Source organism: Triticum aestivum, chromosome 4B, assembly GCF_018294505.1.
Source record: "Triticum aestivum cultivar Chinese Spring chromosome 4B, IWGSC CS RefSeq v2.1, whole genome shotgun sequence".
NCBI classification, from domain to species: domain Eukaryota; kingdom Viridiplantae; phylum Streptophyta; class Magnoliopsida; order Poales; family Poaceae; genus Triticum; species Triticum aestivum.
This window is the reverse complement of record NC_057804.1, coordinates 31,457,366-31,527,427: the sequence shown is the minus strand read 5'-3', so window position 1 is coordinate 31,527,427 and position 70,062 is coordinate 31,457,366. Positions and strand designations below refer to the sequence as shown.

Here is a 70,062-nt window from a genome sequence, read left to right as displayed (position 1 = left end):
CTCTCTGATCTCGTGGTAGATCAACTCTTGTACTACCCATATCATCAATATCAATCAAGCAGGAGTAGGGTTTTACCTCCATCGAGAGGGACCGAACCTGGGTAAAAACATCGTGTCCCTTGTCTCCTGTTACCATCCGCCTAGACGCACAGTTCGGGACCCCCTACCCGAGATCCGCCGGTTTTGACACCGACATTGGTGCTTTCATTGAGAGTTCCTTGTGTCGTCACCGTCAGGAAGGATGCCGCACCCCGTCTTTAAAGACGGCGTTGTTGCTAAAGGAGCTTTCGCTGTCGGCCAAACTCTCCGACTAGGCAGTTTTTTGATGACCGCCTATTCGGCCGCTGCGCCGATGATGACCTCTCGGGCCATCGAAAGTAATATCCACATCAGCTCGGAACTTGCCGAGCAGTTAGATCCGATGGAGCTCTCTCCCCTAAACGAGCTCTTGGATCGCATTGCCGCCTTGGGAGTCGCTACAGATTACAGCCAGGTTGGGCTTAAACCCGATCAGAGAGAGATTGACTCTCCCCAGGTCACCCACCACGTTGAAGTGGTGGAAGAACAATGCGGCAAATCTTTGCCCATCCTAAGGACCAGATGTGTCCGGATTCCTGATCCCTCCGAGCCAGACATCTGCGGAGGGGAGGACGTCGCCCAAGCCCTGAACCTAAAGTCAGGCAGCAGGCTTGATTCATTGAATAACGTCCAAGAGAACAAGATTCCGAATTCGGAAATTTCTTGGCCCCTGAGTCTTAGATCGGGCGAGGTTCCAGATTTAAATCCACCCGCCCACCCAAATACAAGGGATGTATCCCAAATTTGGCAAGAGCCCGGGGAAACAGTACACCATTACTGGGCCAGATTCCTCCTGGTTAAAAACAGGATAAAGGACTGCCGCGAGAGGGATGCAATTTCATTCTTCTGTAACAACTGCACGGACATCGGAATCCTCAACGCTATAAGTCACCGCGATATTACACACTTCGCCGACTTGACATCCATAGTATGAAAGCATTGTGCAACAGAAAGCGTTCGAAAAACCGAAACAAAATTCTGGGACAATCCGACCCTGAATACAATCCCAGTCCGAAACAAAAGGGCGCATTATCGCCAGGCACCTGGGCCAAACAGCAAAAAACAAAAACCCTCTATAGGGTATGGAACTGTACTGGAGGGATGGCTCAATGGACCCTGCAAAATTCATAGTTCAGGGGAAGTCACATCAACTCATAGCCTTAGAGCATGTTGGATACTCCGGCAGGTGGCCAAAAGTGGCGAGGAGCTTCTAACTCCAGAATCCGCAGAGCACCACCCCATAAACGCCAGTACGGTGTCAACAGTCTTTGAGACTTTTGCATCAAACAATGCGAGGAAACGAACGCTCCGCAGCCTTACCAAAGTCTACCAAGTAGCAACAATAAACCCATGGAGTGACACGGCTATTACCTTTAATGCCAGTGACGAACCTAAATTCCTGACAGCCCGAGCACCAGCCGCATTGGTCCTCAGTCCGATAGTGGATGGCTTCCGGCTTACAAAGGTACTCATGGACGGCGGCAGCGAACTGAACCTCATCTACGAGGAAACCCTGCGAAAAATGGAAATAGACTGGAGCCGCATTGAGCGAAGCAACACAACCTTTAGAGGAATAATACCAAGCCGGGAAGCGTGCTGTTCAGGGAAAATCACACTGGATGTGGTGTTCGGCACGACAGATAATTACAGATCCAAGGAGGTCACATTTCAAGTGGCCCCGTTCAGCAGAGGATACCACGCTCTGTTAGGGCGAGAAGCATTCACAATTTTTCAAGCTATACCCCACTACGTGTACATGAAGCTCAAAATGCCCGGACCCAACGGAATCATCACTCTTGCTAGTGATCCGGACACAGTGCTCCGCGCCAAAAACAAGACAGTCGCACTAGCCCTCGAGGCATTATCCGAAGCCCTAGCGGCCGAGGAACTAACTGCGTTGCGCTCCACGGTGGACAGGGACGATGTGATACTAGATAAGAGATCCAAGTCCACCTCTTTTAAACCAGCGGACGAAATAGTCAAATTCCAAGTCCATCCAACGGACCCTACAAAAACGGCCTCCATCGGGGCACAATTAAACCCCGATGTAGACGCCGCACATAGAGAATTCCTACGGGAAAAATGGGACATCTTTGCCTGGCACCCTTCAGACATGCCAGGAATCCCACGCCGGCTGGCCGAGCACAGCCTAAATATCCTAAAACGATTCAAGCCAGTCAAACAAACTCTTCGGCGCTTCTCCGAACCCAAGAGATAGGCCATGGGAGAGGAACTAGCCAAACTATTGGAGGCCAGATTCATCAGAGATATAAAACATCCGGACTGGCTAGCAAACCTGGTAATGGTACCAAAGAAGGACAAATCCTGGCGCCTATGTGTCGATTTCAAGGACCTCAACAAGGCTTGCCCAAAGGATCCCTTCCCCCTCCTCGCATCGATCAAATTATCGATGCTACCGCAGGACACGATTCATTATGCTTCCTCGACGCATACTCCGGCTACCACCAAATTAAGATGGCAGAGCCAGACCAAGCCGCAACAGCATTCATTACTCCATACGGCCCATTCTGCTTCAACACAATGCCCTTCGGGCTCAAAAACGCCGGTGCAACATATCAGCGCATGATTCAGACATGTCTGGCAAACCAGATCGGCAAAATAGTGGCGGCATACGTAGATGATGTGGTCATCAAATCCAAGCATGTCGAAACTCTAGTAGACGACTTGAGGCTCACATTCGACAATCTCCGAGCATACGACATTAAGCTCAACCCGGAAAAATGCGTTTTTGGCGTACCAGCCGGAAAGCTCTTGGGCTTCATCGTATCCGGTAGAGGAATTGAAGCAAACACAGCCAAGATCCGAGCTCTATCACAATTGGATATCCCAAAAGACCTCAAGCAAATACAAAAATTGACTGGATGCATGGCGGCTCTAAGCCGCTTTATCTCCCGCTTAGGAGAAAAGGCATTACCCCTTTATCGCCTCCTGCAACGCACCGAACACTTCGAGTGGACGGATGCCGCCATGACCGGACTCGACGAAATCAAAGCCATATTGGCAACAAATCCGGTCCTGGCCGCACCCAACACGGGCGAACCAATGCTATTATACATCGCGGCAACCCATCAAGTTGTAAGGGCGGTGTTCGTTGTCGAACGAGAAACGGACGGACACAAGTTCCCTCTCCAAAAACCAGTTTACTATGTGTCCACTGTCCTAACTCCATGCAAGTCACGGTACACGCATTATCAAAAGATAGCATACGCGGCATCCCGGAAGTTGCGACACTATTTCCAAGAGTGTTCAATAACAATAGCCTCCGAAGTACCTCTTAATGACATTATAAACAACCGCGACGCAACAGGCCGGATTGCCAAATGGGCCATTGAGCTCCTCCCGTTCGACATAACTTACAAGCCACGGCGAGCTATTAAGTCGCAGGTTTTGGCCGACTTCATCACCGAATGGACTGAAGCCGAGCTCCCAAAAGAGTATGGCGCATATTCCAACTGGATCATGCACTTCGACGGCTCCAAAATGTTGGCTGGCCTGGGGGCTGGCATCGTTCTGACGTCCCCAACCGGAGATACAGTCCAATGCGTACTTCAGATAATGTACACGGACTCCAACAACGCGGCCAAATACGACACCCTTCTACACGGTCTCCGGATGGCAGTCTCCATGGGCATTCAGCGCCTAGAGGTCCGCGGGGATTCAAACTTAGCGATATCCCAAATAAATGGAGACTTTGATGCCAAGGATCCGAAAATGGCAGCTTATCGCAACACCGTCTTAAAGATGTCAGCTCGGTTTGAGGGGCTCGAATTTCACCACATAGCCCGGGAGAACAACCAGGCAGCAGACATGTTGGCACGCATTGGCGCAAAGCACGATGCCGTCCCTCCCAACATCTTCCTAGAGAGGCTTTTCAAGCCATCCGTATCATGGGAGGGAGAGTCCGGAAACAACAGCCCGGACACAACCACACTACCCCTCACCGAACATTCTGACACAATTGGTGGCTCCGCCAACGAAACAACACCGTCAGCCCACACAATAATGGCAGTCATTGCCCCGTGGACAGAACCATTCCTAGCCTACCTAACTAGGCAGGAACTTCCCGAGGACCAAAGCGAGGCCCGCTGCATAGTGCGGCGATCTAAAGCCTATAAAGTCCACGAGGGAGAGCTTTATAAGAAAAGCACAACCAGAGTCCTTCAAAGGTGTATCTCCGAAGAGGAAGGGCGAAATCTTCTGGCTGAAATTCATGCCGGACTCGGCGGGCACCACGCCGCAGCCCGGGCCCTTGTAAGCAAGGCCTTCCGTACCGGATTTTATTGGTCGACGGACCGGGCAGACGCTCAGGACTTAGTGCAGCGATGCGTGGGTTGCCAATTATTCGCTAACCAAAGCCACATGCCGCCTACCGCCCTAAAAACCATACCCATTACCTGGACTTTTGCGGTCTGGGGGCTTGACATGGTTGGACCCCTTAAAGAAGGAACCCACAAGCAAAAATATCTACTGGTCATGGTGGACAAATTCACCAAATGGATAGAGGCCAAGCCTGTAAAGACGGCCGAATCCGGACCGGTGATAGACTTCATATCCGGGGTTGTACACCGTTACGGCGTCCCCCACAGCATCATAACTGACAACAGCACAAACTTCACGGCCGACGAAGTTAAACTCTGGTGCAAAAACATGGGCATCAAGCTCGACTACGCTTCAGTCTATCACCCACAAACTAACGGTCAAGTAGAGCGAGCCAACGGTCTCATCATGAGCGGCATCAAACCCAGACTAGTGCGATCCCTCAAGGAATCTAACACGCACTGGGCAGAGGAGCTCGACTCCGTACTCTGGGGGCTGCGGACCACGCCGAATCGCACTACCGGATTCACACCATTTTTTATGGTATACGGCGCAGAGGAAGTCCTGCCCTGCGACATAATTCATGACTCACCTCGCGTGCGCATGTATGAAGAAAGAGAAGCCGAGCTCGATCGGCAGGACAGCTTGGACGCATTGGAGGAGGAGCGCGACGTGGCAAAAGCATGTTCCGCATTCTATCAACAGCAGGCTCAAAGATATCAAAGCAGAGAAGTACGGGCCAAAACTTATAACATTGGCGAACTAGTTCTACGCCTGCCGGACAAGAAAAAGGACAAACTAAAGCCCAAATGGGAGGGTCCCTTCATAATCGACCAAGTCCTGACTGGTGGAGCATACCGTCTATGAAACACATCGGACAACCGACTCGAGCCGAACCCATGGAACGCAGGACGCCTATGAAGATTCTACGCCTAGCGCCGGACTCTGTGTTCGTCTCCTTCCTCTGTCCCTTTTTTTCAAATTAGCTGCCTAGTATTTCTCTCCTTCTCTCTACCTTTTTCTCCCAAGCTCTTAGGGGCTTGCCTGCGTGTTGCTCGCACATACTTGACGCGCCACCCGCGATCATTATACCTGGGGGCTTCTTTATCATAAGTTTATATAAACGGGCCTCATGCCCAAAACATGTGTGACACTTCCGCATGAACCTTTTATACACCATTATATGCATCGATATAACTTAAGTTTTGCCCATGCTAGGTTGCCTGGCTGTTGTGCTTACCCATACGTTCCCGTTTGTTCGGCTAGGTGGTAAAGGGAGCACCTCTGCGATTGTTACTGCCGTGTCAGCTGGATGTGTACCTCAGACTGGGTGAAGCCGAAAGCTAGCGTTCTTAAGGGAATATTCGGTCGGTGAACTAAAAGATGATTTTTCTTGATTATTTATCTGCCCCTAGATGCTCTTCTGCTTTTTTCTCGCAGTCCGGACATGCACTTTAGGGCATGCCTCCTAGGGAAAGGAACCCCTAACAGAACTATTCTCCCTGGAAGATGTTTCTTACTAACCATGTAATATAACATAACTAGTTGGGCACTTGTCTGCTAAAGCACTTATGACCCCTATGCCTGGTCTCCATGCATGCCCCGGTCTTACATAACCGAGAGGGTATTCGGACACACTCCGGACTATCGGGTCCAGAGGTCGAAGCGAAAAGGTCCGCAATGACAAACGATCTACAATCCGGCTAGAAGGCATTTTACATGTCATTCTAAATTACATAGTCAATTTGACTCGGTATATTCTTCTTCAATACCATCCAACAGGCTGTCTAATTTACAGTCCTGTTGAGAATACTTGGCAGCCAGCTCTACCTGGCCATACACTAAACTGACAGGGATCTCCTTTCCGTCAGGCCCCACAGGGCCGACCTCGGCCATGTGGTTCGGGTCAGCCTTCGTGTACCGAGTCTTCACCATGGCCCAGGCCTCCCTGGCACCTTGACGGCAGGCTGATATCTTCCAAAACCAGAAGCGCTGCCGCACTCCCTCCAGCTTCTCTGAAAGCTCTCCAAGGCCTTCGGGCACGGAGAGGGATGGCCACATAGCCTGGATGACACCTTACATCGCCTGCCAAACTCGTTCGTGCAGTTGCAATAGCTCGGGAAGAAGGTCCCCCGCTGAACCGGGCATCTCCTGCGCAGGACGACTTGTCAGCACACCTACAGACATAGTTCTGTCAATTGATTTCCTCGCCAAACTCTTTTTTTGAAGATTCGTTTAAGCACTTACTAAAAATGTCGCGTCGAAGTCGCCGATTCTCCTTTACGGAATCAGACAGCTGAGCACGAACATCCTTTAGTTTCTCGCCCAGCTGGGTATTGGCGTCTTGAAGCTTGTTCTTCTCTTGCCTCACCCTCGTCAGCACGCTCTCGCTGGCCTTTAACTGGCGCAGGAGTTGCTGCTTGTCCGGATTCACTCCGGCCCCATCTTCACTGTTATTGTCAGAATTGCACATATGCCGCACTCCACAATAGAACTATCTTTCGAAGCATATATTACCTGAGGGGGTCCCCTTGGCATTCTTTGAAGCGGCCAGGGCGGCCTCAAGTTGGGCCTTGCACTCTTGTAGCTCCTGGGACAGTTGCGTGTTCTTCTTTGTAAGACCCTGCATAACATATGATCCTTAAATCGGTTATCTTAACTGTTTCAAGTATCGGGGGCTACTGACATATATAACCATCAGATTTGCTCACCCGTATGTCTTTCACATACTGCTCTGTGGCTCTGGCTAGACCATTTTGAGCGGCACGGAGATACACATCTCCCGTATTAAAGGCGTCCAACGCCTCTTGGGAAAAACATGCGTCACGAAGAACAGCCCGGCGACGCCTGTGGTTCATGGCACTCTCCACCTCTGAATTGGTGGCAGATAGCCCGTCCACGTCCTCTGTCGGAGGAGCGTCCGGTGCGCCCCCCGTGTTCGCCTCCGCTTCCGGACCCGGCCTTGAAGCCTGGCCGGTGAATATAGTCCGGCGGGCGCTCTTCCTCCTAAGGAGAGCATGGGCATTAGCGTGACTTGAGGGCACAAACCCTAGGCGTTAAAATTGCACGCCGTACCATTGCACCAGAATCTCAATCCGTTCCGCACTTCTTTTTAGCCTGCCTAGCTTCAATGGCCCTTGTTGGCTACCCACCGCGGGCTCGGCCCTCCGCCTCAAGGATTTCCCCTGCAAAGCAAAACACTATTGGTTTACGGCAATCAAAATAAAGCATGGATGAATCCTCTTGAAAGTATTGGGACTTCGGTCTCGGTTACCTTTGAGGCCGGAAGTAGTCCAGGATAGTCGGCCGTAATGGCCAGTAAGGTGTTGTCCTTACTCAATTGATGAAACACCCCATCAATTAACTCCACACATAAGTCCGGGTCCTCTTGGGAGTCCGGATCGAGGGACCGTTTTGGGTCCTCGGGTTGCGGAGGAGGGATGTTTATCTCCTTCACAGTCTGGCGCAGGTCCTGCGTTAACGTCGCTAGACTAAGTACTCAATTTTGGGAATTTTGAAAGCGGGTAGACAAGTGAAAGTGTTCGCTCACCCAGCTTGGAGGACTGTTCATGGAGAATCCGCCCCGTGGGTTGACACGGAGGAATTCCTCTTCTTCTCCCTTGTACAAAGCGGATAAGATCTTCGTTAGAGTGGCGGCTGAATCCGTCCCGTTGCGACCGCACCGGGTGGCATCGTCCTCCCCGTTGAAATCCCACATGGGGTGGTGTCACGCCCAATATGCGATACTATCCTAAAGAGACTCGAAGGTCCCACCAAGGATATAACCGCATATTGAAATGCTTTTGCAAGGTGGATATCATTACATCAACATTACATAATAGATGGGGATACATACAAGAGGCAAACAATGCCACATGAATACAACATCAATACATCATACATAATAGCATCATCCAACTACGGATGAAACACAAACAGAAACTCAAACGACATCCACCCTGCTAGCCCAGGCTGCCGACCTGGAACCTATCCCCTGATCGAAGAAGAAGCAGAAGAAGAACTCCGAAACAAGCAAACATCGCTCTCGCATCATGATCATCGCATAACCTGTACCTGCAACTGGTGTTGTAGTACTCTGTGAGCCACGAGGACTCAGCAATCCCATTACCATGGGTATCAAGACTAGCAAAGCTTAAAGGGAAAGGAACGGGTAAAGTGGTGAGGTTGCAGCAGCGACTAAGCATATATGGTGGCTAACATACACAAATAAGAGCGAGAAGAGAGCAAGAGGAACGGTCGTGAAACTAGCAATGATCAAGAAGTGATCCTGAACTCCTACTTACGTCAAACATAACCCAAAGACCGTGTTCACTTCTCGGACTCCGCCGAAAAGAGAACATCACGGCTACACATGCGGTTGATGCGTTTTAATTCGGATCTGGCGTCAAGTTATCTACAACCGGACATTAACAAATTCCCATCTGCCACATAACCGCGGGCACGGCTTTCGAAAGTTTAAACCCTGCAGGGGTGTCCCAACTTAGCCCATGATAAGCTCTCGCGATCAACGAAGGATATACCTTCTCCCAGGAAGACTCGATCAGACTCGGAATCCTGGTTTAAAAGACATTTCGATAATGGTAAAACAAGACCAGCAAAGCCGCCTGATGTGCCGACAAATCCCGATAGGATCTGCACATATCTCGTTCTCAGGGCACACCGGATAAGCGAAGCGTACAGGAACCGACGAATCCAAGTTGCCAAGGAATGGTCCCGCACGGTGCTCTAGTTTGGACCAACACTCGGAGGAGCACTGGCCCGGGGGGTAAATAAAGATGACCCTCGGGCTCCGGAAACCCAAGGGAAAAAGGGCTAGGTGAGGCAAATGGTAAAACCAGGATTGGGCCTTGCTGGAGGAGTTTTATTCAAAGCGAACTGTAAAGGGGGTCCCATAAATAACCCAACCGCGTAAGGAACGCAAAATCCGGGAACATAACACCGGTATGACAGAAACTAGGGCGACAAGAGTGGAACAAAACACCATGCATAGGGCCGAGTCTTCCACCCTTTACCAAGTATATAGATGCATTAATTAAATAAGATATATTGTGATATCCCAACATAATCCTGTCCATCATGGAGCAATCTTCAACTTCACCTGCAACTAACAACGCTATAAGAGGGGCTGAGCAAAAGCGGTAACATAGCCAAACAATGGTTCGCTGGGACGGGCAAAAAAGGTTAGAGGCTGACATGGCAAATTGGGAGGCTTGAAGAGCAAATGATAGGTAACGCAGCAAAGCGATAGAGCGAAGCAACTAGCATAGCAATGATAGTAGTGAGATCCAGGGTAGCGGTCATCTTGCCTGAAATCCCGCAAGGAAGAAGAACGAGTCCATGAAGAAGACAAGCGGACGTGGTCGAGCGAATCCTCACAACTCTGGAACGAAACCGAAGGCAACCCAGAAAGAAGCAAAGAACATGGTAAACACACAAGCATAATCATGGCATGATGCACAAACAAATATGATGCATGACTGGTTTAAAGAGGCATGGCATGGCAAAGTGCAACAAACAATACTACAAATTAAGTGGAGCTCAATATGCAACGAGTTGCATATTGACAAAACACCACATTCAAGTTATTTAGTTTGCTCTCGTTTAGGTACCCAACAATATTAAATGTTGATTAACATGGCAAGAGGTGTAGCATAATTAAACTACCTATCTAGGCAAATTTAAATGAGGCCGGAACAACGAACAACATCTCCGGAAAATCTCATATGCAATTTATGAATTTGCTACTGTTCTGCCCTAAACCATATTTTAATGTTGTTAAACAATAAAACAAAGTGCACCATGTTAATCTAGGCATTTTTCCACCCCATTTACATATAAAGAACATTTAAAACCGAGCTACGGTTATTTAGTTATGAAATAAATCATTTTACCATGGCATTTAAGCAAATTTAAACAAACAGCAAGTTAAACATATTAAACATGGATGAAAGTTGGATATTATGAAACTAGATGAAATTCTAAGCATTTTACATATATAAACCATTTTAATCCGATGCACTGTTCAAGAGTTATTAATGCATGAACATGGAGGGGTAATCTGTAAATATGCAATCTCTGGATAATTAGCCAAATTCGCATACGCTGAAAAAAACAGGAACTGGGCCGCATCTCGGGCGGACTGGGCTTCTCACCAGAGGGTCAGGTCGGGCCGATGGTGGAGGGAGACCGAAGCAGGCCGGGTTGGGGAGGTTCCTGGGGGCCCAGGAGGCGAAGGAGATGGGCGGGTCGCGGTCGATCTGGCTGGAGTCGGTCAACACGAACGCGTGGCTCGTCTACGACGCAGAGGAAGCAGGGGCGCGGCGGCACGGTTGGACAGCGGTGAGGCAGTAGCGGAGGGCGGGACAGGCCGGCGACGAGGACGCACGGGAGCCGACCGGAACGGATTCCCGGCGGTGGGAGGCAGATCCAGCGAGGCAAGGTCTTGGCGGTGGCGGGGAATCTTCGGCAAGGCGAAGACGGGCTTGGCGCGGGGTCGGGGAGGTCGCGAGCTGGCTGCTGCAGTTCTTCCTGGCGCTCGACGGGAAGACACATGCGAGGAACTTGGCGGAGCAGTGGCTCTCGAGGCAGGCACGCGAGGTGAGGGACTTGGCGGCCCTCCTCTGCACTGTTTCGATGCAGAGAAACAGGAGGCAGAGCGAGGCGGGCATGGCGCGGCGGAGCTCAGGCCCTGGGATGCTGGCGAGGTGGCCGTCCGGGAATGACACGGGGGAAGGGGACACAAGGGCTGGTGCAGGAACTCCAGCGGCTTGATTCCGTCGGGTGCGTCGGCGACCTGCAGACAGGCGGCCATGGTGAGGAAGGTTCAAGAGCAGCAACGGGGAAAAGAGAGAAGACATAGGGAGCGACGGCGTGACCTGGTTGCAGCTGCTGCTTGCCGGCGTCACGCCGGGCGCACGGGTCAGGCGCGGGGAGGACGGGGCTCCGCTGGGATGAGGGAGGAGGCGCACGGCTGCGATCTGGTTGGACGGCGCTGAAAGCAAGGTGAAGGCGCTCGGGTCGATTTGGATCGGGAGGATCCCGAGGGCGAAGGGAGTGGCGGCGGCAGGTGAGGGAAAATCCCCTAGAAATTAGGTGGTGTGTCTAGATTAGGTTAGGGGTGGTCTATATATAGTGAAATGAGGGGAATTTTGGGACAAACGATTTAAATCGGACGGACGGGAAAAACAGATTAGGGGAGTTCAAAAAATAAACCGAAGATATTTTAGAGATGATTGGGGATGATTCGGACTCATCGGTCACGATAGCCCGGCTCGGGTTCGGAGCATTTTTCAGGCGCGCGCAAGAGTGGTTTGACAAAACCCCATGGAGACAAAGGGTTTTGATGGGCTCAGAAAAGAGAGAGAAGAGAGCGGTCCGGTTGATCTGAGAGGGGTCAACAGGGACAAGGAAGAAGCGGCAACTACGAGCAAATGCAAGTTTTATGAAAACGATATGGATGCGATGCACATGATGCTATGAGATGAGATGCATGCCATGAACAAAATGCAAAACAAAAGTCAAAAACTCAACCACGGAGGAAATAACAAATCACATAGCTGGAAATGGCAAGAGTCGGAGTTGCGAATATGGAAAGTTGTATCCGGGGCGTTACAGGTGGCCTATGTACTGAAGTGGCTGCACCCCCCGCGTAATGCATGTGGCCATGATCTCGATCATGGTCAATCCGAAAGGAGCCAACAATCTTATCCGACTCATCAGGTAAAGGACATCCCTGTCAGTTTCCCTCTGAGGGTTTCATGGGCACCAGCTCAGGCGTTTCTTCAACGGAGTGTTGTTAAACTCAGGGAGGCCAATCCGTACAGGGTCCGGAAGGGGGACGTCATCCATATAAAACCATTCCGAAGGCCAGTCCTCGGACGCCTTCTTTGGGGTACCGGACAGATATCCGGTCCCGGCGATGCGCCATAGTTCGGCTCCACCCACTTGATAAATTGACCCCTCATGAGAGCGGGGCACAAGGCAGAACAACCTCTTCCACAGCGCGAAATGGGCCTCGATGCCCAAAAACAGCTCGCAGAGGGCCACGAAGCCCGCAACATGCAGAATGGAGGCAGGCGTGAGGTTGTGTAGCTGGAGGCCGTAGAACTCCAGTAGCCCTCGGAGAAACGGATGAATTGGAAATCCGAGTCCTCTTATTAAATAAGGGACTAGGCATACCCGCTCTCCTTGAGAGGTATTGGGGACGCTCTCTGCCTGCTCTCCGCCGCTATAGGTGGCGGTCCCGGCTCGAACTGGGACCATATATGCCGGGGGGAGGAGCCCCTTGGATTGAAGCACTACTAGCTTGCTATGCGGGACGGAACACCGCTCCCAATCTCCGGGTCGAGGGTTGGAGAGGCGAGAGGAGGAGCTGCTTCGACCGACCATGGTGGAATGGATCTCTGTCGAAAGCGCTCTGATGAAAACTCGCGGAGGGAAGGTGGTGTGAATTGGATCTAAACCCCCATCTCTTTTATGGGCGGCTCATTTACGTGGCTGGGGGGGTAAATGAAAAAAACCCTGGCTTTTCGCATTCGTTTGACACGTGGAAGATGGTCATTATTGGGCACAGAAGCTGAGGAGAGCAACACGCACCAGAAGCCGGACACTATCCGACAGGTACATGGAATTTGGAGAAGAACCCGCCGAAGACAAACTTGCGCACCGGACTCGTCGTCATTGAAGCCTAGTTCGGGGGCTACTGAGGGAGTCCTGGATTAGGGGGTGTCCAGATGGCCGGACTATGACCTTTGGCCGGACTCCCGGACTATGAAGATACAAGATTGAAGACTTCGTCCCGTGTCCGGATAGGACTTTCCTTGGCGTGGAAGGCAAGCTTGGCGATATGATATGAAGATCTCCTCCCATTGTAACCGACTCTGTGTAACCCTAGCCCTCTCCGGTGTCTATATAAACCGGAGAGTTTTAGTCCGTAGGACGAACAACAATCATACCATAGGCTAGCTTCTATGGTTTAGCCTCTCTGATCTCGTGGTAGATCAACTCTTGTACTACCCATATCATCAATATTAATCAAGCAGGAGTAGGGTTTTACCTCCATCGAGAGGGACCAAACCTGGGTAAAAACATTGTGTCCCTTGTCTCCTGTTACCATCCGCCTAGACGCACAGTTCGGGACCCCCTACCCGAGATCCGCCGGTTTTGACACCGACAGTGAGAAACCCGCAAAATATCACACAGTATAGACCAATATCTTTGTGTAATGTTCCCTACAAAATCTGTTCCAAAGTACTTGCTAACCGTCTGAAAGAGATTCTTGATGAGATTATTGCAGAGCAAAGTGCTTTTGTTCCAGGACAACTGATTACCGACAACATCCTAGTGGCTTTATGAATGTAAACATGCTATGAAAAGGAAGAGGGGGAAGCAAGGATGGTGTGCGATCAAGATTGATATGATTAAGGTGTATGATCGAGTGGAATGGTCATATCTGGAAGGGATTATGCGCCAACTCAGGTTTCATGAACGATGGGTTTCTCTTATTATGAGATGTGTGACCACCGTAAACTTCCAAGTGAAGGTCAACAGGGAGTTGTTACCAGCCTTTTCACCTTCAAGAGGCTTTCGTCAAGGAGACCCGATATCACCATACCTATTTCTTTTGTGTGGGGAGGGTCTGTCTTCTATGCTCCAAAACTATGACGGTGGCTGGATAGATAGGGGCATCCGGGTGAGTGCTTCTGCCCCATGGATCTCGCATCTCCTTTTTGCGGATGATTGCATTATCTTTATGAAGGCTGACTCAAGGAGTGCAGCCAGATTGAGTGAGATATTGGAACATTATAGTTTGGGCTCGGGACAAAGTGCAAATAAGATGAAGAGCTCGGTTTATTTTAGCCCAAACAGTGGGGCGTCCGTTAAAAGGGGTGTCAAAGCCGCCCTCCAAATAAACAAGGAGGCGATGTCAGAGAAGTACCTTGGCCTTCCAACTGCTGCGGGAAAATTACAGAGCAGAGCTTTGAACACATCAATGAGCGGTCAAGGTCAAAGGTGCAAGGGTGGTGCGAGAGGAACATGTCATGTGCTGCAAAAGAAGTTCTTTTTAAATCAGTGGTCCAAGCTTTACCGGCCTTCTCTATGAGTTGTTTCAAACTCACAAAAGGTTTGTGCAAGAAACTGACGACGAACATGTCAAAATATTGGTGGGCTCGATCACTTGATAAGAAGGGAATGCACTAGCAGTTATGGGATAAGATGTGTATAGCAAAGTCAAAAGGAGGACTCAGATTCCGGGATTTTGAAACCTTCAATGACGCGATGCTAGCCAAACAAGCATGGAGAATTCTTGATAAACTAAACAGCTTGTGTGCCCGTGTCCTTAAGGGAAGGTACTTCCCAAATGAGGATTTTCTTACCGCGGGTTTCCCTAAAAGTGCATCTAAAACTTGGAAGGCTATTATTGTAGGGAGAGAGATGCTCAAGAAGGGACTAATTCGGCGAGTAGGAGATGGATCAACGACCGAAGTTTGGCATGACCACTGGATAGATGGATCCACGACCATGACTCCAATGGGAGCACTCAAGCCAAACTCTATACAGCTAGTGGCTGATTTGATTGATCCGGAGACAAACCAGTGGGATGAAGATACCATCCGGAGTGTGTTTTTTCCCCACGGATGTTGATGCAATTTTGGCCATGCCTAGAGCGAGAGCAGGAGGGACAGATATATGGGCATGGGCTTGGGAGAAGTCTGGCATTTTCACCGTCCGGTCAGCTTACCGGCAGACGATGCAAACTAAGCTACAACTGGGTGGTTTCATCTTCTGGAGATGAAGGAGTATGGCGGGCATTGTGGAAGCTTAATGTGCTTCCTAAGATTCGGGTGTTCTGGTGGCGAGTGCTTAAAGGTTTCGTACCAAACTACAGCGAGCTCCGAAGACGACATATCAAGCAGCTACCGAACTGTCCCATGTGTGGAAATGAGAATGAAACTTTGTTTCATTCGCTGATGGAGTGCGATCATGCTTTGCGATTCTGGGAGGCGGCCGAGCGGTTCTTTGAAATTCGTATCCCAAGGTTGAATCCAATGTCATGGTCAAGTGATCTAATTGATGATAGGCTGTTTAAGCAGGAAGAGGCTTCTATTATGATTACGGTGATGTGGGCGGTGTGGCACTCAAGGGACAGATATACACATGGAGATCAGGAGTATCAGCTGTCGCAATCCATGATCATCATTGAAGAGATTGTGCGAGCTCTGGAGATTCCAACTATAGTAAAGACCCAGGCTGTTGACCTCCCAAGGTGGCAGCCACCGGAAGAGGGGTGGGTGAAGATCAACACGGATGGAGCTACAAACTCGGCACGGGTGCGAGGAGGAACAGTTTTTGTTGCCCGTGATCACCATGGACATTATTTGAGAGCGGGAGGCTCAAAGTATGAGGGGATGATTGATCCGTTGACGCTCAAACTTCTTGCCTGCAGAGATGCGCTTTCCATGGCATATGATATGGGTCTACACCGAGTTGAAGTCGAAACAGATTGCCAGGAAATCATACGGCTGTGGGAGACTCCGCAGAAATCGTCATGTTATCATCTGTTGAGAGAGATGGAAGTGTTGAGTACCTTTTTCCAGGGATTCAGGCTACGGTTCGCCAGCCGGCGTTGTAATACGGTGGCTCACCGGGTAGCTAGACAATCGTTAGAACTTTCTGTATCTATGCTTATGTATGAGACAATCCGTGGGTGGCTGGCTGATTCATTGCAGACAGACATTATAGCGCTAAATGAATAAAGATCAAACTGGCGTTTTAGCTTAAAAAAAAAAGATTACAAGCAACAAACCAAGCCCCTGAGTCGATTCTTACAGCGGAAGGCACGAGGTTAACAAGGTGTACAAACAAACAAAAGGTGCATCTTATGTCAAGTCTTGCTTATATTCCTAGCAACTAAAAATGGCGAAACGTGAGGTTTCGAGATATAATCATATTTGCACATGGTCCTGCGTGCGTAGACAAGCACTTGCTTCATTAGTTGCCTGACGGTCTTTTCTTCTGGCCTGCGAGAAGGAACTCGACCTTGCTAAGCAAAGGGAAAGGCTCCACCCTGACCACCCTCCTCGTCCTGGTTGTCTCTCTCTCTCTCTATATATACAAAAAAAAAGGGAAAGGCGGGAAAAGGAAACACCGGAAAAGCACGCGATCCACATATATAGAGAGAAAGATGCAAATATATATATAGAGAGAGAGAGAGACAACCAGGACGAGGAGGGTGGTTTGCAAGGACTGAACCAGCATTTGTTCTCAACGTGTTCCGCGTTCAGTCAAATTAATAGTTTCGAATTTAGTAGTGCTTGCCTGCTTGGACCCTAGAAGCGGAATGATGTTAAATTCGAAAATAGAGGCCTTGGTCACAGTGGACAGGGTCTGTTCCGTGGGGCCTACTCGGTACGGGTGGAGCAGTCAGGGTCAGGGTGTAAATTTCCATGAAGTTGGAAGCAGCACAGTACAGTACAGTACAGGTGGGGAGTCGATCGATTAGGTATGGCCGGACCAGCTAGCTAATATACGCACGCACATTGCAGCGTGTGGAGCCCGGGAAAAATCCGCGCCGGATCGATGGATCGGGGGAGATGCTCTTCGCAAGGCATCTATCTCCCTCTTTCGCGTGATGTTATTTTTGACCGTCCAGGAATCGAACTGGGTTCCCTCGCTCGCCATGAAAACGACTTGCGATGCACGTCGTACTACACTACTCTGGGACGGCTCCTCCCGAGTGAGGTGCGTTTGAGGTTGAGACGTCTAGTAGAAGAGAATCGAGATGACGGGCCGGGGAACACAACCAACCAACAGTGCCGGCGGAACTTTTCTGAGTACTCTAATTTACGCGCGGAGGATGGATATGTTTGGAGGTGTAACGTCAGACGCCATAGTACTTCGTAGTGAACAACCGAACATCGCCCACCCCGGGCAAAAGTTTGCTACTCCTACCAGCCAGCCATAGTTAACTCGGTCGAAGGTTCCTCCAGGAACAATAATTTATTACCACCAAAGTGTGTAGGGGTTTGGTCAGTGAACAGTGAGCAGCGAGCATCGGCTTTCCCTCGACGATCATCAGCGGCGACCAGAAGCATGTGCTGGACTGGAGGGCGCTCGTCGCCGGACATTTGTTTACTCCATCACATCACATCACATCACATCACATCACATCACAGGGCACCAAGCAGCAGATCGGCCGATGCTATCTTCCTTTAATAATTTTGAAAAATTCAGCAGCAGCAGCGCCCGATCTAGCCAGCAGGCCACCCACGGCGTGGCGACGCACGGCCGCACAGCGAAAAGGGCGCGGGCAGGGCGTGCGCTTTTGGCGCGGCAGGCGCCGGGGCCGGGCTGCCGTCGGGTGGCCCGGCCGTGCGGCCGCGCTCCATGCCCACGGCCGGGCGGGAATGTCCGGCCCACTGTACGCGCACGCGCCATACCCCGTGACAGCTCCCCGCCGGTCGCTCACATGCGCGCGCGCCCGTCCCTGCCGCCGGCCGATCTCCCCGTGGCCCTGGCCCCTGGGGCTGGTGGTACAATCCGATCCCCGATCGTACAGGCGCAGGTAGGCCCGCCCGTCACCATTGCGCGTACTGTACGTGGACTCCTGCTGCAGTCTCGCGCGGATCGCGGTGATGGCGACGACGACGCATGGGGAGCTCGAGGTCGCTGGTGATGATGATAAAGAAATCGAAATGGGCCGCCGCCGCCGTCGCGCTCGGTAGCTGTTGCTGCTGTCCCGTCGGGCCGGGCTCAGACAGCGCGCGCGATCAGCGGGATCCACGTGGCTTTGCTTTGCTTGGCATGCTTGACCGCTGGTCGTGCGAACTTGACGCGGCAGCTGAGCGGCACGTGCATGTGCGGCCCTGATCGCTCCGATCTGACGCGATGTGCGGCACATATATCGCCTAGTGCTACTGTGCACGCATTGGTCGATGCAGTGAGGCAGCGAGCGTGTCATAGGCCCCGGTTTGGTACTTGCACTGTGCGGTTCGACAACGAGATCCACGATTGGAGCAGTAGCACTAGTAGTGAGCTAATAGATCTACTCCGAGATCTCACAGTGGTTGCAATAGGGAACGTGTACTCTCTTGTCAAACGCGAGAATGTAGGGAGCTAGCTACCATCAACGTCGACCTGTAAATAGTACTAGTCCTAAATAGTTTTTCCGTGAACCAACCTGTGGCTAGATGGTTAGGCGAACAATACCATTATAATTTAAGACATGATGCTCGTATTTATTCTGGATTTATTTTAGGATTTCGGACGATACGCGCTCAGCAAGACGAGACGTTTCCTTCGACTACGAGGGCGACTCCATCCACGTGGGACGTTTTACGGCTAAGTTAATTAAATTTACAGTGACACAATCGTCGTACGTGCGTGCGTACGTACGCTCGTAGCACCATCAAACGAATCGCAATTATGCTGCCTTTTGCGCCGGACAAGGCCCATCATCACGCGCGCATGTGAAATGAAAGCTTTGGCACCCCACCGGACGGACCGGAGCTCCTGTGGCGCCCACAGTGGAATGTACGTACGCTCGTCGCGCGATCGCACGCACTTGGCAGGGCGCTGAGCTGACATGGAAATAGTAGGCGACCGCGAGGCGGGACTGCGCCAGTGCCCGCGCGGCCCTGACACGGTGCCGCGTCGCGATGGCCGGACGGCGAGCAGTGCTTGGTGGCGGCGAGAGCGCCGCTGCCACCACACCACCACCACGTGGTATTTCTTTTGGCCGGGCCGGGCCGGGCATATACGTACCAGCTACAGTATGTACGTATGTCCCACTAGCTTTCTTTGCTTTGTAAGTACGGACTAGACCAAGGTGGTACTCCAGCTCTCTCGGCGCGGCGCAGTCAGTTTGTGACAGGGGAAAGCGGCCGAGCGCAGGCAGGCCGACGCCGGCGACGTGACTCGCGTAAATGCACCCTGCGGCCGCGCATGCAGACGAGCTCTGGTCGGCGTCTGGTGCACGGGTGACGTGCACATTTTGGCGCGAGTGCACGGCCAGTGCGGACGCAGGGTAGTCAGTCAGCAAGCCGGGCGAGTGGATTGTGTGTGGTGGACCGCTCGGGGGCAGGGGGCTGCGCCGCGCACCGTCAGAAACGCCCCCTCCCCCCGGCTCGGCATACGCGTGGCTCCCGGGGGCTCTCTCACCATCAATCATCTCCTGCGTGCGCCGCTAGTGTGGTGGTACTAGGCGAGTCATGGCTCACCTAAAAAAATAAAGGGCGAGGGGAGGGCCGAGCAGCGCTGCAGTGGCGAGTTCTGGCGCGCGGGCTGTGCTGGTGCTGCTGCTGCACATGACCGGGCCACGGCTTTGCTGGCCACTGCACTGAGGGGAGAGAGGCGACGTGTGTACGCGAGAGCGACTTCAAGCGGGGCGATCCAGACGGACGCACGCTTTGTGCCCTTTTTATCCGTCTGCTTTTTCATTTGAATCGACTGGTGCGTCCAACGGATGGCATATTCATTTTTGCCCACGTGGCCGAAACACACGTAATAAAAGCATAATTATACATAAAAATGGCCGGTTAACCGCCGGCCAGAATCCACTTAAACATTAACTAAACATTAAAAAATCTAAGCGCCCGCGCGCTGCCCTATTAGACTGTCTTGCCCTTGCCCTTGTTGTCGTCGTCGCCGCAGGTGAGGTCGATGAAGACTGGAGGCGGCCCAGCCCAACCGAACGCGGCTTGATAGGCCGCCAAGGCAGCCTACTCTGGCGTCTGCCGCGTCGGCGGCATTACAGCGAGGTGGGCGCACTCCTCCTCGTTCTCCTCAAGACGCAACACCTCCTCGTCGCGGCGTAGCTACTGCTCCTGGCGCATCTGACGCTCGCCGCCGGCCTCCTCCTCGGCGAGCCAATGCGCCTTCCAGCGCCCAAGGTGGGTCGCCTCCTCTTCCGGCGTGGAGGCGTAGTTGCAGGGAAGCACGCTCGCTCACTCGCGGAGCTGGCCGATCCACAAATAGGACTCCTCGGGCAAAGTAAGGAGGGGGGGGGGGGGGGCGACCGCTTCCGCATGGGCGTGGGCTTGCGCTCTCCGGCTTGGCCTTGGGCACGACAACGGGCGGCAACTGCAGCGGTGGCGAGACAAACAATGACGCGTGCACGGAATCCCCCGCCGCCGACAAGGCAAGGGCGTGCTCCAGCCTATCCCAACGGGCGTCCTCCTCGAGCCGGCCCGCCTCCAGTGCGTGCTCCAGGGCCTCCTCGAGGGTGGCTTGGTACTCCGCCTCCGCCTTCTCATCCTCTGGCAATACCCATGGGGGCGGTGGGGGAACGTCATGGTCGATGTGGACGCGGTGGTGGCGCTCCGGCATAAGGAACTCATGCCGCCAGCGAACCTCCTCCGCGTGCACGCGTCCATTAAAAAGGACGGGCACGTGGCCCTTCCACACACTGCCAGCTGGGCCCATCCGTATGTGTCTGTGTTAACTGTGACCCAAGTCGGGTGGTTGGCCGGCCGACATGTGGTACCGCGGCGGACGCTGAGGGGATGCACGACGCGTCCGCTTCTTGGGCTTGAAATGTGTCAGTGCAGACACGAAACAAACGCATTTTTGGTTTGGATTGTCGCATTGGGCCAGCGTTTTTGTCCGTCGTGATCGAAACAGACACTGGCAGACGAAATAGGTCGCCCCTTTGGAGTTTGCTCTGAGCATGGATGGCATTGTGCGTGCATGTGCCCTTGCACTAGGCTACAAAAGATAATGCCTGTGCTGTGCATCTGCAGATGGAAAGCACCAACACTTTCCACCAGATGGGGCTCGTCTATCTGAAACAACGTGGTTGGACAGTCGATAAGGTGCTGTGGGCTCGTGCGTTGGGTTCAGTCGTACGTACGTACTGGTAAAAAACATAATAATCAACCCAGATTGGAGCACACACAAGAGAACTGTGCTCACAAGCCACAACCAGCACCAGCGGGATGACTCCTGCGGTTGGTTTGATCACAACAGTATCTCAACAGAAAAACCAACGCCGTCGGATCATCATCAAACGCGGCCAGGGAAGATGCCTCCTGCGCCCAACTAACATACAACTACTAAATATCTTCAATTTCAACATCAGTGTCAGTCCTGCCATGGCATTGCTTGCATCAACTTCCTCCTAACACCCGGGCACCAAGAATGCCCAGCCCACTACCAAAACAACGCCTCCCTCTCCCTGCCACCCCAACTCATCATGCAGGTGCTATTTACATATACAGATTACAACAGACGCCGTCGCCTAAATTCAGAAGGACCAAACAGACGAAGAAGAGACTAAAGCACCACCTGCCTAGTTCCTCATCTAACAGGAAGATGGATCCTACCAAGGAAAACCTCGTGTCACAAATGGTCCCCCGGTTACCGGTTGTTCTGGGGACAAACAAAATAAGCCGAAGAGGAGGGCATACATACATACACCAACGACGACCTCAGGACGACACATACATGGAATTCCTCAATGAAGTGCTGAGCTTCCGTAACAACACAATTGAGCCATAAAATCGGTGACGGTCAGCCGCGGATCTTGCCCAAGACCTGCAGTGCCTGAGTAGCTGTCTATCGAATCGTTGCAATTGATGCTTGATCTCGAGGAGAAGATGGCGCGCGCTGAGCTGAACATGCCGTCGACGCTACGCTGTGTTAGGTTTCAGTGCTTTGACTGCTTTGATCCTGCTTGCACTTTGCAATCACGCCTCGAAGCTCGGAACAAAGTCTGGCAACCTCGGGATTGTCCCAGTGTGGTCTGACCTGCTCTATCAGCATGCTGCACGGATCAGGATCAGGGTTGATGGGAGGCACATCCCGTGGCACCAGAGGGACAAGAAAGGGGTGTTGAAGCAACTGAGGTATCCTCCACCGCTCGTCTCGGTCCCAGGCCAGGCACCTTTGCATTAGATCAATAAGCCATGGGTTGTCGACCGGTTCATAACGGATCTTGTGGTTCCTATCGGTAACAGCTTTGAATTTGGTCCAGAAAGTCGTGTAGTCTGCAAATGGTGTCTTACCATACACCATCTGATATAGAATACACCCAAGAGACCAGATATCAGTTGGCCGACCACACTTGAAAATGTTCCCACTGGAATCTTGCTCATTGCATAGCAATGCTTCAGGTGACATGTAGTTAAGTGTTCCTACCTGCTCTTTACAGGGAGAGATCAAAGATTAGCATGCCAGATACAACAAATTTTGATGTGACTGGTCAGTAATATTCTTACTAATACAACAAGTATATGCAACTGCAGAAATAAACAAGCGAAAGCAAATTGCATCCCACGGTACCTGAGAATCACGTTGAATGTTTGTCGTATCATTCATTATAGCTTTGGCAATGCCAAAGTCTATTAGCTTCAGTGATCCCTTCACAAGCATAAAATTTGCAGGCTTCAGATCGGAATGCACTATCCGTTCCTCATGGATTGTATTGACTGCTTCAAGCATTTGCTGAACCACAAAACAAGGTAAATTTGAGAAGGCCCTAGGATTTTTGAAATTCAGAATAAAATAACCACTTATCTGAACGTATTCATTACTAATAATGCAGGTACAAGTTCTAGTAACCGACGTCCCCGGAAATGCAAGGTGTATTTTGATTCGTTAAGAGAAGGTTTGGGCCAACAAAGACATGTGGTTTATGTGACACAATTGATGTTATTAGAATGATTGCATTTTTATATCACATACACAACCACACACTAATCAATTAATTATTGGTCAAAGCCTCGTCTCATGAATCACACTACACATTACATTCAGGGACGGAGCAAGTATATGTTTAACAGAGCCAAATAAACACATGGATGATTAAAATTTTGCACATGCCAATAATTATGGAATATATCATAGTCGACTACATTACTTTCAGCTCTATCAGTATAAAATATTAACCTACATTGCACAGAAGATGTATTGAGGCTTAGTACAAACTTTAACAGCACAGTAACTCAATAGAATGCGTGAACATTAACCTAAGCAGGACACATACAAATGAACAATGGAAAATTGTGTAGCAGTTTGGCAAGAGGCAATGCAATTAAAAATCTGGAACAACATTTCTGAGATAAATTGATAACATACTCTAAAATAAGTTAACAAGATTTGGTTCACCGAGCCAACTACAGCAATTTTTTAATGTTGATTTGAAGATTGGGAAGAAAAGCTTGCATCAAAGGTATCCACCTACATTCTAGTTCATAGTTAGCTAATTGTCCTCTACTCAAGCCTTATGCTATTACTTAACTCGAATTAAATAAAGGTTACCTGCCAATAAAACCGCAGCCAATTTTCATCTATTTTCATATTTGAGTTGCTTCTCTCCTTCCACTTCTGAGCAACCATATGTGCTAAATCAATTTCGCCAAACTCAAGGACCATGTAAATGTACTGATCATCCTTAATTTTTCCATCTCGAGGTGAGATAGGACCTTCTTTAAGTAAATTTTTATCAGTGACCTGGTACATGCCAAAAGCCTTAGGCAGATTAGATAATATTTCCTCTATACAGTGAAAGTATCCTGTGCACAGTGCTGCCGCTAAATACTACTCCCTCTGTAAACTAATAAGATGAGTGGCATATCTTATGGCAATCCATAGTTGTTCTTAATCAGGTTTCACACAGCAAGACAGATTGAAAACTTGAAATTTTAATAATCACAGGCAAAGTAGGCTCCTGATAAGAAAAGATGCTAACTTTCCGCTAGCTGGGTTTTTTCCAGTTTCATTGGTGCTAGCCTAACCATAATTGTATGGAAGTTTAAAAAATATCAAGCACTGGAAATTTCAAAGGACATGATTCTGTTATGCGTGCACCTGAAGGGCAAAAGTTATGAGAGAAGTTCTAGACAATACAAGGAGCAGAGGGAACAAGAAGCTTCCAGTTTCAAAGACAATAGAAGTTAATTTTCTGCACGGAATAATAAATAAACTAAAATATCATAGCATCCCTTTGCATTTAATAAAATACTCCCAGGACACAGAAAATGAGTCCGATAACTCAATAGAGATGCTGTGTACAAGTATCAAGTTATATGCAGCCCAAAACTAGTAGAGATAAGGTTAATACCAGTACCTCGTAATCAATTAGCTGTATGATGTTACTCTTTCCTTTCAGCTTATTTAGGTAACCGATTTCTTGGCAAAAGCCATATGCTGTCGGGTAGTCACGACCTTTAAGCTTTATCTTTTTCAGGGCGTAGATTGCACGTTCCATTGATATAACTTTGTGAACCTCACTGCTGCCACCAGATCCAATTTTACCAAGTTTCTGATAAAGCTTCCCGTTCACCTTAAAGAAATGTTCAGGATCATAACCCTTTTTTCGGCGCTCCTTCTGATCCCTGTTTGCTTGCGAAGTACCCCCATCCTTGGCAGACGTAGATTGTTCATTAGCAGATAACCCTTGGCCTCGGGATGGCAAACCTCCATTGCCAGGGGCAGCTTTGTCTGTTGTATTAGGAACCTGACGGTTTTTAGGATTCCAATCACCAACACTTGATGGCATTGCAGCTTCTTGCTGTTTGGGAGGGACACTACCTGGTATAGCTGCAGATGATTCCACTGTACATTCAGGCATCTGCATTGGCGAAGCATATTGGTTACTCTGAGGAACTCGTGTATTTTGCCCTGAATGTAGTGATACAGCAGTAACTGAAGAACCAACGACAGAGCAACGGGTCATTGGCTCTCGATTCTGATTACAAGCTTCTTCAATCCCTTTTTGAGGCAAAGTTGCTGCATCATACTTGACATCCATCTCAACTGATGCACCAGCTAGCTCAAGCTTCTGATGTTTCCCGCCTTGATCATGTGCTGCTTGAGCCACATGATAATTATCTCCTGCTGACAATGAAACAGAATGCAGATAAGACAACATACTGTCCATTCTACTGTCAGTGGTTACTCCTACATTCTCACCTGCAATGTAAACTGGTAACTAAATACAGAAACAGGTCTGCATTTAACTTTACAAAAAAGCCAGAGTCAAAAAAGGAATCTTACCCTGAGAAGTTAAGTGTGAATCGCCAACTGATGCATTTCGAGATGTGATCTTATAAGAAGAAACATCTAACGACGACTTATTCCTGTTCACAAACAGATCCATTTCATTCTTCTGCTGGTCGTTTTGACCAGCATTCTGATTGCGGGTATCAGTGATAGTACTCAACATGGAAGGTGTAGACAACATGTCGTTTTGATTTGATGCCAGTACTCCTGCACCAGCGTTAACATCCTTTTGATCAGGAGACACCTTTTGCAACCTGGAGGCCGCCAGCACGCCTCTCTGCTTCTGCATAGCCATTCCTTCAGAACTCTGTCTAACAGAAGGGCTGGTACCAGCTTTCGCCGGCCCCTCACCTCGAGGCAACAGGATACGAGTTGCACGCTGTGTTGTAGTACCTGAAGCAAGTTCAAGTTAAAACAAGATGACAACACATTTTAGACAAATTCGGTTGGAAACGAGCATCTTTCTCTGTAGCAGGGTCAGGGAATAGAATCGGAAAGACAGTTTAACTGTAATTCTTACCAGGAACAGGGCCTACCACAAAAATGTTTTTTTTAGCAGGACGATAACTCAGCTTTATGTTAAAATTCCACATATAACATTACAATATTTCATTTATTTCAAAAAAAAAAGTATGTGAAGAAAAGGTCTAGACTCTGTATAGACGGAATCTAAATTAATATAATTCATCTAAAGAAAAGTCTAGCTTCCGTATAGACAGAATCTAAATTAATATAATCCATGAGAAGAAAAGGTCTAGATTCCATATAGACGGAAATCTGAGATGCAAACCACATAGGAATTTTGCAAAAACAAAAAAAAAACATCAAACTAATTTCTAGGATTTTAAAACTGAGCTCAAGTCTGAAACTTTAAAACCATTTTTTCCTTAATCAAGTTGCAGTGAATATACAATTGCATTGCAGAGCAACTGAGAGGAAATGTGATATAACAATCTTCGGATAACAAACAATATCTCGCTTCAATCTAATTTGCCACACCGATTGATAGACTTTCTAGAACATCTTTTTGACATAGCCTTACAAAATAAGCACATCACAGCTCACCATCCGCAAACAAAAGTAGAGCTAGCACTAACAGTCAGGATCTACTCTGCAGGTTCATTTCCCGTGTCCTGAAGCTACTGCGTGTTAACTTGGTTCGATTTGCATGTGACAGACGTTAGGCTAGATGCATAACCCTAGATGGAAGCAACGCATAGGGTGTTTGGATAACCATTTTTTCCTTAATCAAGCTGCAGTGAATATACAATTGCATTGCAAAGCAACTGAGAGGAAATGTGATATAACAACCTTCGGATAACAAACAATATCTCGCTTCAATCTAATTTGCCACACCGATTGATACACTTTCTAGAACGTCTTTTTGACATAGCCTTACAAAATAAGCACATCACAGCTCACAATCCGCAAACAAAAGTAGAGCTAGCACTAACAGTCAGGATCTACTCTGCAGGTTCATTTCCCGTGTCCTGAAGCTACTGCGTGTTAACTTGGTTCGATTTGCATGTGACAGACGTTAGGCTAGATGCATAACCCTAGATGGAAGCAACGCATAGGGTGTTTGGATAACCATTTTTTCCTTAATCAAGCTGCAGTGAATATACAATTGCATTGCAAAGCAACTGAGAGGAAATGTGATATAACAACCTTCGGATAACAAACAATATCTCGCTTCAATCTAATTTGCCACACCGATTGATACACTTTCTAGAACGTCTTTTTGACATAGCCTTACAAAATAAGCACATCACAGCTCACAATCCGCAAACAAAAGTAGAGCTAGCACTAACAGTCAGGATCTACTCTGCAGGTTCATTTCCCGTGTCCTGAAGCTACTGCGTGTTAACTTGGTTCGATTTGCATGTGACAGACGTTAAACTAGATGCATAACCCTAGATGGAAGCAACGGTTAGGGTGTGGCTGAGCTCACCGAGGGGCCTCTGGCGCTTGCAGGCCGCATGGATCTGGCCGAGGAAGTCGAGAGGGTCGCCCGTGACGGTGGAGGAGGAGGAGGAGCCCGAGGAGGAGGTGAGGTTGGTGTGGCCCGTGTCCCCGGCGGCGGGGAACGTGGCGCTCCTGCCGGCGGCCGCGGCGTCGTCGGGGGCCGGGGGGCGGAGGAATTTACCCCTCCTCTCCATCGGCTGCGTCGGGGCAGGCGGTGGGGCCCAGCGGCATCTCGCCGGAGAGGCGGACCGGGTGGGGGGTAGAGACCCTAGGGTTCCGGAGCTTGAGGCGGCTGCTTCGGGGGCCGCGGAGGGGGACGCTCGGAGCCGGCGGCTTCCCGGCGCTCTATGCGCGCGGTGGTGCGGCGCGGGCGCGGCGGCGGCCGTGGGACGGGGAGCCGGAGCGAATCGGGGGGGGGGGGGGGGGGGGGGCAGGAGGGAATGGCGACGGAGCCCCCAAATTTTGAAATGGATGCCGAGCGAGCAGGAGGACGGAGCAAAACCTTTTTTTCTTTGCCACAAATGCCGCCGCCGTGCTGGTTGGGCTAACGGGGCCTCCTGGCAGGCCCAAGCCCAGTCGTAGAACCCTATATGGGCTTTCATCCGTCAGGTACCCCGTCTGGCCCGGTTAAGTCGGCCTCACTACCTCCAGCGCGGTGGGGCCCAACTGTTTCTGCTCTGATTTCTCAAGCGTCCGGTGAAGCAGCAAGCGGCGGAGCGTCCCCGCTGCGGCAAGGGATGGCGTCGTGGGCGGAGCAGCTGCAGCGCGAGCTCGCCGGCCGCGGCCTCGCCGTCGCCTCCGTTCCAGGAAAGGGCCGCGGCCTCCTCGCCGCCCGCAGCTTCTTCCCAGGTAACTCCGCCCTCCCTCCCCTCGGCCGCAGCCGTTCTTTGCCCCTATACGCTGACCTGCCCGCGAACCGCTCGGCGAAATGCCCAGATGAATGGCACACGTAGATGTCGCTGAGATGGATGATACTAGTCCTTGAGTCGAGCTTGGCCTGCTGGTTTATGTATAATCAAGCTCATGAGGTGGGATTCTGCGACGGTTTTGCAGGGGAGGTCATTATTTGCCAGGAACCCTATGCTTCTACGCCCAACAGGATTTCGGTTGGATCGAGCTGCGACCACTGCTTCGCCTCCGGCAACCTGAGGAAGTGCTCGGTTTGTCGAGTAGCTTGGTACTGCGGGAGCGTGTGCCAGGTTCGGACTCTGCCCTTCGGTTGTTTCACGCCGTTGATGGGCAAATACATACTTCTGTGGTCATGCGTAAACATTCTTTGTGGTGATTATTATGCTTTCAGTGATGTCACTTCTTTCAGTGAATTTTTGTTATTGCATAGAAAGAAGAATGGAAGCTTCATCAACTTGAGTGTCAAGCCATCTCAGCGCTCACAGAGGAAAGGAAGAAGATGCTTACTCCTACAATCCGTTTGATGGTGCGGCTTATACTAAGAAGAAAACTGCAAAGCGAGAAGGTATTGGCTGGTTTGGTCTATTCCTGACAAAAACTTTCTGTACAATGCCTCTGTATTTTCAGTGCATCATTGTTGGTTGCATCCTCTTAGCTTGATACTACTTGTATTTCCAGGCCATTCCATCTTCAGCAACAGATAACTACGATCTGGTGGATGCGCTGGAGTCCCGTATCCTGCCCTCTTGACACATGATTCATGATAAATTATAAAGATTATGATTTGAGAGTGTTGGATTGACTTCGCATGAATAGACATCTCGAAGGTTGATGATAATCAATTGGTCCTCTATGCTCAGATGGCCAATCTTGTGCAGCTGATTCTCCCTTCAATTGAACTTGATCTTAAGGAAATCGCACATACTTTTTCTAAGGTAATGCCCAATTGCCCATAATATGTTTTTCCTTAGGTTCGTAAATGTTTTAACTGCTATAGTAGACGGAGATTCAAATTAATTATGTGATGCATTATGCTGATGAAAACAGCTGGTTTCAGGTGTTATTGTGAGTGTTTGGTGCCCTTGTGTTTCTCTACCCTGATAGCTTTTTAATTTCTGAACGTTGAGATCGAGTGTTTGGTCTGAACCCCTCAGAGATGTCCTAGAACTTGCTAATCCTGACAGATCTCGAAAAGGGTGGCGGCACTAGAACCAAATCTACATGCACATCAAAACTTTCTATCTTAGCCAAGCTAGCACCCCCGCCCCGCCTTGTCCTCCCTTGTTTAGTCCTAATTTCCTGATATCTCAAGTAACCAAGGACTCGTATGGTCTTGTTTGAGTAGAGTAAAATCAGGTCTATACACTTCCTGTGTAGATAAACTAGCATGCTACTGGAGAAAAGACATGTGTTCTCCAAATATTGTGAAATGAGCCCTTTTTGTAAATCGAAAAGCACACTTTACAGTTATAAAAAAATCTGTAGTTCTTTCCGCAAGTACATATACATTCTTACTAACCTGTAAAATTTGATAATATGTTTATTTGAGGGCTACACAAAAAAGACCAGTATGTGGATCTATAATAGATGCTATTCGGTATTATAGATCCACGCATTTGTTGTTTCTGCACCCCACAAATGAAACCAGTTATTATTATTTTTTTACATCATGTAGATCACATCTATAGGTACATGTGGAATTGTTTTCAAAAAAATTATGAAACTTTGAAATATGATTTTTTTTAAAAAAAAAAATTGGGACACAAGGGACCTGGGAGCTAAAACACCTCTCTCATGTTGTCGTAATACTTATTCTACCCCAGTTATACATTTTGCTGTGTTGTTCGGTCATTGGTATCAATAGTTTGGACCATACCAACGAAGAGTATAGAAACATCCAAACTCAATATTTTGAACTTGATCTGAAGGAAATTGCACATACTTTTTCTAAGGTAATGCCCAATATTTTGATAGCAAAGCACTAAATTAAAGTGTGTGTCTGCCTAGACCATGGCCATGTTGAGATCGAGTGAATGCTCGGATGGTAGCTATGCCTCATAAGGTGTGAACTCCAACCTTTCGTTGTCGCATTTCTGGGTGCCTGACTCTTCTTTATTATAAGGGCACTGAGGGGCATCTTCCCCTTGAATTATTGAACTTTGTTTTAGAGCATGGCCATTTTCTGTAATTCTAGTCCTTTGTGTGCACAGAAGTTGGCATTGTGTATTGTCACGTGCTTGAGATCTTAGCTGTAATTGGAAGCCTTAGACCCAACCCCCTGGGCTTGGGTAGTGCTGTGATTGCAGTGCACCCGACCCAAGTACAGGTGTGCAACTGTGGGAAGGGCCGGGTTCAGAGACAAATCTCCCTTTTCTTGTTAATTAGTTCTTGCTTGAGAATAAAACTGTGCCAAGTCCTTTTAAAGACTGGACCTAACAAAGTGATGTAATCAAACCTTAGCTTAACAAATGTAACTGGAAGTAAATATACTTACTTGGAAGGAAGCAAATAAAAGATAGCTCTATGTCGGCTTTCCCATCACCTGCAGTTTTGTTTCTTGTCCCTACCAACAGTAACTGATCAACTTACTGTGGGAGCTCTAGCCTTGTCGTGCCGGTGGTAGTAGTAGCACCACATGACACCTTATGATACATAACTTATTTATGAAATAAGTGTGAATGGTTTATTGTCTTCTACATGTGTGCAGTTCGCCTGCAATGCTCATACCATATGTGATCCTGAACTGAGGCCCCTTGGGACTGGACTGTTTCCTGCTATATCAATTATTAACCACAGGTGGTATCTGAGCTTTTGTTCACCTGTTTAGCATTTCTCTCAGATTTGATCATTTGTTAAATGTTGTATTTGTATTTACCCTTTTCTGGTATAAAGTTGTGTACCAAATGCAGTTTTGCTATTTGAGGGTCGGACTGCATATGTACGCGCGTTGCAACCCTTGAGTAGCAATACTGAGGTAAGGAATCTATTTTTTGGTCTTCTGCCTTCGTCATTCATTTGTTAATGTGCATGCTATGCTTTCTTTTTCTTTACATTTCCTCTCATTCTGGAGAATGTTGGATGCATATGCTTTGTCAGGTATCAATAAGTTATATCGAAACTGCAGCAACCACTTTGAAGAGACACAATGATCTCAAGCAGTACTTCTTCACCTGCACATGTCCCCAATGTATTAAGGTTTTCCATTCTGGTTCCCCGCTTTTTTTTCCCCAGGAAATTAACATTTGACAGGGGCATTAGTATGCACTAGCACCTTTGAGGTTCTACTAGTGCACTAGGCCACTAACAAACACATTTATAACATGTGAAAAATCCGGAAAGGAATCATGACACATATATGATATATATGTACCTTGCTACAAAATTTCAAGTCAGAGCTCTGTTACATTTTCGTCAATGTTACAGGATTCTGAGGAAGATGCTCTCCTGGAGGGATACAGATGCAAGGACCAAAAGTGTGATGGCTTTCTGCTGCCTGACTCGGGTTGGTTGGAAATTAGGAAAATAATAAATGAAGAGATGGAACAAAGAAAATTCTAAATCATAAGCAATCGTTCTTTATCTTACATTCTATATCTATTCAACATCTCTAGGAAAGAAGGCTTATACATGCCAGAAATGTAGCATTTCTAGAGATGAAGAAGAGGTAAAGAAGGTGTCAAGTGAAATATTACTGCTGTCTGACAAAGCTTCTTCGTTTCTTTCATCTGGAAGTATCCTTTGCTATCAATTTTTTCTGAAACAAATATATCTAATAAGCTTATGTTTTGTATTTCACAAAATTTGCGACCTTAAGAAGCAATATAGATAATAGTGAAGCAGGTTCAGTGTACAAGATCATTGAGCAGTTAGAACAGAAGCATTACCATTCTTTCTCGATCACTTTGCTTCACACACGTGAAACACTCCTGAAGGTATATTTCTAGCTTGTGTAGGAAAAACAATTATTTAAGGATGCACGACACATTTACTAGAATGACTGTATCATTAACTACTGCCCCCACTCACCCATGCACTTCACTAGATCTACTATCTCACCAGGCATACCATTGCTGCAGATATATATGGAGTTGCAAGATTGGCAGACTGCATTAATGTATTGCAGAATGACTATTCCAGTTTATGAAAGTAAGGCAACCTTGATCCTATTGTATTTAACTGGGAATATCTTATGCTATACAATTATATAATATATATTTTACAACATCATGGTTCTGAATTAAAGGGTTTGAATTCTACCAAACCATATTCTGACATCCGAGGTTAACTTCAGGAAAAACTTTGCATGTTTGTAAGAAAATTGTCTCAATCTCATGCCAGGAAGTGCTTTCCATCTGTTATCCCTATTCCTGTTTGATCTTGTTTTTTAGGCCTCTCGTTTTTTTTGTCTTAAAAGTTTGATAGGCTGAAACCTGTAGGGTTAATCCATAAAGAAATATACAGTGAAGAGTGGACTTAGGATGATCTGTTTTTGTCTTGTAAAGAAACAATTCATAGGTTGAAACCTGCTATTATGCTTCTTTTCATTGAAATTCCAAAACTACACTTATTGATAGCACTTGCTAAAAATATCATCATCAGTGAACAAAAAGTGAGAACCCTGCTGTGATCATGATCAGTACAATAAGTATCTATGCTGCAACTGCTGCTGCATGATAACGTTGATATTTTTGGCCACAACCCACAGGCCGCATAGTAGCTGGTAGAACATTATATCAGCAAGGAAGGGCAAGGGCAAAAGTTTATATATAATCTTAACCGTTTGAAAGGACATTTGCAAGCGATACAATAAAAACTGCTGTCTGTTTTCATTGAAAAGAATGTTTTCTCAGTTTTTCATTGCTCTTATGTTAGCTCACTGTTTATGGCAAAACTCGATGTTTGCTAATGTTGTTGCACTTTCATCAGGAGTTTACCCACCTTTTCATCCAATGGTCGGACTGCAATTCTATACTTGCGGAAAGCTCGAATGGTAAGGGTTCATGTGTCATCTATGATGTCACATTAATCATTTGTGTGATTGTCTGATGCTAACTTTGGCACTGTTAGGATATGGACACGCCTTTTCAGCAACCCTAGCACATTTTGACACAAGGTTTTAGTTGTGATGGTCTTTCATATACTCCCTCCGTTTCTAAATATAAGCCTTTTTAGAGATTTCAATACGGACGACATACGGATGTATATAGACGTATTTTAGAGTGTAGATTCGCTCATTTTGCTCCCTATGTAGTCCATATTGGAATCTCTAAAAGGGCTTATATTTAGGAACGGAGGGAGTAGTAACTAAAATTCGCAAGTAGTCCCTATGTTTGTCTTCTGTCTAACACTGGCTCTCTGTTTTCTTCTTTCCTGACTGTTCCTTCTTTGCACCGCTGAACAGTGCTAACTAAAAGCTCCTCCATGCCATAGGTTGCTTGAGTACACGGAGGACGCTCTGAAATCGTTAACTAGGGCAGCAGATGTACTTCGGATAACACACGGCACACAATCCCAGTTCATGAAAGAGCTATTTGGTAAGCTGGAGGAAGCGAGGGCAGAAGTTTCATTTAGGCTATCGTCTGGAGACGAGCAAATTTCATGAAAAGACGCAACTCACCGTGATGGCAAATAGGGATCGTCAAACTCAGGACAGTGGTATATGGTACTAAGGATAGCTCATTAGCACCCAGCAGACGATGCCTGAAGATGATGATACGGAGGATGCTGTGGTCATGATGAGATTGAAATCTGAGGTTTTGTTGAGGGAGGACACGCTCTACAAACAGCATGCCTTTGTCTGATGTAACATGGATAAGGTGTTGAGTTTAATGATGATGTAGCATTATTAGTTCCGTGGTTTCTTCTTTGGGCATTTCTCCTATCCAGGAGCTTGACTTTTTGTCCATAAGACCATAACTGAATCCGTCACATAGAGATTGCCTCATCAATCATCTTGCTAAAACAAGGTAGTAATATGGGAGGGAAGACTCTTGGAGTTGCAATTATGACCAACAAATGCATCTACTGAACTTCAACAGCGAAGAAGAATTATGACCAAGCGGCAAATGCATATACATTTCGTCGTCTACACATCTGATTTTTGTCGGTTCAAATGTGCTATCTGCTGATAGGGGCTAAGCGCAAACATTAATATTGACACGTCCTGTATTGCCCCAAGATGGGAAAAAGGAACATTTTGGGTAGTTGGTACCCTATTCTTCACGGTAGAGACTACTCCCTCCGTCCCAGAATATAAGAGCGTTTTTTACACTGGTGTAGTGTAAAAAACGCTCTTATATTCTGGGACAGAGGGAGTAGCATTTAGCTAGTATTATTACAACGGAACTCGGACCATCTTCAGCACAAACAAATCCCCCTTGTAGCCTCTTGAAACCCTACAAAAAAACTTGATTATATTTATTGTCATTCTGTAGTGATTAAGTTTGATCGTCTCACAGTCTATAAATCAGTACAAGTTGCTTTTACTTAGCTAATAGATGTCTCTACTATCTGGATATCAGGGCTCTTAATTAACTTACTGTACTAGTAACAAATATATTATGTACATCAAATGTGTATAGCAGGTAAATATCAGCTCTGAAGTTTATTTATTTATTTATGCAAATATTAAATCTTCTAATAGAAATAGCAAGAACCTAAAACTATTTGTATATGGGATTAACTCATAAGGCAATAACATCAATCTACCTGTTTTTTCATATGGCATGAATAAGGTAGGAGCATTGCATACATAAAATTAGGGCTTTCTCTGTACCTGGATTCAGTGGCGGAGTTGCTAAAAGCTCATTTTCCTAAGGTTTGGCCCTCCCCAATATGTTTTACCATCACTCCCCCCCCCCCCCCCCCATCATACTTTCCTGGCTCCACCACTGCCTGGATTAATTGGTGCCAAAGGTCGTCCCATTGGTTGGCATGCTTGATTTCCTCCTGAAAACGATCCTTGAAAAAGGAGAGTAGATTTAACATTGACTATGCATCCACTCCTATTCAGCAGCGTTTCAAATTAAATTAAGAATCAAAGTAATGTTATTAAGCTCATTTTCAGCAAAATAGAGTGGAAATTATTGTAGTTTTTTCTTTATGACAGCAAAATCAATTTGGCTAATTTATAGGAAACACGGAAGAAATGATTACGTGACAGATGTATTCTTCAGATCTGGAATGCTGCGGCGATGGCATGTCCGGTGCACCACACAAAGCACCACACTAGGCCGCAAACATGAAATATCCACGTTGATAATTGGATTCCTGTGTAGCCACCATAGCATTAGTGGTTAAAATACGATCAAGAAAAAGAGTAATCCCCCTCCGCGAGCAAATTGAAACAAAGGGCAAGGGTGTAGTGTAGGGGGCTATAGCCCCCCCCCCCCCCCCCCCCCCCCCCCCCCCCTCCACGCGTAAATAGTAATTTTTCATTAATTGTTTATTTATCGAAAAAGGCTTTCGCCCCGCTTTATATATAAATCAAACCACCAGAGCAACAAGGTTCGACAAATGCTCACACCGCACACACACACACAAGTAGCAGACACACAGAGTATCCAGGGTCTCGCTGAGGGCACAACTAACAAGCCCTAAAACAACGACGAAAAGACAAGAGCAGCGGCAGCACATGTATCCTATAATTGTTTATTTAGGGGTACATTTATCCTGTAATAATTATTTTTATCTATAATCACACATATGTTGTACTAATTCCTTATTTTTTGATGAAATGATCTTTTCGGTGTTTGTATCTTATGACTAGCCAAGAAATCTACCAGAGGGTTGATCAGTTAGTTCTCATAGTGCAGATAAAAAAAACGCCAATATCTGTACCTTATGACTAGGCGAGAAATGTACCAGAGGATTGATCACTTAATTATATTTATTGTCATTCTGAAGTGATTAAGTTTGATCATCACACGGTCTATAAATTAGTACAAGTTCATTTTACTTAGCTATAAGAGATGTCTCTACTATCTAGATATCAGGGCTCTTAATTAACTTACTGTGCTAGTAACAAATATATTATGTAGATCAAATGTGTATAGCAGATAAATATCAGCTCTGAGGTTTATTTGCATTTTATGCAAATATTAAATCTTCTAAGAAATTACAAGAACCTAAAACTATTTGTATATGGAGTCAATCCATAAGGCAATAACATCAATCTACCTCCTTTTTTCATATGGCATGAATAAGGTAGGAGCATTACGTATATAAATTTAGAATTTTCTGTGTACCTAGATTAATTGGTGCCAAAGGTTGTCCCATTGGTTGGCATGCTTGATTTCCTCCTGAAAACGACCGTTGAGAAAAGAGAGTAGATTTAACATTGGCTATACATCCTACTCAGCAGCGTTTCAAGGGCAAAAGTTTTCATCCAATTCAAAAGCTTTCCCTGCTAGTATATATGCCTTGTTTATCAACTATTTGTGCAATTGGCTGATGCTAACTTTGGCATTGCTAGGGTATGGACATGCCTTTTCAGAAACTGTAGCACATTTTTACACAAGGTTTTATGTTGTGATGGTCTTCTGTCTAACAATGGCTCTCTATTTTCAACTTTCCTGACTGATCCTTCTTTGTACCGCTGAACAGAGCTAACTAAAAGCTCCTCCATGCCATAGGTTGCTTGAGTACACATATGACAATATGAAATCGTTAACTAGGGCAGCAGATCGATGTACTTCGGATAACACATGGCACACAATACCAGTTCATGAAAGAGGTACTCCCTTTGCCCGGAATTAACTGTCGTTGAAATGTGCAGATACACTCATTTCAACGACAGTTAATACCGGACGGTGGCTGTATTTGGTAAACTGGAGGAAGCAAGGGCTGAAGTATCGTTTTATGTCGTCGTCTGTCTGGAGACGAGCAAATTTCATGAGAAGATGCAACTCACCGCGATGGCATACAGGGATCGTCAATCTCAGGACAGCGGCATAGGGCACCAAGGATAGCCCATTAGCACCCTGCAAACGATGCCTGAAGATAATACTATATAGGAAACCGTGGTCACGATGAGGTTGAAATCCGAGATTTCGTCGAGGGAGGGCAATGGGGACAGGGGTGGTTAAACTGACCGCATAAACACGCTCTACAAACAGCATGCCTCTGTCTGATTTAACATGGGTAAGGTGTTGAGTTTAATGATGTAACATTATTAGTGCTGTGGTTTCTCCTTTGGGCACTTCTCCTATCCAGTGGCTTGACTTTTTGTCTGCAACTGAATCTGCCCCATGGAGATTGCCTCATCAATCATCTTGCTAAAACAAGGTAATATGGGGGGTAAAATCTCTAGGAGTTGCAACCCAAACGCATTTACCGAGCTTCAACAGCGAAGAAGAATAGGAGTTTAGGACCAAACACACACACACACATATATATATATACCCATTTCGTCGTCGACACATCTGAGTTCTGTCAGTTCAAATGTGCTATCAGCTGTATAGACTAAGCTCAAACATCAATATCTACACCCGTCCTGTATCACGAGAAAAAGAACATTCTGGATAGTTGACACCTGATTCTCGTAGACACTAGCATTTAGCTACTGTTATTATTACAACGGAACTCGGTATAATGGGTCGACCATCTTGAGCACGAACAAGTTCCCCTTGTCGCCTCTCGAAACCCTGCAAATCCAGCGAGGAGATTTCAAGCAGCATCAGTACACCACAACATACATTTTATTCCCCCAAAAAACAAACACTGCATACAGACACCCATCAGGATTTCAGGAGGGCAATTATTTCACAAAACTATTCTACTTTGAGCACTGGAAGGGTACAAATTACATGGACAAAATGAGGTGTAGCAGTGACATTTCAATGTCTATTTTAAGGGTATGCATTTCCAATGCTGAAACATTTATGTATGCGCCATGGTCAGATTTGCAGATAACTGATTTATTTAGTTTTAATTATCTTTTAGGGGGTGGAATTTGATTTTAAAATAGTCCAGTATCGTAACGATGGAGAATAGTGTGGGGGAATGAATCCATTTTAGGGCACAGCCGCGGGTACTCCACATAAGAAGCCATTGGGAGGGGCAGACAAGCTGACCTGAGCTCTTCATCAAGATATGTGATCTCTAGTTCACCTTTGCCACTTCCAGGTGCTTTGATTTGGATCTAATCACGAAACAACATTAAAATTTATGGTATGGTAAAAGTTATTAGCACATGTTAAGTGGACTACTGAGTATCAACTATTTAGTGTAAAAGCAGAGTATTGACTACAGTAGGAGATAAAATGTCTCACCAGGCTAAATATTTTGAAGTAATCAAACCTAACTGCCACTCTTCTAGAGTTGAGAGGCACCAAATTGGCAGTAACCTGCAGAATCAAATATTATTACATCACCACGCTACACACACAGAACAGAAGCAGCACTTGCAAGCTGTAACCACTATTATTGTTAAAAACGCTAAAATTTTACCAACGACATCATGCATGCTATTTAATTTTCTGATTTCGTAATGCGCCTCCAAAATTTATATAAACCGAACTAGCGGTGTGATAAAGTTACATTGAATGTGCCTACCGACACCGTGCTATATGAGTTATGCGCAAGCTCAAGTCGTCGACAGATAACAAGGTTGCAAGGAGGAAATGGACATCTTGTGTTCTAAATCAGGTAAGGCTTCACCGGATGTCCAAAGAGAAGTAAAGCCTTCACCGGCGCAATCAATCAATCTTTCAACTAACGCACCCCCTTATCCCAACCTTTGGGAGGTGCTTATCCACAACTTCACCATAACACATACTAAAACTGATCTCTACCATGCCAAATATAATCGGTAAAGCATATCGTTCCCGAGCGACAAGTCTTTGCTTCTTAGCGAAGGAAAACAAAGAAAGGAATTTTGCAATATAATCTCTTTTAGGGAGAAGGCACACACACTGGAACTAGTTTTTGGTGGAAATTACATTACCTGATTAAAGTAAGGCAGTGTCTCCATGTTTTGGGCTCGCAAGGTGTCGGTGTTGATCGCTTGGTAAATCGTCCCGAATGACCTCAGAAACTTTGGCCTCTGCATATATCAGTAAACTGAACACAATGTGATATTCCAACAGGATAATATGCCTACACAAACAAGCTCTTGACTATTTTGAGAGGATTCCAGCTGCCTTCAACAAGAGGCTAGCCTTTTTGGAGTGGAAAAGAAATGAATGCAGCCGCATATCCTGTTCTGTTTTGCAAGGAATGCAGCTGCCCAGCTTAGGTGATGATTATTGCCATAAGAGAGAGAGATAAAAATGAACAGCTGCATCAATAGGATGCTAATTTTTGGCCTTTGATGCAATGCATCACATCACAGAGAAGCTGAATTAAATACTAAATCAAGAAGAAGGAGGAGGAGGAGGAACCTGCGGCTGGAGAATGGATGTGGAGGTGGTGTAGAGGAGCTCCCACTTGCCGTTGAGGAGCTCGGACTTGAGCGGCTCCTTGGTCGGGTTCACCTCCTCCAGCCGCTGCGCGATCTGGACCAACCAACCAGCCAAACGGAGGCGTGAGTCATCATGGAGACCAGCACCGGCGTGGAAGGTGGAGCAGGAAAAGGAGGTCGCCTCACCTGGTCGACGCGGTCCTTGTCCTCCGGCGTGGCCTCGGCGCCGCGGTCGAGCGGCGCGATGGCCGCCAGCAGCTCCGCCTTGAGCGCCGCCGCCTTCTTGGCGTCCTCCTCCTCCTTCCTCTTGCTCCCCGTGAAGAAGGACGGCAGGAAGGACGAGAAGGACGACACCGGCGCCCTCCACTCCCGACCCCGACGCCCGGCCGGCAGCGTTAGCGCGAGGCCTGCGTTGCCCCGTGGCCCTCCTCTCCTGCTACCGCTGCCGCCAGCGAGCGACGGCGGCGTGAGGAGGTGGCTGGAGGAAGACGAGGAGGCGGGCGCGCACGGGGGCGAGAGCGAGAGCGAGACGAGCGCCATGGCCGCGGCACGGGAGCGAGGGAGGGAAGGGATTTTTGTGTGAGCGTTGCAGCCGCAGTCGTGTGCTCGAACGGGTCGCGGGGTTTTTGAGTGGTCGGTATAGCGCGTGGGGTGGGAGCCGGACGTCTAATAACTCACATGGTCGGTCAAATTCAGAAGCAGATGTCTGAACTTTGCACAAATTGGCTACTGCTAGACCCCAAATTCACCCCAAATTCAAAGGTTTTCGGTGCCTTGGATTTAATTTTTGCATGATTTGTGTGGCAATCAAGCCTGACAGTCGCATTACCGAGCTGCCACTGGAGCTCCTCTGTCTAGCTTGCAAACAAAATGACCGCACAACATAATCTTGCAACGGCGAAGATACGTGTGCAAAAAACATTTGTGCTTGGGACGAAACACACATGTAACCATGATGATTTAGAATCAGTGCATATATAACAGAAGAGATGTCATGACTATAAACTTTGCAGCAGCATCCGACCATATCCCCACAATTCATCTACGACGGAATGGAAACTTGAAACGGAGTACCGAATGGTGGTAGCGCCGTGATGTAGCAAACAAAAACCAAACAGGAGGCAAATACACATGGCAGTGTCACTTATTCGTCGGAGGACGAAGCCGACTTCTTCTTGGCGACGGAAGCCCTCTTCCCCTTGAGCGTCCTGCAGTTGTTCTTTGTCCTCTGGCCACGGACCGGGAGGCCGAGCTTGTGCCGGATGCCCTTGTAGCACCGGATCTCCTTCATCCTCTCAATCGCCACACGGTTGAACCGTTTCTGTAAAGCATTGGGGGGCAATGTTCAGTTCATTTTTGAAGAACCATGGAGAGAACTAAACATCTGCTAGCAAGTAGCAAATTAATTATAAGCCTCCAATAGAATATCCTGATGGCATAGTTATCATCAAAATATGGGATAAATTCTAAACATGGCACTGTTCAGTATTTTCATATCTTTTGGAGATGCTACTTTTATACCTTTTGGAGATGTTACCATTATAACAGTGAAATGCATGTTTTAAAGAAATGTGGGAAGCACTGAATAGGTCCTAGCTAAGCCTCTGATAGAATGTATCATGACGGTGTTGTTATTGTAACAACATGGAATGGAATAAATCATACTCCTTACGGAGTGTTAGCAAAGGGGTCAGAGCCTTACAAGGTCTCCTTCAATCATGTACTTGGTGACCTCCTTACGGAGCGTGATGACCTCCTCCTCGGAGAGGTCCTTGGTGACCTTGTTGTCGAAGCTGAGGTCCAAAAGGATCTGGCGGGAGCGGTTCCGCCCGATGCCATGGATGTACTGCAGCGAGTACTCCACCCTCTTGTGGTTTGGGATCTCAACACCACCGATACGGATGCACTCGATCCGCAGGCCGCCGTGACCAATGCCTCCCTTCTGTAATAAAATCCCCAATAAACAGAAGAACCAAAACCACAAAACAATCACCCTGCACACATCTACATATGGAAGAACATCTCCTCTGTACAGACATATCAAGGGACATATATGGCGAAGAAAAATAACAAATAACCCATCCCTGTAACATTCACATCGATGTGCAAAGAAATCACTACATTATCAGGCAAAATGTGCTAGGGCATTCATGGTTCACAAGGAGTTCAACACCCACAGAGAAACAGAAACGGACACCAGCTCGCCCCATTCTTTCAGCATCCCGGGCATATCAGTGGAACTACAGACACAGAGACAGACGACGCAAGCGGCGTGTGCTCCTTCTCCCCAAGGGGTCGTGCACGAAAGGGGATGGGAGGAAGAGGGCGGCGGTGCTCACCTTGGGGGCGGGGAGGGAGACGGAGGAGGCGCGGCGGCGGGTGGAGAGGGGGAGAGACGAGGTGGCGACGGGGCCGGAGACCATGGAGAGGGTCGCCATTTCTGCTGCGCTCGCCCGACGAGGAGGTGCGTGTGTGGAATCTTCTGTCCAGGATAGAACCCGAGGGCGGAGACGATAAGGTGGCTGGAGGCTGCTGCTCCGGTATTGGGCTTTGGGCTTGGGCTTGGGCTTGATTTTGGGCCTTTCGAGGCCGAAGTGTCGCTGAGCCTACTACAAAGGCCTAAAAAGCCACGCGGAGTTTCGGCTCGGCTCAATTGTGAAGTGTTTTGCCCAAAAATATATTGTGAAAGTGTTGATTCTAAAATCAAATCTCAAAAAAAATAAAAATTCCAAGCTCAATTGCTTCTGCTATGAACACTAAAATGCCAAAAAAATAATTAAATAAATTTAAAATTTCTGATTTTTTTAACAAAAAATGCATATCCTTTGCATGCATGCAAATTTTAATGATGAAATCACATTCTTGGAGGTCCGGGCAAAAATAACAAATCAACACTAAAAAATGCTTTCAGAAAATCTTTTCGGAGCATCGAATTTGTTTTTTCGTGAATAGTTTTCTTCAACAAATTCACACGTATGTAGAAAATTCAACAACATTTGTTGCCAAAAAAGTCAGAATTTTTGAAAACATCATTTTTTTCGTGATTATACTGTTCACAAGGGTACATTTGAGCTCCAGTTTAGAAACTCCATATCCCTCAATTATAACCATTCTGTAGAGCTAAAAAAAGGAGGGAATTATAGCCATCATGTACATTCCACTAAAAAAAATAACCACACCACATATCTAAACAAAATTTAGCCAAACAAAAATGTAATGACAGCATGGCCAGGCTGCTAGTAGAAAATCCTTGGATACTCGCGCTTGGAAATCAGATAGCAAAGATAACTGCAACTTCAGAACAACAGGGAAGCAGACACAGCAATAGCGCCTTTTTTATTGCGTAATACCGACTTTTAAGGGAGCCATTCCGTTTCTTACATCTTTACAGCTAAATTAAATAGGTATACATATATAGGGAAGGAAAAAGAAAAGGCGAAAAAAGAGAGGCTAGTACACGCTGGGGCATCGGGGACTGTATATGTAGATGTCTCGCCTGAGGCATCACTCGTATGTTCTCTTCCTTTTCAGGATGGTTGGGACGACGACGACAGATCCAATGAGGAACAGAACAACTAATGTCTTGAAGTCGTACAATTCCCTAACTGATCTTAGATCGCCTAGAGCTCTCCCAGCCTGCGGGACAGTGGTAAAAACAATAGTTAGCAGGCATGAACTCATTGTCCGGAAATTAAGCTATCATTCAGAGATGCTTCCAAAAGCAAACAAGTTTGTTCCCCGATGCACAGCCAGATCAATGCACAAGGATAATGACTGGAAGTAGCATTTGTTATGAAAATTTCAAATACTTCAACACAAGATAAAAACTGGATACTCGCGGTGTTTGAATATTGACAAAGTCAACACCTGCGTCTTGCTATCGGTTGGTATCGTCTACCACTGAAAAAAATATCCTGCCATGGTGAGACACAAAGGGAGCCAAACCTGAGGCCTGATCCTTGTATAAGCAAAGGGCTATCAAAGATGGTCACTAACCATCCAGGCTCTAACTTGGTTACCTAAAGCTGCTGCTAGTAAAGCTTAGGTGGTTTCCTGGTGGGAAACAAAGGTAGTCTTTTAGCACTAACAAACTAAGTTAACTAGTCATTAATATACTGTTTTAAAATAGTTTCATGCATTGATTCTGACTCGCACTAATATGTACTACTCCCTCCGTCCCACAAGGAATTATGTACTACTCCCTTCGTCCCACAATCAAAGATGCTCCCTAACATAGCTTGCAAAAACATCTTACATTGTGGGACAGAGGGAGTAGGTAAGAGCTTGTATAGACAGTCTAACAATATTCTGCCATATTCCTTGCATTTTATAATCTTGATGTTTCTTATTCTGAGCAAAACCACCTTGTTGATGCCGTTCCTCATGCAGCTTCTACTGAAGCTACGAAGCCAGCAAACTTCCAACAATGCAAAATTACTTAAGATAAATTATTGAACCAATCAAAGCACTTGTTTTATGTGGAAATGCACTTTGAAATGCGGTGCCTTTCTAAAAATAGGTACTATAACACCAGTGTACTTTGGACAGCCTATATGATGCACCCACAACCAAGTACCCATTTTCGACTTATTCACCCAAAACTTCAGCAGAAGAAAAATGCAAGAGCATCCAGACCCCAAAACATGTTATATTTCAGCAAAATAACAATGAAAAATGTTTATAACACAGAAAAGGTTATGATAATCAAACATCGACGGTTAAGCGCTTCTAGTCCATTTTCATGTGATCTTTGAACATAAAACATGGATTCTGGTTCAGGTTAATTAATTTGTTTCAGACAAAACTGAGACAAAACATAAGGTCACTGCATGTGTTGATATTTACCTTTACAGTAATATAAGATGCTGGGATGAGTCCAATTAGTGTTGCAGCAAAGAAAATATGGAAAGGTATGTCGACAATAGGTGACGCCATATTTATGAAAGTATTGGGCAAAGTTGGTGTTATTCTCAGAAAAAGCATGTAGTTCAACAGCTTGTCTTTCCTCTTTGCAATCTGCAAGAGAATCAAAAGTATTAGTTATATGAAATAAAGAACAGGAAAGCGCTCATCAGTTGGGGGAAAGATCTCAAGAAAAAGATTGCCAGTGGAGATACAGTAAGCAGTTTGCTATTAAAAGCAGAAGATTACCTCTGACTGGAAATATCTCAGTCTTTCAGGCCACAACCAGCAAACCAAAGGTCTGCCAATCAACTTGGAGAGAAAATAGCAAGATGATGCCCCAGCTGTGGCAGTGAAGACGACCAAAACGCCCCCTTTAATCACCCCAAAAAGTGCTCCAGCAAGTAAAGACATAAATATTGTTCCGGGGATCATAAATGTTTGCATGAAGATGTATATGGAGCAATACCCCAGCACGAAATTTGCCTGATGCTCACTTGCATACACAGCAAGGTTGTCCCTGCAAGTTTCAGAAAGGAATGTCAGTATCCTAAAATGCACTGATCATGTATTTAGTACTGCCTGTAAAAAACAATCATCAAATGTATCTTAATGCTTCGATCCTGATAACGCGATGAGTAAAGAAAACCCATCATATGCATTCAGCTTGCTTGTAGAAGAACACTGCCACTAGTAATTAGAAACATAACTGAATGCACTAGAGTATGCTGATAAGTTACAATGGAGATCCATCGGCGCATATTCTAATGTCTGGATTCAAGCAAACCAACAATTCGGTGAAGTTCAGAATATTGTTTTGCGCGGAACTTGACAGCAACCAGGAAAAGAATATTCACTTGTCGTCTCTTCGGATGAACTAGTATTCCCTCTGTTCTACTGTGAAACTAGTATCCATACACCTTGCTGTTTATTTCCTAATTGTGTCAGTGCTTGCATCGAGTAGAGCATGGCTTCAGTCTGTTGTGATTAGAATGTGTGCACGAGCACAGCTTACCTACCGCGACAAATAAAAAAATCCCAATCGAAAACGAAACTCACTACTCCTAGATCAAATCGACGCCTCACTTCGCTTGTAGTAGTATGATTCAAACTACATTCCGCGGCCACGAAAGTATCCGCGATCCAGAAGACACAGTGGGGCCGGCAAGCGTGGGAGGGGAAGAGCAAGCCCTACTTGAGGAGGCGCACGTCGGCGAGGCTGCGCGGGAGGCGGAGGATCTGGCCGAACTCGCGGCGGGGCGCGGCGAGGAAGATGCAGAAGATCCCGGCGACGAAGAGCGCGAGCACGGCGGCGGCCGCGAGCGCCTCGGTCCGCGTCAGCGTGGGGCGCGCCACGGCGGCGGCGGCCGCGGACTCCGGCTTGCCCTTCTTGGCGGCCGGCGAGCCGTCCTGGCCGGCGCCGGCGCCGGCGCCCGCGGCCTCGATGTCGCGGCGCGCGAAGAGCATGGCGGCGGCCGGCGTGGGGCGGATCGTCGGCTGCTAGTGCTGCTGGGCCGAGGAGGAGGAGGAGGCGGAGGCGGGGCGCCTCGGGGCCGGCCTCATGGGGGAGGAGGTTGGACGGCGACAAGCGGTGACGGTGCCGTGCGTTGTGTTCTGTGCCCTCCCCTTTTTTTCCCCGCTTGGTTTTTCGCCGTCCTTGTGGTGGTGGCCTGGGTTTGACTCGGGTAGCCCACAAGTTACCAGGGCCGGGCCGGTGTCCGTGGTAGGGTATGCTGTTGCCACCGAAGGCACCAACCGTGTCTGCCACGGCTGAGATATCACTTGCGTAGGGTTGTTGGGTTGCCGCAAAGGCAAGCCGTGAGCATATGAACCACCATTGCTAGGAGGCTAGAGCATATGATCTGCGAGGTCAAATTTTCAACAAAACTTAGCTTAGACGAATCTAAGATTATTTTGCAATGAAAACTGTCTGATACGAGAACTTTACCTTAGACACGTATATGCATAACTAGGAGTGATAATGCACTTGGTTAAAAGGCATATATGGTATGTTTGTCCCTGTGATGACACTATTTAAGAATGGGTCGAGATTAGTCTTTTCATGTATTTAGATTAGTGCCTAATGGTATCCAGACGTGGAACTAAAGAGGGTATGCACTCACAAAGTCGCCACCAGTATTGTTCTTGCAATGATACAGTTTGAATCAAATGTGTCCTAAATGGATTTGATCAAAAGAGTTGAACAGTACTAAGTATATTGGTATTGAAATTTAGCAGGATCATGTATTGCTATAGCATGTGCAAAAGCACGAGTTGATAACCGGTGTTTGCTAGTTTGATATAAAATATCTGAATGCCATGGTTAGTCGCAACTATGATTTACTTTTTCTACCAAGTAGTATCCTTTTCTGTTTTGTACTATCGTCCTACCCTCTTTTTAGGTTTTCACCTTGTGTCCATCGCAATATATGAGAATGTGTTCTAACATCAACAATACATGAGTGAGGAACTTCTCTACCACACTAACACAACCAATCTATCAATTTAACATCCGGTTTCATGTATCGTTGTAGATGGACATCTTAAGAAAAGCAAATTCATTTCCAGCTACTTTGTGAACTTGTCCACTTGGGGACCAACCCATGTTGCTTCTTTTAAGTTTGTGGTGAGCACATGAACTTAATTTATACACTATCTGCCTACTCATGATAGTCCTCATATAAAACCATATACCTCCCATGAGTTCCCTTCCAACTTTTCTATCTAAACTGCACATTGGCATGCTACAAGATATTCGCTTGCCCAAATATTCATTCGAGCTCTAGAATCGTACGGGGGAAAATTTGAATAGAATGAAAAGCCATTGCACACTATGTGCAATGGGCACATTTACTTGGAATCAGTGGCGTTGGGAAAATTGTAGAAGAATTCGTGATTTTCTTCACTGCATGTTGCCTTTATTTTCCATTTTCCTTGTATTGTGGATTGAGTTGCTTCTTTCGCCCATTAGCTAGCAAAGAGAGAACTCGCCACAGAGGGTAATGCAGAGTTGTACATGTATATGGTTGTTGTGCTTGAGTGTGTCTTGTCTCTAAACCGTATTTGGGTTGAATTCCCTTTTATCATCCACACAAGTATATGCACTCGTAGGTTCACAAAGAAAGAAATAAAAAGAAACTAACTACTTCTTTCCTAATATAGAAATTACTTCTATGTCATAAGCAATTAGTTAAGCAAAGATCAACATGTGCGTTCCTCGTCAATAAAATTTGTACGTTTTGCCACTAGCGTGAACCAAAATTCACGCTCTTGAACATATACTCACCTTCTAATCAAATTTTGGGAGTTACACAAAGTTGGGCACCGATCTAAGGTAAGATTATTTTATAGTAGTACATACTATTATATAACCACCTTTCCGAGATCGGCCGTATGAGGCTAATTCCTAGTTTTTAATATAATTTTTAAAATTGGGTGTATATTCATATCATATTGCTTAAAGGTTGCAATCATGGGCAACATGGATCAATATGCAGATCAGCATTATGTCATAAAACACACCACCATGCCATTCTCTTTGTGCCAAACTAAGGCGGCTCCACAACCATTATATCTTAACTTCCTCAACAAAAATTCTTGTCGTCATAATCTGATACAAACTTAACTATTGCATATCTCCACTGACACCAATAACCCAAAGTTATCAACCTATATGGATGTTATGTCTTGTACTACATGATGAAGTTGTGAAAGTGCAAAACTGAATGCGCAAGTGTCACATTACATCCACTTCTTTTATTTGAAGTACTCTAAGCTACTTTACAACTAACTTTTTTGCTGACTCTCTCTTTTATTTCAAGTACATCCAGTTCAGTTGTGAAAGTTGTGAAAGTGCAAAACTGAATGAGCAAGTGTCACATTACATCCACTTTTTTTATTTCAAGTACTCTAAGGGCAATTGGATTATGATCAATTGAATGCCCGAAGGGCAAGTGGTATAATTGGTCATAATCCAATTGCCCTTCGGGCATTCAAAGGCAACTCATCTTATTCTTGGTGGGCAACATTATTAGTGAAAAGGCAGATATCATAACACAAAGTAGGTCATAGCTTTGGCACATGTGGTTGACAACGTCATGTGGTAGACTGCACGAAATGTGAATGTGTGTGAAGATTATGTGATGTATAATGTGTGGATTACTCATGTTTCCCGTGGCTTGTGTTGTTTTCATATCGACTTTTGATGACTATGCAACATGCACATGCGAGGTATGTGTGTCAATAATGACTTAATGAGATGGACGATCTGCATGTAGTGGGAGTAATATGGTTCTGCTATGAACATCTAATCTTAGAGGGTCAAAATAAAAATAAGAAAGTGATTAATAACCAACGACAATAGATTCATGGGGCAACGCAACTGGATGAGGCACGCAAGTTTTGGGTTGAGCGTTTATTTTCTTTAAATTGATAGGTCATTAAGCAAGAAAGTTGTTCAGAGGGCTACATGACAAAGGGATCAAATGAATCTTTGTCATCAGTTGTGACTTGTTATTAAGACTCACTTAACTGATGGATATATGTTTTCACGGTATTTTCTGGTATTCCTATATTTCTTCTGGTCAGCTAGCAGGTCATGCACTTTTAATAATTATAATAATAAATATTGGTGCGAGTTTTGGTTTGTATGTTATTTTTGAGTGATCGTAGATATGGATGGTTGTATGCTGATTCGTAGACTTTCTTTTGAACGCAACATTGATCCAAAGACTTAAATTTGACCAGGACATAAGAAAGTTTTAGACAATTGATAATTAGACAATATCTCTACTTTTTGGCACGTAAGCGAGCCCACGTCAAGATGCATCCAATGTACAATGTTGTGTTTTTGCATTGAGCTGATGAAGCTACAAAAAAAATCCATGGTGGGCCTTGGTCGGGCTCGTATCTCAAAACTAAATAGTGAACATGGTACAAGTATGTTTTAGATTTTACTCGTGAAGGAATCCATTGCCAATGACACGTGTACTTGGTTATTTAATTCTCACGCCTACCACTCATGTTTTTTCATAGACTTCAGTTTCTCATCTCTAAAAGAAAATCTAGTTTCCACTTTCTACCAACACCATCATTCTCTCATTCACCTCAATGCTCTAGCTATGCATACTTAAGGAAGTGCACCTCCGTCTACTTTTTGGTCCTTCACCCAGGCTACTTCTCTCATAAATTCATGTCACAATTTGTTTCATTGTTTTGTTTCCATGATCCTTCCCGCAACACAAATTATATAGTCTAGTACCAGCACACATGTAATATTTGAAGTCATTTCTCACTTGATAGCTAGATCTCATCGTGTAGATCAAAAAATGTACTACTAAGAATAGATGAGAGGCTCCCACCCTCCCCCTTCCCCTTCCTCGAGCGATGAGAGCGAAACCAAAATAAATTCCCAATCTACTCGCCCTCCCCACCTACCTCGCATCAATTCGAGCTCTCCCCACCCCCAGCTTCCACCTACCAGCGCTCATGGCGGGGGCGCGCCGACGTGGGCTGCGGATCCGACGGCTTATGCCGTCCACTCGGGTGGCGGAGCCACGAGCGCTCCCATCTCCGGGGGCGGCTCCCCTCCCCGAGATTGACCACAACTCACCGGAGGCTCGACGGGAGATGCGAAGTGTGGTGCGGGAGCGGTTCTCCAATCGGGAGGTGTGGGGGGACATTCACCTCGACATCCTTCGTCATGCGACCTTCGCCGAGCGCGTGCGCTTCATCGGCGACGAAGGTTGCTTAGATGTGGAGCTCATCTTCTGGGCGATTCAGGAAGCCGAGTCGCCAGATCCTGCACAGGCGACGAAGTGGGCGTTCTTCAAGACGGCGAATCCTTCTCGCCTCAACATCATGCCGCCGTCGGTGGAGGGGATTGCCAGTATTCCGCCGGAGTTCCTCCCCCCGGGGGTGGAGCTACCCCGCCGTCGCCAGTAATGGATCCGACGCCTCGCCTGTCCCAGCACCGCGCCATCGATCCCCTCCCTGGCCTGGTGAGGAAGGTATGCATGCATTCTGCCTTCCTCGTTCATTTCGATCACGGCTATTTGCTCTGCGTTCGCGGAGGAGCCAGTCCAGGATGGTACCAAATTGTATATTGGCTAGTTTAGTTGATTCGAATGAGGATGGGATTTCCCCTGTCGTGCGTTGCGAACAGCTTGATGGTGCTGCCATTTCTATGGCCTCTAGGCATGTGACTCAACCAAACCTGGATAGGATTAGGGGTTCCCCTGGTGCGCTGTCTACTTTTACCAATGATGTTGTCGTTTCTACGGCCGGTAAATCTATGGAAAATTTGAATTCAGGTGATAACCTGCTTCACAACACGGGGGTGGTGGATGAAAAGTTGTCCTCTGTTCGTACTCAGATTGCGATAGGTCTCAGTTTCAAAATTCGTGATCCTGGTAGGAAAACGTATTCTCAGGAGACACGTTCGCGTGGGCAAGGTGACCTAGAAACTATAGAAGAGCACTTCGGCCAGCTTTGGCTCATCCCATCCCCTCCCCGCCGCCGCCTACCTCCTCCACAAAATTCCTCTCGTGTTCATACCTCCCCTTCTGGGTTCACTTGCTGGATCCGGAAGGATTTGATATCCACCCAATCGTTCACGGCCGCTGATTGTCATCCTGCGCCGCGTCGTGCTTTCGATCCGATCCCAAGAACTATCAAGGTTTCAAGGGAGGGTTTGGGCCCTGGATCTCTTTCGTTTGCCGCTGTTGTGAAGCAAGGGATTGCGATGGCTGACCGGAGGGCTGCTGGTGCGGGATCTGGGGCGGGCGACCCCTCGAAGGTTGTTGCCCAGAGAGCCAACCCGCAAGGGGAGAGGAGGCAGCCACCTGCCACCGCCTCGAAGGAACTGATGCCAGCAGCAAAACCTACCAGATCCACAGCCTCTACGGCTGCTTCATCCCAGGTGCAGTCTTCTCAATCTAATGAGGTAGAGATGGAGCAAGTGTTAGATCCTAGATACAAGGACATGATCTGTTTCAACTGCGGTGGCCCAGGACATTATGTTGGGAATTGTGTTAAGCCAAAAACATGCTTCATATGTCACCAAACCCACAATGTGAATAACTGTGCTTCCTGGACTAGGGTACAACCAGCTGCTGCCTTTTTTGGTAGTGGAGCAAGTGGCCTTGGTTTCTACCATGTGGATGTCCCAGTTGCTAATGAATCCAACTGGCTGAACTTTCAAAACTGTGCGGTGGTTAATATTCTCAAAGGTGATGTGGAGAAGGAGTTGCTGCTAAATCTTTTGACCGCTACCTTTTGTAAAACCAGACAATGGCCTTGGCAGATCAGGGGGGCTGTCCAGTAAGACTTTCCTGGTAAGGTTTCCACCATGGAAGAAAGTGGAAGATCTCATCGAACTACCTAGATTTTCTTTGCCTCAAGATGTCTCTGTTACACTTACTGAGTGGAAAGGGGCATGCGAACCTTTTGGGGAGCTTGTTGAGGCCTGGGTTCTGATTGAAGGAATTCCCCCTAAATGGTGCACATGGAAGGTTTTCGCTCAGATTGCTTCCCTGTTTGGGGTACTGACTGATGTAGACTGGAATGACATGTTCAGGACCTTTTTTGAGAATGTTAGGATTAAAATTTCTTGTAGGTACCCCACAAAAATTCCATTTGAAAGGTTCATTGAGATGAAAAAAAAGCTGTTTCTACTGGGTTTTACTGTGGAGGGCTTTGAACAAGTGGGTGGGGTTGACTCTGTTATTGATGTTGAGGATGATGAAGAGTTTGAAGGGGATGGGTCTGCTGAGAGACAGGAGGATGAGGGTGGAAATGTTCAGAAGGAGGGTCTGGAAGATTTACATAATAGTGAGGAGGCAATTGATGAGCTAGATAAGGCAAATTTTACTAGTCAGGGTAAGAATAAACAGAAAGGGGTGCAGACTGCCCTGTTTTGCTCTGATTCTGATCATGAAAAATTTATCCTGGAATGTGTTGATGCTGGTAAAGAAGAACATCTGATGGCTGAGGGAAGAACTGACCTTAAGGATTTATGTCCTTCTGTTTTGCTGGATTCTACCCCAGCTAAGTCTTTGGTGAAGATTGTTGAAGGAACCAACAGTTCTGGGAGGAAGCTTGAAAACATGGAGTATTGTGAGAGTATCCTTAAATCTATTGACTTTTCTGAGTCTGAGGAAGAGGATGTTAAGGATGAGGTGCTTGAAACCCTTCCTCCTGAAGCTGTACAGGTCATTCAAAACATTTCTCTGAAAAGATCTTTGATGGAAACCCTTGATCAGGCTCAGGACCCAAAAACTGAGAAGAGCAAGTGGGGGCCTGTATTGATTCAGAAACCTGCTACTAGGGGACATGGCAACTTGAACATCATGGAGAAGGCTGCTGCTTACTAGAGGAAGCAAAATTTGGAAATTCCAAAGACTTTTAAAGGTAAATCATTCACTAATACTGATCGTGACATTTTATTTGAACAGATGAGTAAAATTGATATTTGCATTGGGGGGAATGATGCTAATAAAAATGAAACCATTGACATGTTGGTTGATGGGGAGAAAGAGAGATGTTTGGCTTTTGCCAATAACAACCCTGAAATTGTCCTTCCAGATAATTTAGAATTAAATCATGATGATTTGGTTGGGACACCTTTGGATGATTACTCACTCAGGCCAGTTGGTACTGTTGATGCCTTGAGGAGGACTCCAAATATCCAAACCAAAGCTAGGCCTTGTGGCTTGTCTCACCCTTTCAAAGTTGCTTAATATGATAGGTCTACTTTGGAATATTAGAGGGCTTGGTAAACCTGGTAAAGTTCAGTGCCTTTGTGATACCATTGCTAGAGCTAACCCTGATTTTATTGGGTTTCAAGAAACTAAGAAAGAGGTCATTTGTGAGGGTTTCCTCAAAGCTATAGATAGAAGTGGTAATTTTGATTGGCATTACTTACCTGTTGTTAATACTGCTGGTGGGATCCTTTTGGGTCTTAGAACAAGCTTGTTTGAAACTATTGGCTTTGTTAACCATGAATTTTCAGTTACAGCCACTGTTAAAAACAAAGAGGATGGTTTTGTTTGGCACCTGGTGATAGTTTATGGCTCTGCTTATCCTGAATTCAAGATGGATGTGGCTGAACTGCATAATATTGCTGAGTCTGCATCTTATCCTATTCTGGTTTGTGGTGACTTTAACTTAGTTAGGAATGAGAGTGAGAAAAGTAGTGGGCCAGTTAATCATCACACCGCTTTCATGTTTAATGACTGGATTAACAGATGGGGGCTTTTGGAGATTTCTATCTCCAATAGGGGGTTTACTTGGTCTAATAATCAGGATAATCCTGTCTTTGCTGTGCTTGATAGAGTTTTTACCTCTGTGGATTGGGATGCCCATTTCCCAATGACCTCACTAACTGCCCTCCCTAGGGTGGGGAGTGACCATACCCCCTGTTGTTAGATACTGGAGGGCGACGACCTGTGAGTCCTAAGATGTTCAGATTTGAGAAATGGTGGCTATCTCAAGATGGCTTTCACCAGATGGTCCATGATGTTTGGTCGTCTGTCTCTTCTTCCACGTCTTCGGTAGATAACTGGTTGTCTAAAACCAGACTTCTTATAAACAAAATAAAAGGACGGGCCATTAATGTTGAGGCCGCGATGAAAAGAAAGAAAAAATCCCTCCTGATGGAGTTTGACCTGCTGGTTGTGCTATCTGAATCACAACAGTTGTCTGCTGCTGATCATGATAGAATGAAGGCTGTGAAGGTAGAACTAGAGGAGATTTGGAAAAAAGAGGAGATTGCCTTCTGGCAGAAGTCTAGAGACAGGAAAATTCTTGAAGGAGATCGAAATAATGCTTATTTCCAAGCCTTAGCTAACCATAGACATAGGAAGAACCATCTGTCTGAGTTGATGGGTCCTTCTGGACCGGTGACATCCACTACAGACATGTTGGAAGTGGCTACTGATTTCTACAAAAACTTGTTTGCTTATGAACCTAAGCCTGATTTGCATTTGGGGAATGGTTTTTGGCCTGAGGTAGAAATGATTAGTGAGGAAGTTCGGAGAGATCTGGAGAGATCCTTTTCTGAGGATGAGATCAAAGAGGCAATCATGAGCTCGTATGCCAGTGGGGCCCCTGGCCCTGATGGCTTATCTTTTCTCTTTTATCAAAACTTCTGGGACCTTATTAAGGGTGACTTTATGTGGATGGTCAGAGATTTTGAGAATGGGGTGTTGGACATTTATAAGCTTAACTATGCCATCATCACTCTCATTCCTAAGATTCCCCTGGCCAGAGAGATGAAGAATTTCATACCTATTAGTCTTAGCAATTGTGCTATGAAGATATTCTCTAAGGCCATGAATACTAGGGCTTCCCCAATCTATGATAAACTCATTTCCCATAATCAGACTGCTTTTATTAAAGGGAGATTCATATTAGAAAGCGTGGTTATGGCACATGAAGTGATTCATGAGGTTCATAGATCTAATTCTAGTGGGCTGATACTTAAACTGGATTATGAGAAAGCCTATGATAGGGTCAGCTGGGAGTTCTTGGAAGAACTGCTTCTTTCTAGAGGCTTTGGGGTTAAGTGGGTCAGTTGGGTGCTTAGCACCTTGAAGCATGGGACGTTTCAGGTTAGGATTAATGACACTAATGGGCCACACTTTGTTGGTGGGAAAGGGTTGAAGCAAGGTGACCCTCACTCTCCATTGCTCTTTAACCTGGTGGCCGATGTCTTTTCAAAAATGTTAGGGAAAGCTGTTAATAACGGTTTGATTGGTGGGCTTCTCCCACATGCTATCCCTGGTGGAGTAGTTAGTTTACAATATGCTGATGATACCATTCTGTTTATCCAGGAGTCTGTGGAGTATGCAAAAAATTTGAAATGGATTCTGACTTGTTTTGAGAAGCTTTCTGGCTTAAAAATCTAGAGAGTTTGCTCAAATTTTTTGTTGCCAATTTGGGGACTTTCCCTTCAAATATCTGGGTGTGCCCCTTCATTTTAAAAACTGAGAAGGGAAGACCTGCAACCTATCATTGATAGGATTATTAAAAACATTGCTGGTTGGCTGGGCAAACTGTTGTCTTATAGAGGCAAACTGATTCTATTGACTACTTGTATTGCCAGTATTCCCTCTTATCTCATGGCTATGATGAAATTCCCAAAGTGGGCTATTGACATGATCACTTCCCAAATGTCTCATTTTTTTAGGGCAATGTGGGTGAGATCCACAAGTACCACCTAGCTAACTGGGGCCTTGTGGCCAGAAGAAAGGAATTTGGTGGCTTGGGTGTCCCCAACTTAAAGGAATTTAATATGGCTCTCCTGGCCTCATGGGGAAAAAGATTTTATGATGGGAGAGGAGGGGACTGGAAAAAACTTCTCTGCTTTAAGTATGCTACCAATAAACCTAATATTTTCCATGCTAAACCTGCCTCGGGGCCTCCTTTTTGGAAAAGCATTTCCTGGGCTTTTGTTGCTGCCAAAATCTTTTGGAAATGGAGTCCTGGGAATGGGGATAACATTGCCTTTTGGCATGATAATTGGGCTGGGGGATGCTCCTTGAAAACTGCTTTTTGGGATTTATTTGATATTTGTCATCAGCAGGATGCTACTTTGTCCCAGGTTGGGGATGGGGTGAACCTATGTCTTACCTTCAGAAGATGTGTGGATGGGGCTACGATGCACAAATGGGGTTTGTTGGTTGACCTGGTGAAACAAACTACCCTTTCAGGTCACCCAGACAGTCTCATCTGGGACCTAGAGTCAAATGGGCAATACTCTGTTAAATCGTTCTATAAACTGATTAACTTTGGTGGGATACCTTCTGAGATTAGAGATTATATTTGGAAAATCAAAGTCCCTCCAAATATCCATGTCTTCTTATGGCTGATGTACAATAATAAAAGTCTAACTAGAGACAATTTGGCCAAAAGGAGACATGTAGAGAATAAAACTTGTGTTTTCTGTACTGAACCGGAATCCATCCAACACCTTTTGTTTGATTGCATTGTTGCGTCTAACGTATGGGCTGTGGTTGCCGAAACACTTGACATTATCCCTCCTGTTTCTTTTATATCATTGACTTCCTTCTGGAAGAGAAAAAACAATGTGAAGCTATAAATATTGTTACATCTGCTACCTTGTGGTGCTTATGGCGTTTGCGCAATGGTTTTGTGTTCCAGGGGAAAAGATGGCGAGATATACGCTGTGTGTTGGGTCAGGTGGCGCCGACAATCGGGCAATGGAAAATACTGTCTTCAGAGGCCCAGGGTGCTCTAATTCTCCGGTGCTTAAGGCTTTTGGAGCGTCGAAGAGGGGAACTGCTTAGAATTGCTTGGGTCTAGCTGTCATGTGTGACTTGTCGTCGTCTAGTTCCTATGTAAGAGTGATACTCCTATGGAGAGATGTAACAGGGAGATAGTTTAAAAACCATGATGTTTGTTCTGTGACAGCTACTTTTGGTTGTCACCGAGAGCTGTTTAACAGTTTGTCTTTGTCGTGGCCTTGGCTTAATAAAAGTTGGGGCGGGGGGCGACCCATTTCTTTAAAAAAAAATAGTCTAGTAGTATAATGATGCAATACTACACTTCACCACTTGGGAATGAGTGGCATCAGGAAGACCAGTTCGACGGGATCTGTCAACACACAAACTTGCACTTCCAAACACTGGATCCCAACAAAGCTAGAGTGTCATCTCTTGCTCATTTTTATCTCCTAGAGTCATGATCGGTATGTAAGGTGTAATACATTTCGCGTAGCAAGTTTACTACGTATTCCATGCATGTAGAAGCTGAAGAAAAGAAAGGGAAGAAGCAGTATAGTACTAGTGCGGTGACCGTGAGCCATCCCGGGAACAACCGGGCCATGGCATGAATCCCTCTCATTTTGGTTTACTCTTTACTTCTTGCTTAGTCGATGGAGTCAACTCTCTGCCTGCAATGGGGCGGGTTACGTGAGACGAACCAGCGATGACCATGGCTGCGATGAAGCGATCTTATAGAGAGGGTTAATTTCTTAATTAAGTAGGAGATATATGCCAATTAATTTTAAAGATTATTATGTGCTATATATACGTCGACGTTAATTCATGCTGGAAATCTATATCTATTACCAACTTATTTTTTTTAATAGTAACAAAGAGAGGATTGTTTCTGCCGTTTCATCATGTAATTGCCCCTAAAGTTGGCATGAATTACCCTCGAATGCCACTGTAAGTGGGAAAAACACTTCAATTCAAATCTTTGTACTACGTTTTAGTCTCCCTAGCTTTTCGTATGTCGCCGTGCTCACGCTGGGTTCTTCCTATGTCGCTCCTCGGTCGCAACTCGCGGGTCTAGAACTTTTGTACGGCCTTTTCGGTGGCATGCTTCCCACACCGCTATTCGACCAAGCACCGTTTCCTATAGTACAAACTCATGCATGCACCGATGAATGTATCCAGCGCCCATAGAAACCAGGAGATGAGCCGCCTCTCCCAATCATGACGCTACACTCGATGTCGTACAATACCTTGGTGGAGGTTTCTCGCTCTTCGCCTCGCCGCTCCGGCACGACCATCTGCACGGCAATCTCTGATCCCTACCTCGACGATATTGTGTTGCACCTCGGTCGAGCTTTCTTGCTCTTCGGTTCCGCCGCGCTGGCAGCCGTTATCTACACGGCGATCTGTAATCACTAACTTGACCTTGCTACCGGTACCTACCTGTGCAACATCCATCATTGCTGCCGTTTTGGAGATTGGTGCCCCTTTTTGATGTATAAGAGACATGAATAGAGTATTCAGGAATACAGAGTAAATAGCATAAAACTACTATTTTACAGGCTATGGTTTCAAAAAACTACCGGTTTTTAATTTTTCGCTGATAACTACCAACTCGGGGGTTGGCTGTTTCAAAAAACCCCAAATGCCCGTTGGTTAAAAGTTAAACCTATTTATGACAGGCCGGGCCCGCACCTAAACATTCCGTCTATTTGACCGTGTGTTGACCGTTAACTGACATCTGGGCCCACATGTCAGTTTCATCTTCCTCTTCTCTTTCCCTCTTCTCTTTCTTCTTCCTCCCTCCCCTCCCAGCCTCCCCATGGTCGTGGGAGGTCCTCGCCGGAGCTCATGGTGGTGGAGTTGGCGACGAGGAGGCATTCCAGAGGCGGGCCTCATCCTTGGCGGCGGGAGGTGCGCGCTGCTGGCAGGGCAGCGGCCAGCACGGGCGAGGCAGAGTGTGGCCGCCGGCGCAGGCGAGACAGGGCGTGGTGGTCGGCGCACACAGGCGAGGGGCGGCGTGGTGGTCGGCGCAGGTGAGGGGCCGCATGGCGGCGGCCACGGGCGAGGGCCGGCGTGGCGGCGGCCACCACAGGCAAGGGGCGGCGTGGATCCGGCCACGGCGTGGCTCGCCGGCTGCAGGTGGTGCGGCGGCGTGGATCCGGCCACGGCGGGCGTGGCTCGCCGGCTGCAGGTGGTGCACGGCGTCGGCCGGAGGAGGTGGCATCGCAGTTCCAGGCAGAGGGCTCGAGATCGAGCTCCTGCCATGGCGGGTGTGCCTCCATGGATCTAGGGACTTGATTGCTTTTTTTGAAAACTTCCAGGGACCCGATTGCTATTTCAGAAAATTTTCAGGGTCCGATTGCTTTTTCAGACACTGACACGTGGGCCCTACATGTCAATTAACGGTCAACACACACGGTCAAATAAACGGAATGTTTAGGTGCGGGCCTGACCTGTCATAAAGAGGTTTAATTTTTAAGCAATGGTCATTTGGAGTTTTTTGAAACAACCGACCCCCCGAGTTGGTAGTTATCAGCGAAAAATTTAAAACTGGTAGTTTTTTGAAATCATAGCCTGTAAAGTAGTAGTTTTATGCTATTTACTCCAGGAATACATGTGGACCTTTGCATGCGCTTGTCAGCTTTTGTCAGGGGAGAGAAGAAATGTACGACAAGACCAGTTGCATGCAAGTTAAATATTCTCTCTCTATCCATCAAAATACTTCCATTTAATTTCATTGTGAAATTTTGGATCATAGATATCTTTTTTAATGAGAACTCGTATTTTGAATTTTTTTATATATTTGAATTCATAGCGAGAAGAGCTTCAGAACAAACTATGGATACATTTGAACTAGCTTTAATTTTGCTGATTTTTAAATACATATTTCACTCAAATTGAGAAGCATATTTCACTCATATTTTTTAGTCGATTCAAAATAACAATTCACTATTTAAAAAAAATTGAATTCACACATTTGAAAAGACAGATTTCACACATTTAAAAAACATATTTCATCCATTTTTAAAACATGATTCCATTCATTTCAAAAACTAATTCACTCAGTTCATATTACAGATTTTGCCGCTTTAAAAATAATGCATGCATATTTAAATTTTGTAGTTTCATATTTCACTTGCAATTATATTTCCTAAATATCAGTTTCACAATCAGGAGTAAGCAGCTTCACGAACATAATCAATTTCAAACATTGGAACAATCTATTTCACATATTTGAAACACCCGTTTCATATATTTTCACACACTGAAATATGGTTGTTGACAACCACATTGCAATATGTTGCATATTTGAAATATAAACAGTTCCATATACTAGAATAATAAGTTTCACATATTAAACAATCCAGTTCACATATCCAAAAAAACACGTTTCATATATTTCACTTGTTTTGAATAATTGATTTCAATTATTTCAAAAATCAATTTCAATTATTTTAAAAATAATTCAACTCACTTCATAAAATAGATTTCACTCATTTGTAATAAAAGTTTTGAAAAAAATTAGTTCCACATGTTTGAAATAACTAGTTTCAAAATTCTAAATAACAAGTTTCACATATATCACACTGAAATATGTGTCATCTGCATGAAAAAAGATTTCACTATTTTAAAAATATTTGTTTCACTTATTTTGGAAAATGGGTCTCACTTATTTCAAAAAGTGAAAAATTTAAACAAAAAATTCGCTTGTTTCAAAATTAGATTTGACTATTTTTTAAAAGTAATTTGAAATAAGTTTACAATTTTTGAAATAACAAGGTTCACATATTTCACACTGAAATATGCTTCATATGCATGATTTTTTTACTTATTTTTAAAAATTGGTTCCACTAAAATCACAAATATTATTTCACATATTTTAGAAAACTAATTTCACTTAATTAAAACGTTGAAATTTAAACAAGTTTGAATGTATTCAAGATTGATCTTGTTCTAAAGGTCTTGGTGCCAGGAGTTCAAATATATAAAAGAATTCAAAAACAAAATTATGGTTTAAAAGATATGAATGTCTAAAATATCAAAGAAAAATTAAACTGTGTGCGTTCTTTAGGAGAGATGGGAGAGAGAATTTGTCTTAAATATGCATGCACCTGTGCACAAGCAATGGTGGGCGAGCTGATAGTGATGGTTTAATGCCAATATACAGAAGGATCTGATCAAATACACTACTATACAATTGGTGGGGACCTCTTATTACACGAATCATAGAGCAGACTGACGGTGGATGCTTTGCCGGTAGATACCGGCTCCGGTAAAATGGTCATTTTGGAGGTTTCTCGCTCTTCGGCTCCTCTATGCCGACACCGGTCATCTACATGGGGATCCTCAATGGCGACGGGGAGATCTCCATGGCCTTCACTTTCTCCGGCAGCATGGCGCCCATGGGGTATGTGGTGACCAATTGACCAGCCATGGCAGGTTCCAGCTGCTCAAACTGAAACGATATCACATCGGTGTGTGCCACACTTCAGTTGTGGCCATCGATCATATGCAGTAGATGTGCGTGCTATGACATGTATGGGTACTATGATGTCGCCACGGTAGGTGAGCGAGGCGGAGTTGAGCACCGACAATTTCGACATTAGATGCCGGTCGAAGCAGGCGTTGCCGCCGTCGAGGGCTGCGACGAGGGATTCTTAGTGGTGTCAAGCATGAAGGTGACGAACACGTTCTCGCTCGATGCTGAACAGGAGCGCGAAGGAGTGCACGATCAAGTAACCAACTGGCCGAACTCCTACCAAGACTCGCACTAGCCCAAGATGATATCCATACTTCAAGGTGAGCACTATAGTATATAGTTCATTGCTTGATATGCTTGGATTGTTCAAGGTGAGCACTAACACAATCTTGTATTGCCATTTCACGATTGCATTTGGGCAATAGATGGTACGCATGCCACTGCCAGAGTACCGAGGTCACAAGCTGCAGCATACAGGGGAGGAAGCACTACACAAGCCAGAATATGCTTCCTGCTGTTGACTTCGATCTGAAGTTCACCTATGTGCTGGCTGGTTGGGAAGGGTCAACACATGATGCTAACATACTCGGTGACAACATGAGTCGTCCTTATGGCATCAACATCCCTGATGGCAAGTTCTACCTAGGAGATGCCGGCTATGCATGTCGGCCGGGTGTTCTTCCACCCTTCAGGAAGACCAGGTATCACCTGAACGAGTTCTCTGGTAGGAACTACCCTAGGACTCCACATGAGCTATTCAATCTCAGAAACACCAGCCTTAGAGTAACAATTGAGAGGACATTTGGAAATCTGAAGAACATGTTCAAGATCCTAGATGAGAAGCCACCCACCCTCACCCTACCCAAGTTAAGCTTGTTTTTGCATGTTGCATTCTGCATAACTGGATCCTGCAATGGGGTTGTGATGAACTAGTGCCCGAGGAGGAAGATGTGATGACTGGCGATATTGACCTTGGTGGCCATGGTGTTGAGGTATTTGACAATGAAGCCTGGAACAACAAAAGGCTGGAGTGGGCAACAAGCAATGTGGGATAACATAGGTTAGACAAGGATCCGAAGAAGAAGAAGAAGAAGAAGAAGAAGAAGAAGAAGAAGAAGAAGAGCAAGAGTAGCAGCAGAAGAGGAAGCAGCAGCAGCAGAAGCGGACGACGAAGAGGAACAACAGCAACAACAACAACAGAAGAGGTAAGAGGAAGAGGAAGAGGAAGAGGAGGGATGATGAACTTTCCCCATCCATCCATTTGCCTCTTAATAATGTGTACTGTCATTTGATAGTGGTTAGGATGAACCGTAATTTTTTTCGTAGCTAGGAGTAAAACTGCTAAGATCGTGTGTGTGGTAAGGTCCCCACTAGTGAGAAGTGGTGACAGGACCTAATGCAGGTTGCAACCAGACAACGTGTCCTATGTGCCTAATGCTATGCGGCCAACCAAACAACGGGTCAAAATTAGTTCCCTCATGAAGCTAACCTATATGCAGGCAACCAAACGGTGTGCAATTGGTGGTTTATAGGCTGTTTTTCTCAGCCAGGCCATCTGAGAAGTCTACGCAAATACGCCAAAACCGGTGCGGGCAACCAAATGCACCCTAAAACTGCTCGTGTGTGGCGTACGTGTACCCGAACCTGCGCAGTAGCAGCACGAAAGGGGGCGTGAGCCAGTGTCTGGTATGGGTGGATGATCTCGTCAATGTTTGTTGTGCAGGTAGAAAGGGTTGTAGATATGGAGCAAAGCATGTCCGTTCTAAACATTTGCCTTGTTTACCTAATATTTATTAGATAGACATGGTTCTTCATACTTAGTTTGTTCTTTTCTTTGTAGCAAACTAATTTGAAACCAACCAATTTTTTCATAAGCTTTTCAACTGCTGCATATCATGATAATATTTCAGATCATAGGTTTTTGACTATTATGTTCTTAATGTGTTTACAATTACAAAATCACACACAGAGAAGGAGGATAAGCGCCGACCTAGGTATTGGTTGACTTGTGTGGGGCTGGGAGGTGGAGGGGGGAGTAGATCTTGAGTCATGCTTGTTGGGTTAGGGATGTGTGATGTTTGTTTTTACTCCCGTCATGCTAATTGGGTTATGATGTGAGATGTTTTTCACTCCCGTTGCAATGCACAGGCATGTCGGTCGTGTGAGCACTGATGCTACCGTCAGTGAGGGTGAGATGAAGGATAAGTGGCACCACAGATGAGATGCCATGTTAAAATAAATACATGGACCTATTGGGATCTTGAGTCATGATTGTTGCGTTAGGGGCGTGTGGTATTTTTTTTTCTCCCGTTACAATGAACAGTTTTTTTGCTAGTCAGGAATAATTGTCGTGAGAATACCATAGTTAGGGACTATGACTGACATACGTACTCTCACAAAGTAGTCCCGAAAGATATGTTTTGAGCCGGCAACAATGCCACCCCTAGCAGTAAATAGCGACTGAATCACACTTTATAATTTTTTCTTACTGAGCTGAAGTGATCCTAACAAATGAACGCCAATACACTATGATGTAGGTAAGCAGGTGGGAGAATATTTAGACTTGGAATGGGTTCATATTTGGTCTACTGTTATAAATACATATATGGATACATTGGAAATATTCACTACTCTCTAGTGGTACCATGTCCTTTTCTTTTTTTACTCAGAGTGATACAGAGTCTCGCACTTGTTTACAACATGAGTCACCACTGCTTGTACAATTACCTCTTTTCACCAACTCAGAACTCCTTTGTTTTTCTTTCTTGGGACGTACCAACTCAAAAATTCATGTCCATATATACTCTCTCCGTTCCAAAATACTATAAGATGTATTAGTATACCCCTAGCCCCGGAGTTCATTTTCTCCACATCTCGCCTCTGTTTTCACTTGCTCCATGCCCCTTTCAGTTGGGCCAGTCTAGGTGCGGAACTGGAGTAGGATGCCCAGCAACAAGGGCTAGCAAAGAGAGCTTGTCCACGACACGATTAACTCACCTCATGACGCACCCCTCAGGTTTTCTTCCTTCCTAATTGCTAAGCTTTCTTCGATGAGGCGGCAAGCTAAGCAGCCATTCCATTGCGTTTGGAATGAGCGGCATCAGAAAAATGCAGCCAGTTCAATACGCACTGCTGGTTACAGTCATGTCTTTTGCTACCCGTGCTCGGCAATTTGTTCTTCACGCATAGTGACCGGAGCTACTAATTTGCTCCTGCATGCACATGACATGCACATGGTTCTTCACTTGATGCCTGAATTAAGTGCCGAGCTATCTTCACATGCTAGTGGGTCTGTAGAAAGTGGTGTAAGTCACTATGGTGAATGTTGGTACAACTCGGGGCTGTAATGCTGTTTGGATTGGGTCTGGACCAAAATATTTAAATCTCTGTGTAAGCATGATTGTAACCTGAGTTGTGAATAATACAAATGTTTCCCCGCACAAAAGAAGAATCCCTTTTCACAAGAATCCCCAAGCATTTTGGCAACTGTCCTCGCATGTGATTTTCCCTATGGTAAAAGTAAAACAGCAAAACTATGGGAAAAAGGAGAGATTGAAGTCATTAAGAAAAGTTTCTCTGAGAACATGAAACAAGGGGCAACTTAATTAATATTGTTGCTTGGCGAATATGGCGGTCCAAGAATATTTGCTAGTTTGAGTAAAATTATCCTGTTACTTCTCTAAAGATGCCTCCATATAGTTTTTTGAGAACGAGATGCTTCCATAAGTAAGTGCATCAAACATAGAAATAAACTTGTGCTTTTATAAGTCACGGCCGACCTGTGATTAAAAGAAGTCACACTCGGGTGAATGTTAGCCACAGTACACTAATGTTTTGATTGTGAAAGGGCCAAACCGGAAAAATTTGTGGCTTCTCTATGATGGTACTTTCTCCGTCCTTAGAAGATGAAGCGTAAATTTTATCTGAAGTCAAACGGTTCAAAGTATGATTAATTCGGTACCATAGTTAATATTTTTCTATAAACTTGGTCAAACTTTGCATTGTTTGGCTTAACACAAAATTTATACGCTTCCTTTTCAAGCACAGATGGAATACTCGGCTATTATTTCGACGAAAATATGCACTAGAATGTCATTCTAGATGGAAGTTACACATTTTCCGGCTACTCAACTTTTGGCTTAAATTTGTCTCTCGTATTGGATATGAACTTTGACGGGGTTGATATGGACATATGTGAATCTTGATAAGAACAAACAAGGAAAGTGTTATCTAGAATAGATGGCTTGGTGAGTGAACATAACAACGGCATCATTGCTCATGGAGGTGTCTCCTGTCTCACCTTAGAAATTCATCCAAAATAAAATGACCTATGATACTAACAAATGAACGCCAATACACTATGGTGTAGTAGGTTAGTAGATGAGAGAATCTTAATACTTGACTCAAGTTCATATCATGTCTATTATCATAAATACATGTATGGACACATTGAGTACACTCACTACTCTCTAGTGGTACGAAGTCCTTTTAGTTTTTCGTTGAGAGTGATACACAGAGTCTGGCACTTGTTCTCAATGTGGATCACTACTGCTTGTACGATTACTTCTTTTCACGTGCCAATTCGAACTCCTTTGTGTTTCTTTATGGGGACGTACCAACTCAAACTCATGTTCATATATACTCTCTTTATTTTAAAATATAAGGTATATTAGTATGCCAGTTGTCCAGAGTTCATTGTCTCAGCGTCCCACCTTTGTTTTCACTTGCTCCATGTTCTTTGTTGGGACAGTCTGGGTGCGGAATTCAAGTAGGATGCCGAGCATCAAGCACTAGCAAAGCGATGAAGCGAGCTTGTCCATGCCATGATTAACTCACCTCACGACGCAACCCTCATATTTACTTCCTATCGCTAAACTTTCTTTGATGAGGCGCCAAGGCATGCACCAACTCCATTGCATTTGTAGTGAGAGGTGTCAGAAAAATGCGTGTCAGTCTGATACGTATCGCTTGTTACGGTAACTTCTATTTCTACTCATGGCTAATAAGTTGGTCTTCACGCATAGTGGCCGGTGCTACTAGCTAGTTTCCTCCGGCATGCACATGACATTTGCATGGTACTTCGCGTGGAGGCAGAATTATGTGACGTTAGCGCGCCTGTATACAGGTTTTGGAATTTTTGTAAATGAAGAAGCTGCATCACTCAAATCCGTTTGATGTAAAATGTTGCAGGTCACTTCAAAGTGAATTTTGGTAGAACTCAGGGTCGTACTGCTGTTTGGATCGGGTCTGGACCAGACAATTTCGAATCATTGTGTAAACATCACTGTAACCCTGAGTTATGAGTAATACAAGCGTTTTCCCGCACACACAAAAAAAGAACCCCTTTTCACAGGAATTTTTTTTCGCGAATACGCACTGTGGCGTATCATTCCATTGATAGAAGAAGCAGAGAGTACATAGTTGGCAGCCCTAAAAGCCGTACACTGGGAGGCGGCATTCGGGCTACCGGTGAGCCAGAGAGAGGGGGTTGCTCAGCCCCAGGGAACGAGGGTCAGGTTACAGGGAGGACCCTTTTCACAGGAATCCCCCAAGCGTTTTGGCAATTGTCTTTTGTTCCAACTATGCCTTGGTTTTATCGATAATAATAGATAGTTAGATACATAAGTTAGACCACTTATTAGCACAATGTGATAATTGAGCAAATAACTTGAGTACATAAATTTTCTTTTGAGGTGGGGTACATAACATAGGAAATTCCTCAAAATGCATCAAATTGTGGAGTTCCATGGAAATGTTCAAATTATGTCAAATATACGCGGCTAATCACACTACACTACTGCCTGGCCAGTCTGGTGTACCCCTACCAAATACGGGTTTGAGCAGTCCATCGACTCAGTTGCCACGTCTAATAAAAAAAACTGACATGTCATTCTGGCATGTGGTTCCGGCTTGTAAGTTTGTAGAAGATAATAAAATGTGTTAAATCCATCACACATTCACAACTAAGCATAAAAATTATAGCACCTAAAAAAGGGTAAAATTTGTGGCAAGAGTAAAATGGGGCAATAGTTGTGACGAGACATTTGAAACACTGAAGAACCACTCACGCACTTGCTTTGGGACTATAATTTTATATTGAGTTGCAGGGATACGATCATTCCTGCCAGAAAAAAAGGGGAACTTGTGTTTATTAAGAAATTATGCTAGCTCTCACTGCGCTTCCTCGGGGGGGTCATATGGAAATAATCATCCTGGGCTGTTGGCACGTCAAGAAGTAGAGAAATGAAGAATTTTCTGTCAATCATACTATTCGGTCTTGGGGACACTGTCTCAAGGAGGACCTCACCTTACTCAGACACAAAATTAAGGGCAAGCATGCTACTTGTCTTCAAGATTGGATAGCTGCTAATCCATCATACCTTGTGGTGATACCTAGAGTCGGCATTGGATGCATCATTTCCTTTATTTTACGCCTTTATTTGCATTATTTTTCTCCCTCCTTTGTAACATACTCCCTACTAACTGTGTACTAAACTAGCATCAATTAATTGGGATCAGAGGGAGTACTACTTATATAAATGGAAATTAACGTAAAACGATTGTTCTACGGAGCAGGGCTTCAAAAAAAAAGTTGTGACAAGACCACAGTTAGGGACTATATGAAATGTGTACTCTCACGAAGTGATCCCAGAAAATATGTTTCAAGTTGGCAACAATACCACCCCTAGCAATAAATAGCAGCTGGATCACACATTCAAAAATTGTCCAAAATTTATCGTGTATGTAGCAGCGCTCCCCGCACAAATTTTGGATGATGGAAGGATTGGACGGTGCTATCAAGTTTTGCTCTACACGTGAATGGGTTGATGTGCTGCATTGTTCGAAAATAGTCCAAAATTTATCGCGTGTGTAGCAGCGCTCTTTCTTTTATGGAGCTGAAGTAATCCTAACAAATGAACGCCAGTAAGTGAGAGAATCTTTATAGACTTAAAACTTGGCTCAAGTTAGTATCAGGTCTATTATCATAAATACATGTACGGGCACATTGAAAGTAACCACTACTCTCTAGTGGGACAAAGTCCTTTTCTTTTTTGCCGAGAGTGATACACAGAGTCTGACACTTGTATACAACGTGGGTCACTACTGCTTGTGCAATTACTTCTTTTCACGTGCTAACTCGAACTCATGTCAATATATACTTTCTTTGTTTCGAATCCCTGGTCCCAGAGTTCATTGTCTGATAGCGGAATCGAAATAGGATGTTGAGCATCAAGCACTAGCAAAGCGATGAAGCGAGCTTTTCCATGAAATGATCAACTCACCTCACAACGTACCCTCGGTGTTTTCTTTCTTCCTTATCGCTAAACTTTCTTCGATGAGGCGGCAAGGCATATGCACCCATTCCACTGCACTTGGAATGAGCGGCGTCAGAAAAATGCCTGTCGGTGTGACACAAATCGCTGGTTCCGGCCGCTTCTATTTCTACTCATGCTTAGTCAGTTGGTCTTTAAGCACGCTTCTGCATGCACTTGATGTGCACATGGTTCTTCGCTTGGTGGCTGAATTAAGTGCTCAGATTTCACCACAGCCTAGTGTGCCTCTATACAGGCTTCGCAATTTTTGTGAACGAAGAAGCTGCATTACTCAATTCTGTTCAATGTCAAAATGTTGTACTCACGGAAAGCGGCGACATTGCTCATACGGCGGTCCAGGAAGGCTGATCGGTAGGTGGACTTCATTCAATGCGGAAAAGTTCGAGCAGTAGGAAATCACGTATACCACTGAGTGGATGTACAGCAGGGTTGTTGAACGTAGACGATTTCGTCCCAATGGTAAACGCGGTGGAAGAACTGACTAGTAGGACCGGCGCTCCTGGTTAGTCCCTTTTCTCTACTCCTAATGGAGCAGTTGGTGAATAGTCCGTCGGTTATTTTTCGCTGGTTTTATTTCGCCTCATCACTTTCGTTGGTTTTATTTCGCTGGTTTTATTTCGTCTCCCTCCCACCTGCCTTTTCGCTTCACCACCCACATAAACCCATCAGATTAGTTACCATATAAAAAGTAAATCACAATCAATCAAGTATTGATGATCAGATTAGTTACCATATAAAAAATAAATCGCAATCAATCAAGTATTGATGAAATATTTCCTTATATTGATGTGATTTTCCCTTTCTTATCATCAATCATCTCTACTGCCTAAAAAATGCGTAGCTTTCCTTTTCCTGCCAACCGACCGCGTCCCGTCTCCCTACATCCGCCCTCGTTGCTCTGCCTCCCGCACGAAAAAAAACCCTCTCGTTTGACCTCCCCCATACCCCGCACGATGGGAAAACCCAGCCGCCTGCTTCCCCTCCTCTCGACCGCTCCATACGTCCAGATCGCGGCCCCATCCCCATCCTCCTCTCACGTCACGACGGCCGATGGACTGCCGCCACCATCCTCCTACTCTCTCGCCGCCGCCGTCCTCCCGCTCGCTCGCCGCCGCCTTCGCCACCAATCCCGGCGAAGGCGTCGTTGCTGCTATGTCGCCTCCTTTCCCCATCCAAGCCTGACCATGGCTACGGCGCCCTCTCATGTGTCCCGCGGTGAGGTTTGGGGAGGCGCGACCACAATCTAGTAGGGATCTCACCGCAGACCCGTCCGCTGGGATGGGTGTTGCCTCCGTTGCTAATGGGATCGAAGGGAGGGACTACTTCATTGTCAAGGTCGGCGAGGCAGCGGCCGATTGGGAGCCCGGTTGTGAACATGGGAGTTTGTCCCCA

The 70,062-nt window shown here is 45.9% G+C and overlaps 5 protein-coding genes across 8 annotated transcripts; 1 reads left to right on the top strand and 4 right to left on the bottom strand.

Moving 5' to 3' along the window:
- Positions 1 to 21,432: 21,432 nt before the first annotated feature.
- LOC123090815 (serine/threonine-protein kinase MPS1) lies at positions 21,433 to 27,809 on the bottom strand. Of its 3 annotated transcripts, none has more exons than XM_044512156.1 (6): positions 27,389 to 27,809; positions 25,432 to 25,830; positions 24,503 to 25,347; positions 23,695 to 23,886; positions 22,717 to 22,878; positions 21,433 to 22,572 (listed from the first exon to the last, which is right to left on the bottom strand). In XM_044512156.1, the coding sequence occupies exons 1-6, from the start codon at positions 27,594 to 27,596 to the stop codon at positions 22,075 to 22,077; spliced, it is 2,304 nt and encodes a 767-aa protein (XP_044368091.1). In that variant the 5' UTR covers positions 27,597 to 27,809; the 3' UTR covers positions 21,433 to 22,074. The 3 variants fall into 3 exon arrangements, with proteins under 3 accessions (XP_044368091.1, XP_044368092.1, XP_044368093.1); XM_044512157.1 differs by having other exon boundaries at positions 24,503 to 25,272; XM_044512158.1 differs by having other exon boundaries at positions 24,503 to 25,269.
- Positions 27,810 to 28,043: 234 nt separating this feature from the next.
- LOC123090814 (histone-lysine N-methyltransferase ASHR1) lies at positions 28,044 to 34,219 on the top strand. Its single transcript, XM_044512155.1, has 14 exons — positions 28,044 to 28,251; positions 28,456 to 28,601; positions 28,742 to 28,876; positions 28,990 to 29,044; positions 29,128 to 29,246; positions 31,019 to 31,107; positions 31,204 to 31,285; positions 31,408 to 31,506; positions 31,735 to 31,813; positions 31,923 to 32,042; positions 32,137 to 32,243; positions 32,388 to 32,457; positions 33,238 to 33,301; positions 33,742 to 34,219. Exons 1-14 carry the CDS (start codon positions 28,140 to 28,142, stop codon positions 33,911 to 33,913), a joined length of 1,449 nt encoding a protein of 482 aa, XP_044368090.1. The 5' UTR covers positions 28,044 to 28,139; the 3' UTR covers positions 33,914 to 34,219.
- Positions 34,220 to 37,674: 3,455 nt separating this feature from the next.
- Positions 37,675 to 40,361, bottom strand: LOC123090812 (probable plastid-lipid-associated protein 4, chloroplastic). The gene is made up of 6 exons (XM_044512152.1): positions 39,899 to 40,361; positions 39,693 to 39,806; positions 39,257 to 39,355; positions 38,583 to 38,657; positions 38,385 to 38,452; positions 37,675 to 37,955 (listed from the first exon to the last, which is right to left on the bottom strand). Exons 1-6 carry the CDS (start codon positions 40,250 to 40,252, stop codon positions 37,883 to 37,885), a joined length of 783 nt encoding a protein of 260 aa, XP_044368087.1. The 5' UTR covers positions 40,253 to 40,361; the 3' UTR covers positions 37,675 to 37,882.
- A 279-nt stretch (positions 40,362 to 40,640) lies between these two features.
- On the bottom strand, positions 40,641 to 42,235 carry LOC123090813 (30S ribosomal protein S13, chloroplastic). Of its 2 annotated transcripts, none has more exons than XM_044512153.1 (3): positions 42,052 to 42,235; positions 41,415 to 41,654; positions 40,641 to 41,033 (listed from the first exon to the last, which is right to left on the bottom strand). In XM_044512153.1, the coding sequence occupies exons 1-3, from the start codon at positions 42,148 to 42,150 to the stop codon at positions 40,857 to 40,859; spliced, it is 516 nt and encodes a 171-aa protein (XP_044368088.1). In that variant the 5' UTR covers positions 42,151 to 42,235; the 3' UTR covers positions 40,641 to 40,856. The 2 variants fall into 2 exon arrangements, with proteins under 2 accessions (XP_044368088.1, XP_044368089.1); XM_044512154.1 differs by having other exon boundaries at positions 41,415 to 41,651; positions 42,052 to 42,217.
- Positions 42,236 to 43,027: 792 nt separating this feature from the next.
- LOC123090811 (uncharacterized membrane protein At4g09580) lies at positions 43,028 to 46,264 on the bottom strand. Its single transcript, XM_044512151.1, has 4 exons — positions 45,810 to 46,264; positions 44,864 to 45,134; positions 44,558 to 44,728; positions 43,028 to 43,348 (listed from the first exon to the last, which is right to left on the bottom strand). Exons 1-4 carry the CDS (start codon positions 46,079 to 46,081, stop codon positions 43,217 to 43,219), a joined length of 846 nt encoding a protein of 281 aa, XP_044368086.1. The 5' UTR covers positions 46,082 to 46,264; the 3' UTR covers positions 43,028 to 43,216.
- Positions 46,265 to 70,062: the final 23,798 nt, after the last annotated feature.

Excerpts from the sequence above, each read along its gene's own strand:
- LOC123090815 (XM_044512156.1), bottom strand. The coding sequence starts at position 27,596 with ATGGAGAGGAGGGGTAAATTCCTCCGCCCCCCGGCCCCCGACGACGCC. Across the intron at positions 25,348-25,431 it reads TTCACACTTAACTTCTCAGG|GTGAGAATGTAGGAGTAACC; the intron begins GTAAGATTCCTT and ends TTTACATTGCAG. Across the intron at positions 22,879-23,694 it reads GGCTGCGGTTTTATTGGCAG|CAAATGCTTGAAGCAGTCAA; the intron begins GTAACCTTTATT and ends TTTGTGGTTCAG.
- LOC123090814 (XM_044512155.1), top strand. The coding sequence starts at position 28,140 with ATGGCGTCGTGGGCGGAGCAGCTGCAGCGCGAGCTCGCCGGCCGCGGC. Across the intron at positions 31,814-31,922 it reads CTTTCTGCTGCCTGACTCGG|GAAAGAAGGCTTATACATGC; the intron begins GTTGGTTGGAAA and ends CAACATCTCTAG. Across the intron at positions 33,302-33,741 it reads ACTTGCGGAAAGCTCGAATG|GTTGCTTGAGTACACGGAGG; the intron begins GTAAGGGTTCAT and ends TCCATGCCATAG.
- LOC123090812 (XM_044512152.1), bottom strand. The coding sequence starts at position 40,252 with ATGGCGCTCGTCTCGCTCTCGCTCTCGCCCCCGTGCGCGCCCGCCTCC. Across the intron at positions 39,807-39,898 it reads ACAAGGACCGCGTCGACCAG|ATCGCGCAGCGGCTGGAGGA; the intron begins GTGAGGCGACCT and ends TGGTTGGTCCAG. Across the intron at positions 38,658-39,256 it reads CACTGCCTTACTTTAATCAG|GTTACTGCCAATTTGGTGCC; the intron begins GTAATGTAATTT and ends TTGATTCTGCAG.
- LOC123090813 (XM_044512153.1), bottom strand. The coding sequence starts at position 42,150 with ATGGCGACCCTCTCCATGGTCTCCGGCCCCGTCGCCACCTCGTCTCTC. Across the intron at positions 41,655-42,051 it reads TCTCCCTCCCCGCCCCCAAG|AAGGGAGGCATTGGTCACGG; the intron begins GTGAGCACCGCC and ends ATTTTATTACAG. Across the intron at positions 41,034-41,414 it reads ACATGATTGAAGGAGACCTT|AAACGGTTCAACCGTGTGGC; the intron begins GTAAGGCTCTGA and ends AATGCTTTACAG.
- LOC123090811 (XM_044512151.1), bottom strand. The coding sequence starts at position 46,081 with ATGCTCTTCGCGCGCCGCGACATCGAGGCCGCGGGCGCCGGCGCCGGC. Across the intron at positions 45,135-45,809 it reads GCCGACGTGCGCCTCCTCAA|GGACAACCTTGCTGTGTATG; the intron begins GTAGGGCTTGCT and ends TGAAACTTGCAG. Across the intron at positions 43,349-44,557 it reads CATCTTATATTACTGTAAAG|GCTGGGAGAGCTCTAGGCGA; the intron begins GTAAATATCAAC and ends ACTGTCCCGCAG.